Source organism: Coturnix japonica, chromosome 3 (assembly GCF_054131305.1).
Source record: "Coturnix japonica strain WE chromosome 3, WE-NBRP24, whole genome shotgun sequence".
Classification (NCBI taxonomy): domain Eukaryota; kingdom Metazoa; phylum Chordata; class Aves; order Galliformes; family Phasianidae; genus Coturnix; species Coturnix japonica.
The window spans coordinates 75,204,327-75,266,244 of NC_140665.1; the positions used below are offsets into that span (position 1 = coordinate 75,204,327).

General features: G+C 41.2%; 1 protein-coding gene across 1 annotated transcript; it reads right to left on the reverse strand.

The window, feature by feature from the left end:
• Positions 1-5,868: 5,868 nt before the first annotated feature.
• Positions 5,869-44,885, reverse strand: SH3BGRL2 (SH3 domain binding glutamate rich protein like 2). The gene is made up of 4 exons (XM_032443489.2): positions 44,713-44,885; positions 25,245-25,430; positions 11,439-11,519; positions 5,869-10,569 (listed from the first exon to the last, which is right to left on the reverse strand). Exons 1-4 carry the CDS (start codon positions 44,755-44,757, stop codon positions 10,561-10,563), a joined length of 321 nt encoding a protein of 106 aa, XP_032299380.2. The 5' UTR covers positions 44,758-44,885; the 3' UTR covers positions 5,869-10,560.
• Positions 44,886-61,918: the final 17,033 nt, after the last annotated feature.

The following is a 61,918-nucleotide window of genomic DNA, read 5'->3' on the forward strand; positions in this document are numbered from 1 at the left end:
AGCACTTGCTCCGTGCACTTGATCTTCCTTCCCACCAGGTGAAATTCCAGCTCTGCCCATGTCAGATTCTTTTAGCGTTGGTGTTATTTCTGCTTGCCTCTCCTGTTCCTTCCTGTTGCTACTACCGCACTGTGGAGAGGCAGCTCCATCCCCAGCAGTCTCATCCAAAAGGAGGTCATTCTGTATGGCTTCTAGTTCAGTAATTCACTGTGGTAACAAGACACAGACAATGGCAGTATTTATAGAGGTAGTTAGAAAAGAGAGATTAATTAAAGGTCATTTTGAAAGTATGGTCCCACTGCTTTGAAAATAAACTAAAGATCATGCAGCTATAACTGCTCAGGCTTCCATTTTTAAGACAGATGTGTCTGATGTCATTTAATTATGAATAAACTGGAATGGCAGGATGCTATGGAAATCTGCTGTAAAGGCAGGTATCAGCTGGATTGTTTCAGTTCCTACGAAGCACTTGTAAACTCCAGAGGGTTGTGGCCTCTTTTAGTCGAGCCACTCAAGAGTCATGCATTGTTTATTTTGGTGTGAGAGCAGCATGAGGTGAAAGTCAGAGTCATTCACAGTGTTATATGGATATACTCTTGCATTTGGCATTGGTGGATTTTGCTGATCAATACTCTTCCACAGGCCATATTTAGTTTTTACAGATGATTATCTGAAGAAGGTAATGATGACAGGGCCTACTTATGAAACACTGCCGAGATAGAGCTCCATTAGATAAAAATATGCAATGTTTATGAATATTATAAATGCAAAGTAAATTAATATTTTCTGAACTTGACTAGAACTTGTTTTATCTTTACTGATTCTTTTTTTATTATTAATAAGATGTAAACATACAGGTTTGGGGAAAATCTTTTGAGCACAGGTAGGACTTTCAGAGTTCCCACAGGTCAAAATTTGGCTTTGGGTAGCCTTTTATTTTATGCTAACGTTAAGTTCCTTTTCTCCTTCTAAAATACAACCACTGGTAAATCTTCTCAAGCCAGTTTTCCTTATTTCCTTTCACCCCCAAGACCTCCCTTCACAGCAACTTCACACAACAGCAAACTTTAGGGTTTCTGTAGCAGAACAAACAGAAAGTAAGTGTGTCCTTGAAGGTCTGGAAGCTGTGACAGCAGATGCTGCCAGATGGATATGGGAGGAATAAGCTCTTTCCTGTGGAAAGTGGGATTTGGGTTCAGGTTTAGATTCAGGCAGTTGAACTGAGCTTTCTCCAGTAGTCCACAGGCTGTGATGGGAACTTTGTTACCTTGCTCACACATAAAAACATGCTTTTAGATATCTCAGTATGGAGCTAACTGTTTACAGCGTATGAGGTAGGAAGAGCATAGAATCATACAAACATGAATGACTCAGTTGGAAGAGATATCAAGGATCATCATGTTCAGACCCCCATGCTGAAGACAGGGCCACTAACCTCTGGATCAGATTGCCCAGGGCCCCAGACAACCTGGTCTTAAACACTTTCAGGGACAGGGTGTCCACAGCCTCTCTGGGCAGCCTGTTCCAACACCTCATCGCACTGCCAGTAAGGAACTTCCCCTGACATGTAAAGTAAGTCCTTTAGTTTAAAACTATTATCTCTTATGCAATCACTATCTACCCATGTAAAAAGTTGACTTTCCTCCTGTTTATAATCTCCCTTTAAATACTGAAAGGTCATAATGAGGTCTTCTCAGAGTCTTCTTTTCTCCAAGCTGAACAAGTTCAGTTCCTTCAGCCCATCTTTATAGGAGAGGTACTCCAGCCCTCTGCTCATCTACATTTTCTCCTTTGGACCCCCTCCAAAAGCTCCACATCTTTTCTATATTGGGGATCCCAGACCTGGTGCAGATGGGGCCTCATGAGGGCAGAGTAGAAGAGGACAATCACCTCCCTCATCCTGCTGACTCTCAGGGTGTTCCCCATTTCTGTGTCCTGGTACAAGGAGAGGCCTCTCACACATGCTCTTTATTGGCAAAGAGCTCTGTCAGGAGTTCAATTATAATTACTCTAGAAATTTTATTAGCTCTCTGCAATATAGTTTCCTCATCCTTTTGCTATTCTACTCACACTCTCTTCTCAGGACACCTTGTTCCTGAGTGCTAGAAAGAAGAAAGGCATGGGGTAATGCATTGACTTCTGAGAGCTCCCCAGTTGTTGCAACCTGGCATAATCTAAGAGCTGCTGTGCTAATATAGAGAAGTGTCTCCTTGTCTTGGCAAGACTATCGATCATCTCCTTGTGCTAAACCAGCCCTCCCACCTCAAAGAGCTATGAAGAGTTAAAATGAGACACCAAAGCTTTATGGAAATTGTACGAAGTGCTGCTTAACCTCTTCTCTTGATTTAGCTGGGAAGTACTGGTAATGGTTGGACTGGATGATCTTCTAGGTCTTTTCCAACTTGATAATTCTGTGATTCTGTGATTCTATTGTTTCCCACATCTGCAAAATGCAGGATAAAGACATGAAGAGGTGGCCTGTCTATAAAAACTTTTGTCTTCATCTTAGGTGTGCTGTGAAGAGGAGCCTACTGTGAAAATATGTCTCTAAAATTAAAATTAATTTCCCAGGAGCCTCCCTACTTATTTTCTTTCATTTGAAAAGCTCACTTGGCTTCCATTAACAGAGGCTTCAGCAATATATTCTCTTAACTGTTACAGACATTTTATAGGCAAGCGTAAAATATGCCAAACAAAGGGGTGATGACAGGATCTCACAGCACTCCTGGCTGCTGCCTGAGGCAGTTTCTTCTTCAGCTTGCCCTGCAGCCACCCGCTGACACCATGCTCAACCCATGGTGCCAAGCAAGTGCACACAAGCTCTCCTGGAGTTCAGTGTCCACCAGCCAGTCAAGTGAAGTGAACATTCTGGAAGCCCACTTATGAGATTTGGGCATGACAAGAGATGTTAGAGCAAACACAAGAGCACGAAAAGAAATGTGGTGATTTTGGCCTGACAGGCAGGTGGACAGGAAGTGAAGGAGAGATGTCCAGGGAGTGGGAAGGGGCAGAGCTCCTCACAACTGCTGCCGATAGCACTTGGCTGCTGTGAGAGACACAGGTTTGGTACATGGCTGAGGAGAGTGGAAGGGCTTTTAAAAAGACTGCTGCATACTTCAGGTCTTCCCAAGGTCTTCGTTTTAGCCCTGCAGCTGGTGTAAGTTCAAGGAGCGCATCCCTGTCTATCGATTTTTCTGACATCTTGAATTAATCAAAGGTTAAAGCATGTCAAGAGAATGATTAATTCATGTATTTAGCAAATGCAGCTCTTTCATCTGCCCACACAACATGCCCTGGAAATATGCTAAACTGGAGCATTAGCTCAGGCAGAGCTAAAATGAGAAACTGTTAAGTGACAAGGCCTCTGCCAAACACTGAAAGCAAATACCTACACCGTCCCTGTCTTTGTTTCATCTCTAAATCATGAATTCTGCTCTCTGCAGGAATTAAAGCACCCACTTTCCTGATTTTTTTCCTATGGAACCACCAGTGATTTTTGGTAGTGCACACATATTTTCTTGCACCCAGGCAAGTGTATGTGACATCTGTAGTGGACTGAGCCACCAGAAGCATTGACAAATGCCTTCAGGTGGGCTTCTTAGCATAGGCTGTGAAATGTTGGTTCCCTGAAACATAGTCAGTTCTGCAGACGTCTGTAGGTATATGATGGTCCCCAAACTGCTCAGAGGTCCAAAGGACTGGAAATCACCTCTGAGGGCCAAAGTGTTTCAGACTTACTGGAGCAGCACTGGTGGTGCAGTAAAGTGTCTTTGTGACTTGGGAATGCACTTCACAGAAATGCTGTGCAACAAATCTGACTGAAAGACTCTTCACAGCTTGAACCAAAATGTGTGCCGCTCACAGAGAACACCTAAAAGGGAAGACACAGCCAAGAAAATAAGGAGGAAAATGGAAAAAATTTAAAGGATACGAAAACCCTGAAGAGAAAGCATGGTGAAGGAAATTTATATCGCTGGTGCTAGTGATTATAAAGGTGGGCTGGAACACCTCTATTATGAAGACAGACTGAGGGAGCTGGGCTTGTTCAACTTGGAGAAGGTTCCGGGGAGACCTCATTGCTACTTGGAACAGCAAGTATTGGAAGTACTTGTAGGGAGCTTATAAGTAGGAAGGGGAATCACTTTTTACACCATCTGGTTGTGACAGAACAAGGGGGAAAGGCTTTAAACTAGAAGAAGAGAGATTTAAGTTAGGTGGTAGGAAGAAATTTTTCATTCAGGCTGTGATGACACCCTGGCACAGCTGCCTAGAGAGCTGTGGGTGCCCCATATCTGGGGACACTCAAGGCCAGGTTGAATGGGCCCTGGGCAGCTGAGCTGGTGACCTGCTCTGGGCAGGGGGTTGGAACTGGGTGGATTTTAAGGTCCCTTTTAATCCAAGCCATTCAGTGATTCTATGATCATAATGTGCAGTCCATACCAATGGTCACATCACTGGAGACAGCAGACACCAAGGCGCATCTGAGAGCCTTCAGCATAGCAAGGAACCAGCAATAAGCCACAGGGAAAGTCCTAACACCAAGCAGCCTCCAAGCCTGCCCACACCGGCTCCCTGAGCAGCTTTGCTGTGCCATCTGGGTGCCAAAAATAATTCTGAAGGCTTCTCCTGCTGCCACAACCACTCTCTAAATCACTCTGTGAGAAGCGTACACCAGCAGGTTGGTTCTGTCAGACTTGTTTCACATCTCGGCTTGTGTGAGCCTGGGCTTTCCCCACACAGAGAAAGAAACATAGTGATCAGGAAAGAGCTGTGCATGCTCTGCAATGCCCATCCAAAAAGAGAGAATTGCAGTGGGTAAAGAAAGGGCACTGTGGGTGTATTGGGAAAGGAAGCTGAGGCAGGAAGTACTGATAGGACAAGGGGAAATGATTTCAGACTTAAAGGTGGGAAGATTTAGTTTGGATATAAGGAAGAAGATTTTTATGATGAAGGTGGTGAGGCACTGGGACAGGTTGCCCAGAGAGGTAGTGGATGGGGCATCCCTGGAGACATCCAAGCTCAGGCTGGAGGGGCTCTAAGCACCTGATCCAGCTGTAGGTGTCCCTGTTCACTGCAGAGGAAATGGACTAGATGACCTTTAAGGGTCCCTTCCAATTCAAACGATTTTATGATCCTATCATAAAGTTATATCCTCTCCAGATATAATTTTAATTAGAAAGTTTATAATTAAACGATAAAAAATGTATATATGAACATATTAGTATGCTGCTCATATCATGCTTAAAAGCAACTGAGCTATATTAGCTCCCACAGCCAAAAAGCCCATCAGTACATCATCCACCTCTGCCTCTTCACAACCGCATTCTTCCCTCCTCTTCTCATTAGCACACAAATTAAGAGCAGCAAAAAGAAAACAAGCCTTCAGCTATACCTCCTCCGGGCACTGTGGCACAGAGAGGTGCCACAGGCACTCCCAGTACAGCTACTGGCCCAAGCCACCCCACATTTCCATAGTACACCGTACAATTAATTATTATAATTAATTATTAGGGGGAATGGGATGAAACTTCAGCATAGGAAGTTCCACACAAATGTGCGCAAGAACTTCTTTACAGTGAAGGTGATGGAGCACTGGAACAGGCTGCCCAGGGAGGTGGTGGAGTCTCCTTCTCTGAAGATATTCAAGACCTGCCTGGACGCCTACCAGTGTGACATGGTGTAGGAAGCCTGCTTTGGCAGGGGGGTTGGATCTCTAGAGGTCCCTTCCAACCCCTACAATTCTGTGATTCTGTGATTCTATGAACCCAAGCCACAGCACCAGGCTGTCACCAGAGGGAGCTGCAGCAAGGACAAAGAGCGGCGTTTCTCCATCGTTTCCATCGGCGCACACAACACAGCCCAAACACCTTTTCCGAATTACATTTTTTTTTATTAGACGAGCACAGTTTTAATACATAATTTAAAACTCCACGTGTACACAGTCTAGGATGCAACATGCTCCCTCCCGCACCGAGATACACAACACCGAGGCGTGTCGAGGGGAGCACCAGCTCTGCTATTGCAGTGTTACAAGCGGTGGGGAGCAGGAGCTTTGCACGCAGGTCTGCGCGGGATGGGATGAAGCATAAGAGGATGAGGCAAAGAACAGGAAAAAGGGAGTGAGGTGGATCTGCCCTGGCTGAAGGAATGCCCTCAAGAAGCTGCTCTCCATTTCCCCTCCCAAATTCCTCAGGGTGAAGGGGCGAGCAGCCCTTGCTTACTTCTCCCTGCACCGCACACACAAAGCTCTGGTGAAACCAGTGGGGAAGTTGCTTAAAACTGATAGGATTTGGCACAACCTGGTGAAGATCGCAGTCTTGTGCTCCTGTGAAGGCAGTTCTCTTGCAACAAGTCACTGCCTAAAGTCTCAGGCTCCCACTTTGCTACCACGGGATTCCAACAGGAACTGGACTCCCTTAATGAAAGGCCTGAGTGGGGTGTGGGGACTGGGATGGACAACCAAGAAGCCCGCAAAGAGCTGGCAGCCTCTTTCCATTTCAGTGATAACACTCGGGCTGCTCAATGCTTCCATAAGAGAGTTATTTTAAAGCATAGAGATGGATTTAGGGGCTTTATTCCACACCTGCTTCCTTGGGAGGTTTGATTCTAAACAGCCAAAGCACGTGGCCTCTTGACTCAGGCCATAAAATCAACATACTGAATGATTAAAAAAATAGTGATAATAGAAACTACCCCTTTGTGAGTTCAAAGCTGAGCACATCTGAGAAGACCTGACAGTAACAGTCCCCTCTCTGGCAAGGCACTATCCAGCAGTGTGTGGCGCAAGCAAAAACATCTCTATAAAGCCACTGATACAGTGAATGTGTATGTGCACATAAGCCCACACAACAACTTCAGCTAGGTACAAAGACTTAAAGTGTAGCTCACACTACTCTCTCCTTTAAAAAGTGGGGATGATTACAAATATTAGCTAAAAATTGGGATCATTTCATACATTTGTATGCAAAATATTTTCAACAAAACTAGGAATTTCCTATTTCTTTCAATAAATGGTTCATTTCCACAGAACTGTTCCATTATCTGACAGCTACATCTCATTATTACAAAACTGGTTTAAAAAATTCCAGATCATCTTGTGTAACAAACTAGAACTCTACTTACTTTAATTACAAAAAATAAGGCTGTTGCACAACAGGCAAAAATCACATTCAAGCTACACATATACTTCCTGGCTTTTAGCTAGCCACTTGTAATCCAAAAGAAAACATTCTAAGGGACTTACACTGCCAATCCATGCAAACAAGCAGGATATCTTTGAAGCTAGCGTTGTCCTCCATACAACTGATGATACCCACAGGAATGCTCTGAAGTAAGCTACTTTCACCTTTTGACTGCAACAGAACTCGCTCTCCATTTAGCTGGAGATTTCTATTCTACAATTACCAAAATTCAAGAGAAATTCTGTAAAACTAATTTCATCCCTGGAGAATTCAGTGAGATTTTGCCTGTTGCAACAGACAGCCAGGGATTTCCCCTAAGATTACTCAAGTGGATTTACTCACTTGTGTGAACTTTTCAAGAGCGGGACTTCAGGCAGTTTTCTAAGTTTACAATATATCAAGTACATGATAAATCCAGGATGGCTTCTCTGTAATTAACTGAATTTGTGTAATTATCTGAATTTCTATCTGTATTCTTTTTCAAAGTTAAAGAATCTTCAACTTAAAAAAAAATATATATTACATAGAACTTGCTAACGTACAGCTCTACCTCGTGTCACACTCCCTTCTTATTGTAAAGCTCAAGTCTCATGAAAATATGGGATTGGTGACAAGAGTGAAATAACTTACTACATACAACATAAATCCTAAAAATGCATGTACACATACTTGTATACACAAATGCATACACATGCATTTGTTATCAATCCCCATTAAGGGGTCATCTAGAGAAGGTGCTCTAGCTCTAACCAAGACTTTGACTAGTAAATACAGCCATGGACACAAAATCTGTGTGTTCTTGTTCCATCTAGCCCCTCTAGCTGAGCTGAGGAGGCACCCAGGGGTCCAAGGAGGGACCAAAGAGGGTCCAAATGTTAATGGATGGATATCATTTTAAAGCTTAACGTCTCCTTTTATAAAGCTTTCTTGCCTTTGTGCTAAAGGGAAAAGTCACAAAGCCATAAGCAGCTTGTAGCTGAGACAACACCAAAAGGAAGTTAACCTGTTCTTTACTTCAGAAACTGGTAGTCATGAACATTGTTCAAGTCATACCTCTATAGTCTTCAGTAGGCTCTTGTCCAAAACCCGAGAGGCTAAAGTTCTATCAGTCAGCATCTTTGGCAGGGAGATATTGGAGAAATATCTAGTGTCTACCCTCAGTAAAACTGCAAACAACATAGAACTTCAGAGGCTGTTAACAGCTGGCAGCGCTTAAGTCCTGGGGGATCTCAGTAGCCATGAAGACTGGGCTAACAGAAACTTCCTGAATTCTGAAAAGGACAAAAGTGAAGTTCTGTCTCTGGTGTTGAGGCATCAGCACAGGCTGGGAACATCTGACTGAGTAATACATCCACTGAAAGAGACTGGAGGATTTGGTAAAAGTCAGGTTGGGCATAAGCCAGCAGTGCACTACTTGGTACTGATGAGTCCTACTTCTAAAACACTTTATCCACTTTTTCTCTAGCTCAGGAAACTGGAGAGAGTAGCCCTCCATCAAACCAAAGAAGCCAGGGACCTGAAGCACAGTCTATGAGGAGAGATTAACAAAGCTGTGTTTGTTTAGTCTAGCAAGGAGACTAAGAGGTTATCTAATAGTATCCTATAACTATCTTGGGGGTACAAAAAGGCAGTGCCAAACTCTTCCTGTGAGAACTGGAAAAGGAAGCAAAGGAATAGCTGCAAGTTACTACCTGGGAACACAGGCTGGATGCTAGGAGATTACTGCAGCATCAGCATTGGTTAAATACAGGGTTATGAGATCTCCATCTCTGGATCTTTTTAACACTGCTAAACAAACCCATATCTGACCTGAGCTAGTGTTGGTGTTAGTCCTGGTTTATAGAAAGCTGGATAAGATGATTGCTAGTTGTCCTTTCCAACTAACTCATATAGGATGGCACGGTTATCGACTTCAATACAGCGTGAGATTTGTTACACAGACAGGGTTCATTTCCGACACCCTTTAGAAGTTGGGCTTCAGAGATTCTGTGGTTGCAGAAAGGCTTTCCTACATGATTGGTTGTCCTTCATTTATACAAAGATATGAGGATGTGTATTTGAGTAGCACTATCCAGTCATTATGAAGTCACTTGAGAATCAGACAGTTTACAACATAGCTCTTATTTTATCAGCCAGACTTGATTCAAAACACAGAAAGCAATTTGACTTCTTTCCAGAACATGTTTTGTGATGGTTATTGGCAAGTCACAGGCCTTGCATCTGCTATGTTTGTCAGTACAGTTCTACTGAAACAATCTCCACCTGGCTCCTGTTCCTCCGTTGAGCTGACTGTCATGGCCTTGTCCAGCAAAGTACACGCTCAGCTTTCTCACTGTCTTTGAGGCACTTCCACATTTCCATTAGTGGGGACATAAGTAGGACGACAGCTGTGCAAGTTAGGTATGTGGTCAGACAATGGCAGAGTGTTTACCAATACAGGGGACTGAGTGCTCTCTGAAAGTATCTCTTTGACCCTTACGTGGCTAATGGTGGAGCTGTGTTTGATTACAGGGCAACTCAAAGTTTGGCAAAAATTCATTTTTAGACAGTCCAACTATATAGCTCCAATTTTAGGTGTTAAATCTTTCTCAGAGAAGAGTTAACATGTCATCTTTTGCTATGAGACCTCTTCTTTTGAACTAACCAGTACAGTTTCACCACATGATTGCACATGCATTTCACCTTCATTTCCCATGTCAAAATATTTTACTTTGGCACCCCATTCATGATAACAACTACTTTTAAAGAACCGGTATCATGAGGAAAATCAAGTTTCCATGACAAATGTTAGCAACTCATGTTTCTTACAATAAAAATGATCTAGCATAAACATAACAATAAATAAATGTAGAATAAAAATACAGCAGTTCTTGGCTTGAACTGAGATCTTAAGATGTTAAGACCAACAGTTTGTAGTTTCTGGATAGTAGTTAGCACAAACATTCTAATAACCACCAGCATTTTAGCTGTGCTGATGAGGTGATTTCAAAAACAGTAGTTGGTAGAATTAAAAACATAATGAACATGTCTGTATGAATTTATTCATGACAGAAGCCCTGCACTTCCACTTCTTACCTTTAAACCTATGTGTCTATTAGAATATCAGTGCTAGCTGCAAAAGCAGTCTGAAGATAAAAGTGATACTATCAATGAGTATTTTTAAGAAGGAAGATGCGTAGCCCAGCCTTAATCCTATTTCACAAACATCTTATTAACTCCACATTGGTGGGAGAGCACCGTCTTATAGCAAGCAGACTACTACTAAGGATACATGTTTGCTCTATCACAGTGATCCATAAGTGAAGCTGTCATGTGCTAAAGAACAGGGTCATTCATCCAGAAGATGCAGTTGTTGATACTTCAGAGAGGTTTTCTAGGGTTACGATTCCTATTTAAAAGTAAAGAGAGAGAGGGAAAAAGAGATAATTAATGCTATGAATACATAACATTTTCTCTGTCTGTGACTCTCACAGATAGGATGTTCCTACCCCTGGTACACAGAACAGCTAAGGGGACATCCCTCTGAAACAATACCAGACTGATAGAGTGATCCAGCCAAGCTTGTAATGACAGTCCTCCAGGTTTATAGCAGGCTCCTTCCCAGGAATATAACTGCATACAAGCTGCTATTTCTGATTGCAGTAGAACATCTTTTTCCTAAGACTAATTCTTCAAGCTCCAAAGCAAGGCTGGCTGCCAAAATAACCTGCTTTTGTAGTTCCCTGATGAAGTTCCCTCCTACTCCTCTCCTCCAGGCAGTCCAGAAATAAACTCCTGACAGAAGTGTAACTCTGTACATACCCAACAGCTACCATCCAGGCCTGAAGCAGCACTACTACCAACCACAGCTACATTACAGCAGCAAAGGGAAGAAAATCCTCTCCTACGTTTCTAATCTAATGCCCAAAGGTGCTCTATAAAGCCATTTGAAAGTATCATTCACGCTTTCAGGTGGCAACAAAATCTCATTTATTACACTAACTAAAAAAGCCAGTTGCTTTCAATTTACATTGATAATGTGACACAAAAATATATTTCTCAAACTTCATTTATGTGTGGACTTAAATTACCTCATATGTGTATGCTTATTTTTTATTTTAAATGCTTGACTTTTCATTGCGACTATTTCAATTACCTCACTAACATGAATAGCTACCATGGTAGCTGTGCATCTAGATGCAAAATTCATTCAGTTTAAGGAAAGTTTAGTCTCAATATTTCAAGAATTCCACGAAAAGTCTGCCATATTACACTGACCTTCGATGCCAAACTAGGTTTCAGTCCAAGAAAGGAGAAGACGGTGTTGCTCTCCTTTGATTCAAAAAAGCCATCATAATCCTAGAAGAAAAAAAGAAAAAGAGAGTCAGCATCTGTATTCATGTGTTCCTGTTTGATCTTCCCATGCTCTGTATCAGAGCAAAGGGTGATATGTAATAACGCTCAGGAAAATACTGATACTTTTTCACCATACATTTTCACCTATGCAGACTTATTCTTTAAGGTAATGATGTCACCAACTCCAAAGGAAATGAAACAAACGCATACGTTCTCTAACTAAAACACCTTTCACTACTTTATTTGGTAGAGAAATATAAGCATGGATTTGCATGAACAGGAAATCCATGGCAGATATATTTAAAAGTAATTAGGTGCCTAACAATGCAAACAAGCTTCTGTTGAGGTTTCCAACACGCATTTCGGCAAACAAAATACAAGCGTGGAAAACTCCAGCTGACCTCCTCACTTCTTCTATGGTGGAACAGACTTCACTATCACTCTTGTAAAACTACTACTCTTCTATCATCAGATAAGCTGATAAACTTCAGTTTTTAAGCGAAACAGTGAAGACAAAGAGCAACTTAGTGAACTGTTTTGGCAAATAGCAAGATGCCAGGAAGTTTCAGGTTCTCTTAGCAGTTTAGTAAAGACTTCCTCCATGGCCACTGGCAAACAATAAAAGCACCCAGTTCAGATTCCTTTCCTCCTCCACATTACTGTAAAGTGGAAATATTAATCCCTACTTAACTGCTTATGACATGTAAAATACTATGTAAGTGTCAGGAAATTCCAGCTCTGTACCCATCATTACATAGCAGCTATCTCTAAACATCTAAAATCAGTTACACTTAAAAGCATTCAGTAAGAGAAATCCCTTTAAATATTGACTGTACACACATACACTTTCAATACACAACAGTAACAGGTAGTGTCTGGACCTCCACATACTAGCCATCTGTGTGATGGCGGTTTGCAATGTTCCTGACCTCACCGTTAGTGCTCCTTATCCTCTGATCTTGTTAGTTTTTGAGACTGATTTCTCACTGTAACAGTTACAGGTGCTGCTTTCCCTGAAATTCAACCTCAATCTTTGTCCAGTAATATCTGCTTTACCCACTTGTTTCCCTCCACTTCTTCTGCCTTCTCCTGAAGCTGTATACTCACAAATCACCCACAGTGACAGGGAACCATGTAAGTTAAGCAAAAGAAGCTCTAGTTGAAAAGCAGAAATCATTCTTTGACCTGGCTGTTGGTGGAAGGCCATAACAGTGTGTAAGATTAGGAACCTTCTATCTTCCAACCAAAGTTTACTAAAGCCTACCCTACAGTAACTTGTGTCTGCATTTAGACTTCTCAGCTCCTAAGTGGGAAGCAAAAAAAAAAAAAAAAAAGTTTCTCCAAGTGTGATACATAATTTCCAATGAATACCACCTACTTATTTGGCCCCTTGAGAAATGCTAAGTTTATTTGCTTTCACTGCCAGGGAAATTAAATGCCTGAATGAATAAAGTCACACCAGAACATAGGAAGGTACAGTCTCCTGTATTGATCAGCATCATGGATTGGAAAATAGACTTTGCAGACAGATCCTGCTTATTATTTGAACACAGAACTATTAGTGTTACATTTTAAAATGCTAACATATAGAGATATTCGAGACAGTACTAAGTCCCTTCTTTGTTACTTTTATGGACAGTCTGTTCTACCTAACTTTGGCATTAAAAATACAATTAAAAAGAGGAAATAGACACATTTCCATCAACAAAAAATCCTTGAGGGTGATGAGCAGATGCTAATTTCTGATTTAACATATATCTAAAATTAATAGGCACAAAGTAAATCCAGATAAAGTTGACAGATCTCACAACTAGGCCATGGCATGAGCTGAAACGTTACTGGAAGCAAATCCAACAATGCCACGGATGAAAAGAGAGCGATGTAATCATTATATACCTAGATGAGTAATAAGCAATACTGAAGCTCTGCCAAAAGATGATCAATTAAGCCCTTGACCTCTAAGAATAAAAACAGAAAATTGCACAGATGCTGTTAAATCTGAAAAGGATACAGCCTGGTTCTGCTAAAGCAGATGAAAAGCCATGAGGAACATGAGCTGCATAAGCAAGAACATGGGAAGATAGCATCTGATCTGAGAACTAGCCTTTATTTTCACCCTGGGTTTATCCTCACAGGTGTCACACGGTTTCTGGAGCCAAAGGTAGAGAAGCAGTGGATGAGTACAACCCACAGTGAGAAAAATAAGGGCATCCTTTTGGCTTTTGGGCAGATATAAATTGGCTTAAGCTACTCTTAATAAACCTGTAGACCATAAGCAATCAACCTGCAGGCAGGCAGCTACTGCAAGCATTTCTGCAGCTGTGTGGCTGAAGGCAAACATCATTTTCACCACCCACCAGGAGTTTTCCTTCCTTTCAAGAGTACAGGCAGTTTTCATGAGCCCCTAGTGACCTGTTCGCATCACCAGTGTCCAAGAGAAGACTGCTCAGTTGAGTCATCATCTTGCATCACCATTTTCAAGCCGTTTATTTTCCCTAATCCTGACGTTTCAATTAGCTTTAAATCCATCACCACTCTAAGACCATGTTCTTTTCATATTTTCATAAGAAATGTGAAAGAAAATCTGGGTGTGCAAATAGTCACAGACTAGGATTAATAACCATAAGGATTAGAGCTGCATTCCTCTATCTGACAGTGACTTTGTGACTGGCTCTTGCACCAGTATCTATGAACATTAACCCTCAGAAACCAATCATCAAAAGCTTTCTGCAAGTGCTAATTATCAATCTTTTGTTCTAGAAGAACACCTACATTTATCCCACATTTTTGCTGATTATGAAATCTGGATTCACTCTCTGAAAGGACCCTAAAGATTAACTAATGAGCTGAACTAAGCGTATGATTGCAAGAGCACAAAACCCGATGCATTCATTTGTTTTAAAATGAGCAGAACATTGAACAACCAAAAGGTGATCAGCTAGAAGAAATGTCTCCCATGTTTTGAAATATCCGCATTACAAAGCTCAGTATAATGCTATCAACATTTCTGTGCTTAATTGGGGGTTAGGAAGAAAAAGCACCACACTTGCAAATAAAGCAGCATTAAGATTTCAAACAGGAGTTTCCTTATTAATGTCTGTAATGAAAATATATTACCTCAAAATACTTGGAAAAAAAATGTTATAAAAATGCATAATAGCTCTATAAAATTTAACAGAAATCACTTTGGTAAGGCAGTTTCTTAAGTGATTTTTGAGAAACGTGATCTCAAATACTACAGTCACAAGGACTCATCAGTTTTGCTTTACTTTTGTATGTGGCAGGAGTTTAAAGTGAATATCTCTGGCTTTCCTGGTAATATATGAAAGATAACATATTCTTAACACACCCCACCTTTCACCTGACCTTTATAAGGAGAAGGTCTGTGGATATTTCTGCAAAATAGAAAGACCATGACTGAGGCTGAGAAAGGAAAATGGTGCCAATGTCAGGCAGGAGCCCAACACATTTGCTATCTAAGGGATTCCCACATTGCCTCCTACAGCTGAAACAATGCAATGGCTCCCTGCTCAGCACTGTGCTTCACTACCAGTAGCAGGTTACTTCCATATCCTCACCATCAAGCCCACAGGCATACTGGCTTTGCTGGGGGCAGCAGAGTAGTGCTGTCTTGATTGTGGTACACCCATGCCTAAAGGCACTCAGAAATCAGCTGATATACTGAAATATTCACAGATGTGGCAAAGTTGCACCTATGGCCCCACTGCAAAAGGCAGCTATATGCACAGACAGAAATGTGACTGTATTACTTATTACGACCCTTGTGCTTCCCAGAGCTGCTAATTACACTTTATTAACATATAAAACCATGGCAAATTTAGTAGCTAATAAAACAAAGGGGACAGATGACATGAATAATCAATGACAGAGATGCACAATCCCTCTGGAAAAGTTGAAAAGACACATAAATATCAGTGATAAATCATGAAGATGAGGGTATGAAAGGTTACAGAGAATGAGGAGTGCTAGACAGAATAAAAAATGGCTGAAAATGGCTGTGGCTGAAAAGGTCTTCAAAAGCAAAGTTGCCCCAGCTGTTAACTCACATTCACTGCCCAAATGCTACCACAAAGAAAGAGCTGCTTAGTTTTTTACCTGGTGGACAGGAATTCTGGCAATTGGGATTTGATGCCTTATTATGATACAAATGCCTTACAGCTTCCTGGCATTTATGTGGGTTTTATGCCAACTTATCCTGGTAGGAAAGCTTCTGGCCCTCAGGAATTCTCTGCTCTATAGAAGTTCCATTTGCAGGGCATCTCTTGCTTTCTCAGCAACAACTACCAAGTTGTTCCTGGCTGCAGGAGCAGCTGCATCTTGACTATGATACAGGCTCCTTATGTATGCTGTATTCCTATTGCTATGAGACTAGATGTGATTACAGACACTGCCACAAACAATGTGGCTGATGGTTTGTTAAGCAGGTAGATTGAGACTTGTTTAAATAACACTGTCATTGCTACTAGAAAATATTTGCTGCACAACAAAGTAAAAATTGATGATATTGTAGATCAGCATAAATAATTTTCCTTCAAGGACAATAACAAAAGAGTGATGGCATTGGGCCAAAGTAAAACATTAGCACAAAGCAAATTTCATCTACCAGTCAGCAATTATACAGATACTGTCTATATGTTAATGCAACTGAGAATAGAAAACATTTTACCGACTGCAGTTTCAATGACAGTAAATAAAATCATTTCCAGTAAGTTCTTTTAAAGGAGCAACTTAGTTTTGTTCACCTTTGCTTTAAATTTGCAAGAAGTGAAGGAGGGAACTTGTTAAGTATTTCAGACAGATTCTTATTGTTTATCAAGTGTTCACCACACAAAGAAGTAGAAAAACAAGCAGCCTACCCAAATGTAGCCTGCAATGCTTTTTGAAGCAGATTTTTTTGAATGTAATCGTTCATTGGACAGCATATAAACAGATCTCTATTGCCAAGCTTTTTTAACTTGTTTCTCTTTAGCAATCAGTTCTTTTACATATGACCATGACCTTTCTATTCTTATAAAAGAGGCAAGGTACTCTTACAAGAAATAATGGACAACTCATAATTTAAATGCATTGAATGAGCACTCTGCTACTGACCAAGTGAATACTGTGGGCCATTGAGAATAAGCCGTTAGCATCCTTCCTAAAAAGGGCAGCTCAGTTCTCTGGGACAGATGACATTCATTCACTGATCTGATTAGGATTACAATAGAAAGCCTTACTCAGCACAGCTCTCCCAGGAGAATGAACATATGTGCATGTGTATTCCCAGTATTATATAAATAAACAAAAATAAGAAAACAAGAAAAATTACGCACAGAACAGTCTAAACATTAGTTTTCCATTAGCTAACTTTTTCCTAAGATATCTGGACAGAATTTTTGAAGAGCTTATATAACTGATTCTGCAAAGTAATTTGTTAGTCCTCTCCCATGGGCTAAATACTTATTTCAGTAATCTCTCTAGTTGTAGGCTTCCAAAAACAAAGGCTTTTATAAAAAGGAGGCCCATGTCAGCTACAGCTCTATTATTTGGATAGTTACATGCTAAAGTCAGGCTGTTGTTATGTTTGCCATTCATTCAACAACCACAAAAGGATACATAGTCATCAAATACCCAGGAACAAACATCCCTCACCTCTGCACGACAAGTCCAAGTCCAAAAGGGCTTCTCAAAATTAAGTTATCAAAGTGTCAAAAAAAAACCCAAAAAAACCCCATGTTTTGGGCCCCTTACTACAAGAAAGACATTCAGGCCCTGCAGTGGGTCCAGAGAAAAGTAATGAAGATGGTAAGGTGTCTGGAGCACAAGTTTTATGAGGAGTGGCTGAGAGAACTGGGATTGTTTAGCCTGGAGAAGAGGAGGCTCAGGGGAGACCTTATTGCCCTCTATAACTTCCTGAAGGGAGGTTGTGGCTAGGTGGTGGTTGACTTCAAGTTGCACCAGGGGAAGTTCAAGTTGGATATTAAGAAATACTTCTCTGAAAGAGTGGTCAGGTAATGGAATGAGATGGACAGGGAAGTGGTTGAACAACCTGGAGGTGTTCAAGAAATGTGTAGAAGGGATACTAAGGAAAGGGATATGGGATAGTAGACAATATTGGCAAGTGGACAATCAGACTTAGACAATCGTTACATTAGAGGTCTTTTCCAACCTTAATGATTCAGTGATTCATCATGTTGTTAAGCTGCTTGGACAATCTGAATATTATCCAATCTGACAATGACAGGAGTTTGAAAGGAGAGAGAGGCTGAAACACCAGGGAGTGAACTGTAGTAGTCATCCTATCACAAGAAACCACAGCTAAATGATATAAATTAACCATCCTACACAGGAACTCCGCATGCACATATTTCAAGTTGGCCATGTAACCTATAACTTTACAATGGACATGCCAACTATATTTGTTGATTTTCCTCTTAGAACATTTTACTTGTACTGAGATTAGGTGACATCTCAGAGCACTGAAAGAAAAATAATGGATTCCCCTCTTCCATTTGTTTCTTTTGGGAATGAGACTGTCAGAAACATCTTTCAGCCTTTTCTTTGTTTTCTTTGGTCTTTGGAAGAACAGAAATGGCAAGGTATTAAAGAAACAAGAAAGCCACAAAAATTATAATGGAACTGCAATGAATTTATGTAATGTTTACTTATAGATGAACTACAACTGCTTTCAAAGTGTTTCTTAGAATTTTATTTATTATATTATCATGATTACAAGTGGTACAGTGGTGTAGTGAATTACTTGTCCTATCCATCTCCAAAATGTATCCAGTCTTTGACAGATATTAACTTTATATGGTGGGATAATTCACAGGTACATACCTGCTACTTTACCATGAAACAGCTATACATAATATTTAGAAAGCATAATATTTAGAAAGCTATACATAATATTTAGAAATTCATAATATTTAGAAAACTGCAGTGCTCAGCAGAAATTTACTCTCTCCACTACAGTAAAGAAAGTTTCAGACATTTTATGATCTCTGAGCAGTTCACTTGAATTTTTATCTAGAGTATCACTCTTCTGAAGGCTAAACTGGACCACAGTTACTGAGTTGGATAAGCTCCATGCAAGGGTGCAAGGAACCGTATGTAGCCTTGCCAGATACCACATTAGGCTTACAACCGCCCTGGCTCCTGAACTGAGAACCCTACAGCAGTCGTGCTGGAAGGGCATTATGTCACTTTGCTTGAGGATCCAAAGAAACAGCGTTCAAGCTCTGCATAACAAATTCCACAGTGACAGACCAAGGCAGAAACTCTGGAATGATTTCTAGCCAGTTTTTTCAAATCCTCTATTTTTCTCTTATTACAGAGTAGTTACCAGTTTGTCATTTTACACACATAAAAAAGAACATCTTAAAAAGTAAAAGACATAAATTTAACAGTACAAAGAAATCACTGCAACAGTATTTGCCTGCACACTGAATAGTTTCTTGAGAACACTGTCCCCCTTTCAGTAGCCTATTTTATTTCTTTCTTGTTTATAGGCCCTCACTGTTTTGATGGAGCTGATAGTCACATATTGCGTTTCAGGGAAGGACAATAAATATCAAATCTCTCTGTCTCTATTGCTGTGCCCACTAGACAGTCTATCAGTGCTTACCCGAACACTCTAAACCATCTGGACAGCTTCCAAGAGGGGGAAAAAAAAGAGAAAGAAGAGTCAGTCTGCTGTGTAAATATTTTCCCTTCAACTACCACCTGGAAACAGATTTACTTTTAAGTTTGATTAGCCTAAATTTCAGACTGTTTCACATCAGTGGCAGATTTTCTGTGTTGAAAACTATCACTGTTTCTAAGTGCTAACTTGAAGCTTTATAAGGTTAAAATCAGAGAGCATCATCACTGGCAAAGGGGTGATTTCTAATCTCCTATACAGATCCAGGATTCTCTTCTAACCTGCCTAAGCAGGTTGCAAATTCAATTGTGGAGATATCAGAGAACAGAAGAGGGAGGTGTGACACACAGGACTAAATTCAGACACCACTTTTTCAGTATTTCTTGCTTGCAACTTTAAGAACCCTCCACACCCAATGTTCTGGCTACTGCCGATCCTGGTTGGATTTGCGTAGCTGTGGCTCCTCACCAACCAGACAAATAAGCTGAAGTCCTGCTCGGGATCTACAAATTTCAATCCAGAAGCCACATACCCAAAATTAAGACATTTCAGTTCCTGACATCATATTATAGTCCCCCCTGTGACTTTGCCCCAGATGTACCAGTTTTGCAATGACCTCTCCACTCATCTGGACTTTCCTGTGTCTGTATAAGATAGCACTAAGCAGGGTAATTATTTATCCATTCATTTTTTAAATAGTGTTTTTAACCTACAAGACACCAACTTGTTAGTGCCAGTCTATGCTATCAGCAGTTCTTTAGATAAGAATCTGAATAACTCAGGTGCAAATTCACTAATCTGGCTGTTAGAGAAATACACAATGAGAGGCAGAGCATTAGAATTTTTCTTATACTTTGAAAGCAAATAACTTAGTTAGGAAAACTTAGAAAATGAACTACAGTCTTTAATTTCTTGTTTTCTTTGGGTCTGGCCTTGATTATGCACCAGTGTTCTGGCTATTGTCCAGCAGTGCTTGCATAGCATTAAGGTCTTCCTGTTCTCTCCCCTGACCTGCTTGGAGTGTGAGATGAGCAAGCAGGTGTGCTATTGCTTGGCACTCACATGTCAACCCATAGCAGTCTGCTTTGGCTCCTGAACAGGTACTCGAGACAGTTCAAGACAGCAAGAGACTTGATAACAGTGTGCTAGAATAAACTTAAAGCTCTTTATGTAGCTGTTACTTGTCAGGCTATTACTGCTGCTGTTCACAGTGCTGACTTGTCTGTTCTCAGCATTGTTTTTTTCCCTTGCTTGCTCCATTGCTTTTTCCTTTTTCTTTCTGTACATCAAATGCAAAGGGTTGTTAATGGCTGCTTTCAGCTTTTGCTGTGTTATCACTTAATTTTGCTATGGCTGGGAAAGTTACGATAAAAGCATTGGCCTCCAGCCTAATCTAGTATGTGGCTCCTGCACTGCTGCCATCCCAGTACTCTGGGAACCATTTTGTAGAGACAATTGGCAAATAGTTCTTTCTCCTCTACTCCAGAAGCCACTTTGTGAAAGAAGGGAGAATGAAATCTTCTGCTTCTCCAGGGCAGATGCTCCCACCCACGTCACAATGGCCTCCCAGTTTCTTGAATACCCCTATGTAACCAGATTGCTGATTATTATTGTATGCACTGAAGCCATGACTTGACATAAAATTTAGAAGTCAGTTGGAAATGCTGTCCAGGAACATGACCTGAGAAAATCAATTATTGAGCGTCAAGGTGTGTGAGCCTTGTAAAGGAATGGGTAAGTGTGCCAGTGACCAAACTGATCTAGTTTTGGTGCCTCACAATCCAACCCTACACCTCTCCTGAATGCCCACCATAACAGATGGATTCCAAGTCATAGAAAAATGAACTGAATGGACATCTGATGGGGATGGCCCATAGAGTAACTGAATGATACTTATGATATATACATAAAAAGACTAGGGGGGAGGAGGGTGTTGAGGATGTATTGGATATAGGCAACAAATAGTACGGAATAAGGAATAATCTGGCTGGCATAGGGTTGTCTTCATACTATGATGCTTTGTTTTGGGTCTGTGACTGAAATAGCATTGATAACACACCAATGTTTTGCTATTGCTCCACAGTGTTTGCACAGCAGCCAAGCCTTTTCCATTTCTCATTGTGCTCCCTTCTTACCTCCCACAATGAGTGGGCAACAGGTTGGGAGCATACACAGCTAGGACAGATGCCCAGATAGATACTGAATGCCATACAGCATTGTGCTAAGCAGTAAAACTGGGGAGGGAGTGCTTTTCTTTCGAGATAGATTGCTTTCAGACTAGGTTGACATTTATTCCCTTTTCAAAGTTGTGATTGCCTTTGCACCACTAGTTTTTTGCTCCATCCTCTCCCTTTTCCTTCACCTATTAAACTTTCTCTATCTCAACCCATGAGTTCTTTTACTCTTGTTCCTCCCATTCCACACTCACTTGCCCTGGGCAGAAAGCTAGGAGAGGGTGGTGGGAGAAGGGGAGGTGAGTGAGAAAGAATATAAATAGGTTCTTAGATGCTAGTGGAGAAGGAGGAAGTCATTGTTCTGTCCTCCATTATCGTACACAAGGACTCCAGTAAAAACTCATTTGACAAATAGTAGAGAGGGATGTTTAATATAAAATTATAATGGCAATCTACACTCTAGCAATGGAGAGAACTAGAATCATGCCTCCAAAAGGCCACATGGTGCCCTTCCAAGGAAAAAAAAGTACAGTTTTTATAGCTTTTCCAAAGCACCTTAATTTTACTTTTCCATATGCAAAGTATATAAGGAGCGTGCACTCAAGCACTGACATTTCCTAACCCTTCCATTATACTAGCTATAGCAAGGTAACTGTAGTCATCTCAGATTTATACCACTGTAAATTAAATGAGGTTTGTGTGTACAGTGTCTGAGATACAGACTTCTCCCACAGACATACAATGTTACAGCAATGTCACTAAGATGAAACAACCGATTGTGAAGTCACAAAAACATGCAAATTATCATAGTGTCACTGCTATGACATAGTACTGGATTATCAGTAAAATGATTTGTGTTATTGTGTGCTCTCAGCTCTTATCGAGCTCGCTCACAGGAAATAAAAAACGATTCACACTGAAAAAAGTTCCTATTTCAATATCCTATTAGCAAAGCTTTTTACCAAAAAATTGGAGAGTTAGAATTGTTAGAAGATTAAGAAAAAGACAAGAGAGATTAATGATCATATCTGCAATTACTTCACTGTCTCACTTATTCTTCAAAACATGGAATTCATCTGTTACGTCAGAAAGATCCCTCTCCCTGTATTCTGTGTGTTTGTTTGGGGGAGAGTCATCATGTGCTCGAGGCTCCTATGTCAAACTCTCAGGAGTCTCTCTTGAAACTGTGAATAATGGTATATTTTGTTTTTCTGTGCCTAGCCTTCATATTTTTATGGAAACAGCAAAAGATCTGGCCAGTCTGCATTCTAAGTCTGTATTGTCAGTGATAAGTCAGTGATAAGTGTAAGTCAGAATGAGTACACGGGTAGCTCCAGGTAGCATGCTGAGACTGTAGAAGTTAATAGAGCATATTGGATTAGAAACTGGCTGAATACAAATCAGGAATTAAGATTAAATTTAACAAAATTTTTGTGGTTATTTTTTAATTTAGTTTTTAAGTTATATAACAGCATTTTGTTGCTGTTGTTTCTCATTATGTAAAGATTAACCAATGAAAATCCACACTGTGGAAATTGAAAAGGAGACATGATGTGCAGTGCATGTTGGTTTCACCTAACTTCTACGATATTACAAGCTTCTTTCTAACACTGACCTCCTTTGTCTCCTACCTAATGTTCGGCTTCCCCTGTTACCTGAGAACTTCATTAAATAAAGCCGGCAGGATAACTGATGAACTTTGGAGATCCAGCACATGCTTTTTCCTTCATCCCAGAAAACATATATGTTTGTTTGTTTGTTTTTCAAAGTATGTTTGCTCCTTGAAGGGGTTCATGTAGCCAGTGAGGTCTAGTAATAGGATTAACTCTGCTCAACCAAAGGAGCTATCAGCTGAGCAGATAAACAAGATCATCTCACACGTTGCATGACATCTTCAGCCTTGCTAATTCCAAACTGCAATTTCTAAGACTTGTTTAAAACACACTATAAAGAAATCTGCAAAGATGAGGAATTTATATGAAACAACTGCTTAGAACACTATATTACCCAGGTAATATATCACACTGAAAAATCACACTGAACAATATGAATGCTGATATCCACAAGTGAGGAGCTGCTACAAGAATATAAAAATCTCATCCATGTCCCAGATAACTTTCTTCAATGGATATTTTGTATCCGGAAGCAGGAAGGTATGAGTCAAATAGCTGAGGTAGGAGGTCTTGCATTGGCTTTGTTCACCTATCAGACAGATGTTAAATATCTTGCTTCAAAAAAAAAACAATTAGCTGTTAATTGTATACAATTTGGTGAGAGGGGATCTGGTTAATGTTTATAAATATCTAAAGGGAGGTGGGGGGAAAATGGATGAGGCCAGGCTCTTCTCAGAGGTGTGTTATCAAAAGGAATGGCCTAAAATTTGAGCATAGGAAGTTCCATACAAACATGCAATATATAAGACACATCTAGGTGCCTACCTGTGTGACCTACTGTAGGGGACCAGCTTTAGCAGGAGTGTTGTTGGACTCAGTGATCTCCTGAGGTCCCTTCCAACCCCTGCAATTCTGTGTAATTTGTTTATTGCAGAGGATCCTGAATCAGTTTTTGTGCTCTTCCTGCATTAAGCTAGCCATCACAGTGCAGCTGACAGGTTCTCAGCAGATCTGAATGATCCATCAGTCAGCAGCAGCTTACTTGCACTACAGTAGAGTCAGACAGGAGTGAGTTAGAACCATCTTGGATGTTTCTTCATCTCATTGTATCCACATTTACCCTGGCTCATCTACTACAACCCGGACACAAACTTTCTGGTTTCATCCTCCTGTTGAATTCACATACAAACCTTACAAAATCACTTCTTGACATATATAGTTTGACACACCAAACCTCCCTGTGTCCCACCAGACAGTTCAGTAAGTACCTTAAAACCTGCCTTCTGAAGGACATACAAAGCATATAGTTTAAGTACAAATGAATGAAGAAAGGCAGAGAGGACACAACTATGATCTTTTTACCCTTTGTTCTAAGTTCTGGGAAGATTTTCACAGACTACAAGAGCACCTAAGACTCAGGGCTGCAGGCTAAGTGGGGAAGTAAAACATCCATATGGAGCCATTCTTTATGTATCAGTCCAAGGTTACCACTTCAGTTTGTACTAGCTGATGGAGATGTTATTGCAGCTCACACCATCAGAGAAATAAGTCCACCCATCAGTCTGTTGTCAGATTCACAAGTGCTCAAGCTTATTAGTTTTTCAGCAGAAAAAGCATCAAGCTGCTTTTCTTAAGGGAAGAAATAAAACTATTTCACAAATTGAGTAGCAAATGGTATTCATTTTTCCTAGAGACTCAGACTACAAAGGCTCTCTCGGCATAAATGAAAATTTACACTACAACATCAACACTAATTATAATGACAATATGACTCAATATAGTCAGTGTTCTCATTTGCTGTACCAAAGATTTCCTTCTGAATTTTTTGCTAGCCTCAAGTAGCAAAACAAGAACTCACCAGATTCTGGTGGTCTTACAAAGAAGAGTACCACCAACAGGTTGTGCATTAGTCCAGGTGCTACTGAAGAAGCTCAACAGCAAATTTTGCCTATTTAAAAGGCCAAGGGTAAACAGTGCCTTTGATGTGGTCCCACACTATGTTCTTATTTCTAAATCAGATAAGTATGGATTTGAAGGTTTACTATTAAGTGGATAAAGAATTGCTTGGATGGTTGAAGCCAGAGGGTTATAGTCAGCTGCCCTATGTCCATGTGAAGGGGCCTTGGGCAAGATGTTCTAGTGCCTGATTTAGTGGTCAGCAATCTTGCCCATAGCAGCAAGGTTGGAACTAGATCATCTTTAAGGTCCCTTCCAACTCAAGCCAATCAACAATCCTGCAGTTCCAACATACTAAGGTATGCAACCACGCTACCCGCTGACAACAGTAAGCACTACTTACTCCACAGTACCGATCATCACTGAATATCTGTGGTGGCAATGGATTGCCTTGCGCAGGCTGCCTGTCCTCAGGAATATTTTTATACATCCACTGTCTTTTCTCCTCTGACATTGTGATATCCACTTCTTCAAACTCTATGCGATTGGCTTCCAGAAACCTCACCACATCTTGTTGCCTCTTCTTTATCTAGACGAAAGAAAAAAAAAACACATCAGAGTAAGTCAACCATAACCCAGATATGCTTACAAACCTGAGTACTTCCACATGACAGAAAGTCAAGAACTCAGGAACAAAGAGGGGAATTTTTATTTTTCAGCTTTAAGTTTTTAAGCATTAAACACTGCTGTTTCTCTACAAGTTGACAGAGGTTATACCTCCTCATTCCATTTTTATCAGGCTGTCTCTCCAGTTCCACTGTGGAATTTTCAGCCCTTACTCTCAAGATGAATTTTTAAAAATATAAATAAATGAACTGTGTGAGACTAACAAGTAGAAGTTAAAAGGTATAGTTAAGTTTTCAAAACCACTGGGGGCTATGTTTTTGAAACATAAAGGCAGACAGAATGTAAGGTAAGCAACTTTGGCAAGTCTGAGAAGAGTCCACTCCTATAGGGGACCATTGAGATAGATATGTTGGCACACATGAAGAAAAAAAACATTGGTTGTGCATATTTGTTTTCCTAGACACCAAGATATCTTTTAAAAATGCAGCTCCATGGTTCCCTGAACCATGTCTTGTTGAATCTTTAATTAACAGCGTCTGTCAGCATAATGCACGTGTCTAAAAATAAGCATGATTTCACCTCTTGAAAATTAATTTTATCACACAAAAAAATGCATTAGGTACAGATTGGGGTTTATTCCTTCCAAAGAAGTATGGGGTTTATTTCTTCCAAAGAGATTATCATCTTTATACAAAAGCCTAAAAGAAGCAAAACACCAACAGTTTTTAGCTCATTGCATCTAACTAAGGTCAGCTCTTAGCAGCTTGTAGGGCTTCAAGAAGATCCATCAGGTGAAGACTACCTCTGCCTCCAACAGGATTTGATAGCAAGACAGCAAGCTTTGAAAAGGAAGTCTGCAGGCTGAGGAAAACTAGCTATGCTCATTTGTCTCAACCTGCCCTGCATTCTCTTCAGTTCATTTTGTATTTTCTGCATCTGCTTAATGAAACTATTTCCTTCAGAAGGAAGCTATATGCTCTGCTTTTACAGCTATAAACAACAGCATTATTTGAAGAAAAAAAACCATCACTTTAATAATTTTACGGTATTCCTGGAGTGTTGTATCCACACAGTTGCTGATTGGCATAAAGCCCAGGTGGATGAATCATGCCTGCGGGCATCATATGACCCAAATACTATTTGGAAATCAGGATTTTTAAAGTGCACATGCTAGCTGCTCTTGTCACACTGCCCACTGCATCCATCTAAATGCAGCACAAAAACACACAGCTTTTGGAGGTAACAGTGATGGTATCGTGGCTCACTTGATCAAAGAGAGTAGCCATCTCAATAAACCAAGTCTTAAATGATTACTGCCTTTCTAAGTGGGTTTATACTTGTTTTTTTTGGTTGATGTTTTTTTCTCCATTTCTTACATAAGCTGTTTTTGTTTTTTGGCATACGGTAAAAAGAATTGCTTTTTCATACAGGAGGCAGCTCCAAAACTAGTATGAAAGTAATACTGCATCAACAACAGGTAAATTACTGCATCATCATCACTGCTGGCACCAAAACACAGCATCTATTGCCTCCCTAAAAACTGTGATAAGGAAATCTATGGTCAACGTAGAAGCAAAGCTTCAAGAGGGGACCAAAGTAGAATTTATTTTATTTTAATTGTGATTATGAAGCATTTATTTAAAAAGAATTTAGACACCTAAAGCAACATGTGGAGATGTCATTTGTTTGCAATGATGCACTGCTTAAACCAACCTGAATTCTGCCCCTATGGAATCCATCAGCTCCACAGGCTGGGCCAGCTGACATAGCAGAATCCCAGTGCACAACAGCATGCCCTAACCAAGGCTTTTGGACCTGCACTTCTCATGGAGGTTGTAGGGACAATCCCTGGCACACTGTGACATGGAAATCACTCCCATAAGCTGTTTGTGAGGCTAAATCAGCCTTGGCAAAGCTCTCCATACCCAGGCCACATTCTGCTGTATATGTTACCATTTCATCTGCTGTCTTCCAGTACACTATAAAGTGAACTGCAGCTTAGTTTTAAGCAGTTACCTCACATTTTACCCTTCACACCATAAGATTTCCCCCACAATCACACACTTCCTAATCTCTCCCTTTTATTTTTATAAAACTAATTAAGATGTTGAAGGGAAATAAATCGTTGGGGGTTTTTTGAGCCAGAGGCTTTGCAATTCTGCACACGACATCTGCAGGAGTTATCAGCTGTGGATGTGCCAGCTGTATAAATTGAAACAAAATGCCTTGAAAAATTTTAGGCAGAGAAGCAACATCATCTCTTACCCCAAGTGATTTGATTGAAGTTTGTAAACTGGAGCAAGAGAAAGCATCAGAAATCCTATTAAATTATGCCTTGTTGTTTAAGATTGATGCTCAGAGTATCTGCCACAACAGAAGCCAGCTGATTGTTCCCCAAGAAAACCACAGGATCTTTGTCTTCCCATACAACTGGATCTGTGCCCCAGGCATGCGTCAGCCTCACAATCCTGCCTGTAGTTCTTGTTTGTGATTACTCCAAGCTAAAAAAGCCTCCAGCATTCAACAGTACAAAGCCCTCAGCAGGCCAACACGCCCCAGAGGCCAATGGTAATTCCTCCTTCCTCACTAGCCTACACAGAGGACCTGAGCTCCTGCCCAGAGCTCAGGGAAGATCAATGCAGCCTCATATAACAAACTGTCTAGGTGTGTGCTTTAGTCCTCTTCATACAACTAAGCTTTGCACATTGCTTCTTCCTGGCTTTCCAGAGCTCAATGCAACTTAAATGATCCTGAAAAAAAGTGTTCATACAATCAGAAATACCACGATCACAAAACCTCAGTTTATGGCTATTTATACAACAATTTGTGAAAGCATTTGTATTCTTATACAACAGTCCGCCTTAACACCAAAACATTTTGCTTTTAATACATCTTAAAGTAGCAGAAGATGCTGAAAGATAAGCCACCAAAATAAACACCCCCTGTGAAATCTCAAACTCCTCCACACTTCATTCTGTATTCCATGAGACTCCAGCTTCCATATGCATCCTATGCACCACATCTCAGAGTGCAAAATTCAACATAGATTTGTTTTTTAAATTCCCTTGTAGTCATAAAATTAATATTATCCATAAGTACAAACAGGAACAGGCTCTATCATCTCTTTTTATTAAGCAGCAACATTGATTGTGAAACAAAATCAGTGTCTCTTTGCATGATGCTCTCTCTCTATCACGATGGAGAAAATTCTAAGTTATAAGTCTGCAATGATAATCCAGCAGCTGTCTTCAGTGTTCTAAGCAGGATGATTGTTTTCTGAACTGTTTTCATGGATTTAGTCTCGCTTTCAATTTACATTTCTATTCAGGAACACAAGGCAGGAAAGAAACGCTCAAAGACATCTCCATTTATCCCTGCATTGGAGAACAGTTTGCTTAGGTGGATTAAAAAACAGCAATAATCATCTGTGTGTTCTGATATACATAACTGATGGAATCAGTTAATCACTAATTCAGTAGCTCAGTCTACAAAGGAAGCCTACCTCAGCTAATGTACACGGGCCTTCTCCCCTAGCTTTTATTTCTTTGTGCTGATGTAAAGCAGGTACAGGAGACTGCACCACAATCTGCTGTGCAGAAATGCCTCAAAGGCATTCTCAGGCCAGACCATTGGGATTATCCAGTCTGACCTTTAGCATCCAAGAATTAATTTCTCTTAGAAGCAGGAAGTTTCTTGTAAATTGTTTTCCCCTAAGCTCCGTTCCTGAACTGCAAATGACAGAGAACCTACCACTTTCTTTAAGTTGTTCCTAAAGTTCACTGATTGCATTTGCTTAAAATCCCTGCCTGCTTCAATTCAGAATTCACCTCACCTGCAGATTTCAGCCACTTCCATGTTTTTTTTCTGTTAGAATGAAAAAACTCTTCTACCATAAGATTACTGTTTTCCGTACAACTTAAATGAGCTCAAGTCACTGCTTAACTATCTCACAGATAACCTGAATAGTGACATCCAGTAAAAACAAAATACCTATTTTTCCCTTAACAGCAGAATAACAAAATGAGGATGTTATCATCACAAATCATGCCCAGAATGGTCTAGAAATTCAGCAAAATTAGACGGGAGACCACAAACACACTTTGGAAGTCTGAAAGATAAAGCAAGTCCATTGAGACCTGGGTATCTCAAGACAGAGGTGGTCCTGCTGCTCCTTTCCTTCTCCTTGAAGCCCATCAGTCTCTCCTGATCCACTCCCCTACCCCAGTGCTGCAGCAGCCATGCTGTGCCCTCACTGACTCAGCTGAGACTGGAATGCAATGCATTGGGCAGGGGCACCTTCAGTATGCAGCACGATGACACAGCTAAGCAGATCTCACTGTTGGCTGTCACGGAGGTGGTGCAATATTGCTCCCTCCTATCCTGCAGCTCCTATAGCTTCCCCTGCAGCAGCGTAATGCAGGAACCAGTTGGACAAGGGAGAGAGAAGCAGTCAGGTCCATACCACCATCTGCTCAGTCTTTATCAGTAGCAAAACCACACCCCAAGAATATGGCTCAGCAGAAGCACAACAAGCAACATGTCTCTGAAATATAAACTGAAAAAGCAGCATTTTTTAACACAACCCAGCTCCCTGCCATAGCTGAAAACACCAGATCTGGAGCCCTTGCCTTTTTAAGTCACAGAAGTATACCCAAAGGGATTGTTGCACTGAGAATTTCCAGCGTCATCTTGCACACTCTGACAGACTAACACGCAGATACTCTCAGTTCCACTATGTTTGCAACATGTAGCAGCTGACCTTCTGCTGAACATCTCTCTCTGCCTGGCTGGAGAGCACAAGCGGCCCTGGCAATTTTTTATTGCAGAGAGACGGCAGGGCTGCGACACAAAAATTCATATGATTAATTCATTGTTCTTGGCACAGGAAAACAGAGCACAACCATATACCTGGGGAAAAAGGTGCGGAGCAACTGTGGCTTGATGGAGGAGGACAGGGGGAAAAAAAAAAGTAAGTCAGCATTCTTTGCTGGTGGGAATACTTACATAAATGGCTAACAGCCATAGCAGCTACTGCATTACATGTGATAGAGGAGTCTCCTCAGATCAGACCCACACACAGCACATTTCACCCTGAAGAAAAGCTATATATATTCATATTTCAAAATCCTAAATATTGACCCCAGAATATTTCTGCCTGAAAATAAATAGAGCAGCCCCTGAGCAGCAGCCACATGCAGCCTGCAGTGCCCAGGGCTACACTAGCAGCAATCAGCCGCTTGCATACAGAGACATAATTAAGGACATACCATATGAAATACTTATGAAGCTGGGAGGGCAATCTGCTCAGCTTAATGCAAAATTAGTCTGCAGATCCCTGGGAGCTGCTGAGAGGCTGCTTTGCCAGGCAATCTGCACACCTTCACCTGTGCACAATACACAGTAGGCTGCCTCTGCAAGAGTCCAGCATTTCCAAAATGCAGTTACAGTTTGAGCCATGTTTGAGTTTTAAGACTACTAGCCTCATCTTCATATTGTTAGATGTGGAACTGTGATAAAATGCATTTAAATTGTAGAATAGCCTGGGTTGAAAAGGACCACAGTGATCATCTAGTTTCAACCCCCTTTTATGTGCAGGGTTGCCAAGTACTAGACCAGGTTGCCCAGAGCCACATCCAGCCTGGCTTTGTATAGACATGTTTCTACTGAAAGTTGAAGGCAAAAGTTTGTTATTTAAAACACACACAGTAGAGAAGCAGAGATAGACAGAGACCAAACAGAAAGGGGAAAGACCAAGAAGAAAAAAAAGAGAATCATAAAATCATAGAATCACAAGGTTGGAAAGGACCTGCAAGATCATCCAGTCCAACCATCCTTCCATTACCATTGCTACCACAAGCTACTAAGCCATATCTTGTAGCTCCTCATCCAGACACCACAAGGTTCTACAAAATTACCAACTATCAACCCTGCCATGCAGAGTAACTTTCAGCTTCATGTAACTGAGAAAGCCTTTCAAGTCAGTCTCAGGTTTACTTCTTTTGATTTCTTCTGAGGAAACAAGACTTATCAGTGGTGTACATGAATGAAATAATTGATTCTATCATTTCTTCTCACAGTAGGAGCAATGTATTCCTGTAATGTTGAAAATCTACATACATGTAAATCTGTGACAGAGACGATGAAACTAGATGCTATGAGACCCAAATCTTGGCTCATTACTGCTCATCATCTGGATCTATCTTCCAGTCAATGACATGAACTTGTATTCTGCTCCATCAATGTAAAACCAGAAAATACCACTGATTGTGGAAATCAAAACTGACTAATACAAAGCAAGACCTGGAGACTTCACAACAGGAGCTGAGCCAGACCTTGGAAGTGCCAGTGACTCTGGGGTCCTGGTGGCCAGCACAGAACAGAAGACAGCATCAGTTGTTAGTGAGCACAGTAGGCATGGGCTGACTGTTAGACGGTGATGGTCTTAGCAGCCTTTCCAATCTCAATGATTCTATGGATCTATGAGCAGCCTGCAAGATGTTAGGGATTCATAAAGCATGTTTTCAGCTCTGTCTTCCAAAAGAAACCATCCTGCAGGACTAGAATAACTCATTTCGAAATACTAACACTCCAAACCATGGCTGGCAGCTGACTTTGTTCAAGAGATAAATGTTTTTGTTCGTGATTTACCATATGTTTCAGTGATTCAAGAGACTGGTTAAAATGAAGGTTCTATTTTCATGCATTCTTCCAACAGACATCTCGCAAACATGCCAGAGAATAATTCAGAACTCCTGTTTAGTATTCTACATTAAACTTGTTCTCTTTTGTCAAATTGGCATGTTTATAGCAAGTTTTTTAGCACTGTGAAAGAAACTCTTCCAACAAGAAACATCCATCTTCTTTTTCAAAATCACAGAATCATAGAATTACCCAGGTTGGAAAAGACCTTGAAGATCATCAAGTCCAACCGCAGCCTAACCAGTACCCTAACTCTAAAAACCCTCTGCTAAATCATATCCCTGAGTACCACATTCAAACGGCTCTTAAACACAACCAGGGACGGTGATTCAACCACCTCCCTGGGGAGCCTATTCCAGTACCTAACTACCCTTTCTGTAAAGAAGTGCTTCCTAATACCCAACCTAAACTTGCCCTGGCACAACTTGAGGCCACGTAAGCATAAACACAAGTATGACAACTGAAATCCTTAGTCATTCACCTCTCTCAAACTATAGGAGAGTTTGCCTCCTAAGAAAATGCAAGCTGTTCTTTGACCTTCACATTACATCATGTTCATTCACATGCTTATTTCTTTTGATTTCCGTAGGTAGATTCTGGAGGTTATCCTTTCTTCCCAGTAAAGTCCCAGTTTAGTAAAGTAGTTGAGAACTGCCAAGTTTAGAACTATTGTAAACTCAATTCTCAGCCTTATAGCGCAGAGCAGAAAAACTATCTTTGAATCTCACAGGGTCTCCCCCAGTTGGTACAGCAGGGAGAGGCTTGGCATACATAAGTTCAGTACTGCTGTGGCTGAAAAATCTGTAGAGTCTTAGAGGTGTCACTTAATGTGAATCATGTTTGCTTGGTAGAATTATGATCTTTTTTTGGTGGAAAATAAAGCATGATAGCTATGTCTAGTTTATTTTCTTAGAATGTACTAAATATCTGGTAGTTGCTTAGAGTGATAAAAAAAACAGAAGAGAGCCATTTCATAAGCGTGTTTTGGAAGGTTTGCAAGTGTTGTAATGCTCAAATTCTACAAAGAAAAATTAAAGTTTTTACTTTAAAAAACACAAAAGAGTCCCTTAACAAATTCATAGACTCTCCCTGTTATGTAATATGTTTATCACCCAGACTTTTAAGATGAAAACAAACAATTGCCTTTCCCTCCCACCCCCCTTTTTTTTGTGTGTGTATGTGTGTGTGACATGGTGAGTCAGCAGAGCACAGAACCAGTTCACAACAAGTTCAATGTATTTATCAGCCACATTGTTTTGTAACAATGAAGAAAGCACTCCCAGCTGTATTTTCTGTATGTACTGCAGATGAGATCTAAAAGCAAACTCTTTGGAAAAGAACAAAAAGTAGGTCACATTTCTTCCTTCTCATCAAAACCCAGTGGTGCAGGAATATTTATCTATTAGAACACAAAAAGGCACCTAGCAGCACCCAAGGTGGAGCAAGTAATTAAATTAGCTTTGTTTGTCAGGGTGGGGTCTCTGAATGTCACTGCTCAGGACCTGCAGTGCAGCACCCAGCTGGAGCTCTCACTGTTGCTCATCAGCTCACTGTTGTCTCAGAATGTGGAGCCACATGATGCCATAGACAGAAGCATCCTCACAGTCTCCTAGAGTTTCAAAGAGACATTAAGGCAGGCTGCAAGACCAGCAGGCCTGTTTAAAGTACTGTCTAGCCCAAAAGGACATGCTGGGTTTTATGGAGAACCCTGCTCCCACATCAATACCAACTTGTATCTGCACTTTTCCCACACAGACACCGATCCTCTGTCCATTTGAGGGCCTAATTCACCTCAAACACTTAGAAAAGACATCTTGCCTTTCCCTCCGAAAGACAATGCTTGCGTTTATTTGCTTTCTGATCCTGAGAGATCAGAGACATCAGGATCCCAAAATGCTCCCAAGAATGTCAAAAACAAGATTGTGCAATGAAGTTGTCTACGTCTGCCCTTCTCTTCTGAAAGACACTATCCACACAGCACAGGCACGCCATTGCCAGCTAGATAAACACGCCCCTGATAATGCACTTTGAAGTGACAGCAGCAACAGCAGCACCAGTCATTTGTAATTGGTTGAGCGAAGTTTTTAAGGATATTTAAAGGTTTTCCCTGCAGTATATGGAATAGCAACAAAAAAATACATTAGTGGCTCCAGATGAATGTCAGGTTTTAGATAAAATAAGGTGGCATTACAGAAAAGTTCTAGCAATATGCTTTCGTGAGGCTACGATGATGGATTTTGTTGATATCAGTCTCTAAACAAGACCTGATTGCCACTGCTATTATTCAGATCAATAACAAAATTACCTCTGCTTCAACTGAGAGCAGAATGAGGCTTATAACTTTATTAACAAACATCAGTGCTTTTTCTCTATCAACAAACACAACTATGCCCACATAGCTTACATCTTCTTACAGCTCCTGGATGTACACACCGCTTTCTCTTTTATATGCCTGCAGATCCCTTTCTTGATCCCCCCAGCAAAGCAGCCACCTGACTGCTATCCCACAAACTGCAGGTACACTGCAGGCCTGTGAAGCCAGCTGGAGTCTACTCCACACAAGGTATCAATCAGTACAACCCAAATAGTTTCAGATTCCACAGGGCCCGATGCACAGCATCTTTGCTAGAAACCAGTCCTTGCCACAGGCAAATCAGCCTCACTGAGCAAGAAGGACTTCCTGCAGAGCAGGGCCATGAGGCAGCTGCCTTCTCTGATCAGAGACTAGTTCTGCTTCTCCTTTCTAACAAGCGCTGGCTTCCTACAAGGCTCCTCCTGAACAATTTGATGCTATCTAACTCCTTCAAATGCTGCTCCTGCCCCTGCTTCCATATGGACATATCAGGTCACTCAGACAGAGATGGTTCAGAAGATTGTCTGACCTTAGGAGATGCAGATCCAGATCAAATGTTTCATGCATAATTGTGTGTTTAGGTCAGACGGGTGAAAATTTCACTAGCCCCACAGTTACAGAAAAACAGGTTTTGGTTGATAATCCTTTACTGTTTATCAGATCAAAGAAAGCTTTCTTTCAAATTGGCATATGAAAACTCATTTGCCTTTATCTGAAAAGCAAAGACCCAATTCAACGATTAAGAAGCCAGTCTTTAATTAATTTGTAAGCATTGAGTTTGAAAGCGTTCCAGATATTCACTCAGAAATTTTGAGAGCACAGATGATACCAAATATCATACTCGGCAGCGTATGGAAACATCAAGAAATAAACTAATTCATGAGTGTTGTGATGGAACTTCCATCAATGAAACATTGCAGATATTTTTGCTGTCATGTTCTCTTGCTCCCAGAGGGATCCACCTGGTTAATTCAAGGGATTTGTGTTAAAAGGTTGGTAAAAAGGATCCCAGTGGGCTATACATCCTGGCATGCAAAGGCAAACAAAGCTTTGTCTCTCTGTAAAAGCTTGAAAAGACAAAAGCAAACAGGAAGAATTTATCATCATGTGTGAGGGACACATACACAATCACGTGCTTTGATTTGGATTTGACACATAGTACATGTTTGCGGTTTCAGAGCTCTGCTTACAAACAAAAACTCCAACAGAAACTCTGCCAGTAGAGTTTGTGACAGAACAGTCCACAAAATAGGATGTTCAGAAAGCCAGATGCTGTGGTTGTTGATGGCTTTGTTGCAAGCAGAAGCTTGCTGCTCCCCTCTTGCCAACAGCTATCACCCTGCAGCAGTGGCAAAGCTGGACATGTCTTTGTACTCGGATGCTCAGTTTCACAGCTCCAACTGTTACCAGCCCATTTTCAACAGCCACAAAGGCAGACACACAGGGCTGCAAGCAAAGAGACATTTTTGTCTCTCCAGAGGCTTTACAACAGGAAAAAAAGCAACCTTGAAGTTACAGCAGTGAGGTCTGAAAGTGCCCCTGCCAGCCCTGTCAGAGCTCTTCAGAACCCTGAGATATCTTTTCATTTCATTTCCTCATCCAGAGGAAAGGAAACAGTTATGCCACCATTTGTCCCTATCAGCTACGACAATTATATTGGTGAATACTTAAACTTGTGTAACTTATGTGACGTTTTGAAGATGTCTCATTTTCTGAATGAGTTACATAAGAAAAGCTCTTAAGCACAGGCCAGACACTCAGAATAATAGAGCCGAGTTAGCATCACAGCTTTAGCACTGTATTTAACACAACAGACATACTCCATTTACAATGTTACAAGGTTTACCCATTCAAATAAATTTTTGGCAGTACGCAGGCAGATACTGGTGCATTTTGGGGCAGCCAGCGTGAGACACAGCAACATTGTTGTTTTCACTCTTCTGTGGACGTAAAAAACAGTGTTTAGATTTCACTAAGTTAGCATCTATCATACATATACACCAAGATAAGTTAGTCTCCATGCAGAAATCCACACTTACATAAATACTCCAAAGGTAGATCAATAGATTTGCAGAGGTTTTTCTTAGGCATTAGCTTCTACAAGTCTACTCCTCATACTGAAAGGAGAAACATCCTACAGTTCTCCAAACTCTCTTAGCAGGAGTGATGGAGATTTGTTCTTTTACCGCAGGATAACTAAAGTACCGAGGATTCCTGGAACTATTAACTGCCAGGACAAGCTCTGTGCTACCCAGGGGAGATGGGCAGAAACAAAAGGGCATGCTGTTACTGATTATTAACATGAGTCACTGAACAACCTGTGCCTCCAAAGAGTTTCTCTTCATAAATTAGCCAGCAACACAGCTACTCTTTTCTCTGCCAAACTCAATTACTTCGCAGTGTCATACAGTATTAAATGCAAGTGAAACATGCTTGTTCACTGATCTAAAATCCAGTTGTTTCCCTCTTCCACCACTAACAGGAAGATAGAGATAACTCATTTTTGGAAAGTTCCTCATCACTACAGCACCAATCACCTGAGAAGTATGACATCTTCTCACTAGTGACAAGTGACAGGACGAGGGAAAATGGCCTCAAGTTGTGCCAGGGCAAGTTTAGGTTGGATATTAGGAAGAACTTCTTTACAGAAAGGGTGGTTAGGTTCTGGAATAGGCTCCCCAGGGAGGTGGTTGAATCGCCATCCCTGGTTGTGTTTAAGAGACATTTGGATGTGGTGCTCAGGGATATGATTTAGCAGAGGGTCTTTAGAGTTAGGGTACTGGTTAGACTGCGGTTGGACTTGATGATCTTCAAGGTCTTTTCTAACCTGAGTAATTCTATGATTCTATGATCTACAAGTTTTATACTCAACCCAGTCTGACTGGTGATGAATAGGTCTTGGAGCAGCACCTCCAAATGGAAGGACTGCCATAGCCTTGCAAGAATAGAACCCAAAAGATTTCACCCCCAATATGTTGGTCCAAAAGACAAAGAGCTTTGCACACATGGTACCTCTCTCTGGGAGGAATACCATGTTCAGTGAGTTCGCATGCTGCTCTTATACCTCAGTTATCCCCTCCTCCACTCAAAGCACTTGAAGTTGGCCAGCATTTTGAGAAAAATCAGGTCATACTGCTCATCTTCATAAGTCCCACTGAAATTAATCTGATTTTCATTTCCAAACGTTAGAATCAAAAGCAAGTGCAAACTGCTTTCATTGACAGGGAGAAAACAGCACCACCATCTCTACGTTTCCCTTCATCTTACCAAGTATGAAATGTGCCAGCTTCGGGGACTTGCTAAATGTTAACTATCTAAATGTTAAGCTGGTAGAAAACACTGACCTGCTGAAACTTGACGGTGGTTTTGGACACACACAGTAGATTTTAACTAGGGATAGTTTCCGAGCGCTACAACATTTCTGCGCTCATTACTTTTCTTATCAAACTTACACACCTCATGCAAAACAAAGATCATAGTATTTCATTTGAGACAGATCCCCTTAGGAGCCAGCACTGGAGGCTGCAGCTGAGGAAACCATTGCCCTGCAGTGAATTTGCTGGTAAAATGATACAGCCTGGGTTACCAGCTTAGTAACAGCTCTATACCTCCAACTTGAGTCAGGCTGCTAGCTAAAGACAAAAGAGGTCCTGACTGTCTGCAGCAAAGAATGTCTTGAAATGCTGATCATTTCTCCACAAATCCTAATTGCTCTTCAGGTTCATATGAGTACAAACCATCTGAAATAAATAAACTGGAAAAGTAGAAGAGAGAATCTAAGAGAGGGCAAGTGACAGGATGCATCTTAGAATTGATTTCCGCTTTGATATTCATTTAAATCAATAGCATTCATTTAACAAGTGAAATGGATTTATATAACAGTGAGCATATATAGCATACACATATTTACCTCTGACAAGAACCAGAATATTCAATGCATACATTAATACATACATATATATATATATATATATAAACGCTAAGTAGTACTTTCTTAGTAACTACAAGTAGTTACAAGTACTAAGAAAGGTTTGAATACTTTGATACTTTGAATAAATTTATCCTCTTGCCATGTGTAGATTTGTTTTCTGATCTTTGGTACTACTATTAACTTCAGCTGTACACTTTTATCTTTACTAGTAAGCCCTCCTCGTCTCTTGAAGTTTACCTATAAATCTTTAAATAATAAAAGCGGGGAAGTGTTCAGGAATGCAGAAAATATGTGTTTTCACAAGAATTGCAGTTATTTGTTTCTAGTCCACCAGAACATGCACTTTACAGGAAATTAAGGTCTCCTCCAGAAGGAGCCCTGTAAATCACGCAGCCAGCCCTCCCTCCCTCACAATGCTTTGCACATAGATAGAGCCTCAGTAGCCCAACACAGCCTTACCACCAACACTCCAATTCTTTCATTTTAAACAAAAGATTACATCCCAAAGTTCATGTCTCCATTCTGCTAGTGAGAACACTACATTGTTTGCAAATGGTATTAGAGCAAATCAAAGCTGGAGCCAACAGCAGTGTATAAAAGTAGCAGAATTGAGTTGAGAGTCCCCTGGCTGAGTGGTCTTTGTAGCAACAAGAAGAAAAACACTGAGCCTGTAGCAAACTGCACATGGAAAGCGCACTGCCTTCAATCTGAATTCACCAGATGAGGTTATCCAGTACCAAGAGCTCCAGTTCAGCTTCACCGAAGCAAGCAGTTACAGTGATCCAATGCGTTCACAGCATGAGAGCTGCCTGTCCCTCTCTTGGAGCTTGACTCTGCAGGAGCAGTGCTGGCAGAGAATTATGTGATGATGACAGTTGTAAGTGTGGCAGTTTATATGCTGGTGCCTTAGCACCAGATAACAAAACAAGGATACCTGAAGAGTGGCATGTACTTCATTCTCTGCCTCTCCCCTTGGGCTGTGCTCTATGGAGAACAGGCAGGTGAGTCGGGGGCACCAATTGATTTTCAGTTCCCAAAACAACGTGGAATATAATATATTCCAAAAGTCATTCATACCATTAAACTGCACGCAAGCTAGTTATTACTTTAGTAAATTCAATTACTTCAACTTAATTAACATAACCATATTCTGCTGTATGCAATCTCCTGTGATCACGGGTACTATGACCACAGTTATAAGAAAGCTTTTCCAGGCTTTGATGGTATAGCTAGAAGATTAAGGAGAACAGGTCACCATCACTTTCACACTGCTATACTCTATTAAAAATTAAAATAAATGAATGAAGGGGAGCAGGGGAGAGGAACTTCTTAAAATAAGCAAGTTACTATGTAATACTTTTTCTTTTTTTCCTGACAATTTGAATATATTTAAAACAGTGGGCTAAGTCTTTGACGAGAATGGCATTATACAGCAGTTAAAGGCATTTAACCATATGTCTATACAAAGCAGATCAGTATATGGAGAGCCAAAGCACACACTCCAGTCCTCGGAAACCTCACCAGAACAATACCTCCTTTGAAGTTACATTACAGCTACAACTGCAAACAAAGGTCACTAACAGTCCCACTGCCCATGTTAATATGTAGTTAGTCTCAAGAATTCCTACGAGGTAACATTGTTTCTGACATAATCTACCTGCCAAGAAGAAAGGTAAATATTTGAAAAGCACTGGAGCACCACAGAATGGCGCAACAGCTGGGCAATGAATACCACATTCAAAGGGTCTGAATTCCGTGTGTATTCTTGTGTCCAGGGCTCTTGCTGGGCTCCCTGCTATACACATTCCTCCAGGTCTCTGAACCACTGTATGGAAGTTCTTGGTGCTCTATTATAGGGAAGGAGGATGCACCTGGAAATTGGGCTTCTCTGGAATACAGACTTGAGAGAGATCCACAGAAGGTCCTTAAGGTGAAGACCAGACAGACCCTTCAGTCCTGGTGAACAAGAAGCTGGACACGAGCCAGCAGTGTGTGCTTGCAGCCTGGAAGGCCAACTGTGTTCCAGACTGCGTTAAAAGAGGAGTGGCCAGCAGGGAGAGGGAGGTGATTGCCACCCTCTGCTTGGTTCTTGTGAGGCCCCACTTGCAGTACTGCATCGCAGCCTGGGGCCCCGACTACAGGAGGGATGTGGAGCTCTTGGTGAGGGTCTTGAAGAGACACTAAGAGGGCTGGAGCACCTCTCCTATGAGGAAAGCTCGAGGGAACTGTGCTTGTTTAACTTGGAGAAGAGAAGGCTCCGGAAGGACCTCATTGTGGCCTTCCAGTACTTGAAGGGAGCATATAAATAGAAATGGCTGTTTAAGAAGGTGGACAGTGATATGACAAGGGGGGATGGTTTTAAACTGAGACAGGGGAGGTTTGGGTTAGATATTAGCAGGAAGTTTTTCACATAGAGGGTGATGACACACTGAAACAGGTTGCCCAAGGAGGTTGTGGATGCCACATCCCTGGAGGCATTCAAGGCCAGAGCCAGGATGTGGCTCTGGGAAGCCTGGTCTGGTGGCTGACAACCCTGCACATAGCAGGGGGGTTGAAACTAGATGGTCATTGTGGTTCTTCTCAACTCAGGCCATTCTATGATTCAGCACTGACCTCCCCACCTGGCAGAAGTCAGTCATGAGCTCTCAGGCTCCCTCTGCCACAGCAACGTGTGGTCAGGAGTGACAGAAAGCAGTAAAGCCATTTGCACTTTTTGGGGATGCAGAGGGGCAAAAACAAAGCCAATAAGATGGTAAATAGTCTAGAAGTGTCACATTCTACATTAACAGTGCATGCCACTAAACAAGAAGCACAATCTTCCTGCGAAGCATAATGAGAGATGTGGAGTTACAAGGACTGTACAAATAAGGGTGGAGATGAAAGTCCTCATTATCGGTAGGAGATAAGCTTCACTTTAAGAATGTTAGCTTTTGATTTGTCTCCAATTACATTATCCAACCAACCAAATATGACTGTGACTGCTTTGGCACTCTGATGCTTTATACTGTAGTTTAAAATCATTCCAGAAAGCAAAAACTCCAATTTGTTTGCATTTATGCATTGATCTACATAATATGCCTAAACAAAAGGAGAGTTGTAGTCTCATAAAACTAATATTTACTATAGAAACAAAGTAACTACAGCTACACTTATCAAGCTTCCTAGTTTATATATATATATATCTCCATAATTCTCTTCAATAACTAGAATTAAAGTTCAGTCTTCTATCATTCTTTAAAGCCCATTTTTTTTCATTGTATCATGCTGTTCCCTTAAACATATTCTCATGAAGAACATATCTGAGCAGTCCTTGCTCTTGTATACTAAATAGAATTGATTTCAATTGTTTTTCACATCTCAAGAGCATGAAGATATTTTGATGGGAAAGTGTTTTGCAGCTAGTCAGAGTAGATTCTACTCTCTTCTGCTATACTGGTAACTCCCCTACAATATATGTTCAGCTTAAAGGAAGCTCTAAGGTAATACATTATTACTAGAGAGAAGAAAGTACAAGAGAGACAGTTTTTTGAGGTTTCTCCATTGAAAGCTCTTCGACAACACTCTTTTTTACCTGAACTTGCAGTCCTCTGACTGCAAGAAGTCCCCTCCAGTTTAGTATTTCCAGACAGCTGCAGGGATTCCAGGCAGAGTTTGGTAATTTGCTTCCTGTCAAAGGTGGACTTAGCTTTAAAATACTGAAAACCATTTAGCAGAGTCAATACATACTGCACTGTGGATTTCTATTGGTAAATGGAAAATGTGAAGTAGATTAAATTACAGTCACCTCGGAGTTATCTGGTGAAAAACAAGGACAAACTATTTCCTCAAAATATTGAAGCACTTTTAGGACAGAAAAGTAAAGACTAATTTTAAAGTGGCTTTTCTCCTAAACACAAAATAACACTCATTGCTTTCAGCAAAGAGAAGCAGCAAAGCCTGCCACCAGAGCCTGCAGTGTGCCTGGAATTTGAGACCCAGATGTCTAGAAACAAATAGAAATTCAGGTCAGAAAAAGCAGAAGATGGTAAAGCTTGTAAAAACATGCCTGTCTGCCTAAGCACGGGCTTCCCACTGTGATTCAGCTGGATCCTTCTAATGCATGCTTAAAACAACATGGTGCTATTTACAAGAGTACACGTACACACAATGCCTCATGCCTCTCTCCACAGTGAGAACCCAGGGACCTTCCTTTAGCATCCACACAGCGTAAACCCACAGTCTGCCCTCAGAAAGCAGGAATGTTTCCATTCAAACAATAACTAGATAACTAGGTTTTGTGAACCATGGGTTCTTTCAAGCTCATAACAAATTTACACTCACAAGTTTTCTTGTAAAGCAATACTAGTAGTAATAACCTCTCAGTGATCTAACAACTTTCAGATGCAAGGAAGATGCTGCAGGGAGAAGGCCATGACCAAAGGGAGGAAAAGTTCACACTGTTCTCAGTCTCTCCCCATCCACTCTGATAACTTCTCTTCCTCATTCTCCATAATCACTCACAAACCACTTCATGCACTGTACTCTCAGAACTAGGTATATCTATCACTTATGTTTACCTTTAGCTTGAAACAAACTGCAGCAAGCAACTGTATCAATAAACACATCAAAGTTGCCAGGAAAGGTCATACTTATGTTAACAGGAGTGTTTGCTGACTCCAGGACCAGTATATTTCTCACAAACACCACAATTTGACACGTAACATCCAACCTGAGTATTCAAAAGACTAGAAGAGTTAATATATTTACTGCTTCACATCAACCCTTTCTCCAGTGGCATGAGCAAATGGCTGTATATTACTTTTATTAAAATAAACAACATCTTCACCCCTCCCTTTTTGCAAATACATTCAAAGCAGACCTATGCCCGGCATCAAGAGGAAAAAGGATAGAAAAACATCCCTGGTTCAACAGCACACTGCAGGTAGCAAGGAAATCCAAAAGCTTGCTCTAGAGGATAAAAGTATATTTAAAATTTCCCTGATTAAAGATGCACAAATACAGCAACTGCCCCTTTCTCCAGGTGTGGTTTCCTGCTCAACCCACTGATAACAGCTTTTCCTTTGTCACTTTTCTCAGTCAGCAAGCCACAGTCTATAGACACAGCCACAAAACCCACAGAAATAAAGGCCTTGAGATGCAACACTGAGCACAGCAGGACCTTAACCCATGGTGAGGGTTCCTGATGTTGTGGAAACAATGATGAAAAGGAAAACAGAAGAGACAGAAAGTAGATGTCACAGCTCTGCTCCTGGCTAACAGTGCCTTCCAGACCTCCGTTACCTATTCTCTGGGTTGCACTCAGACATACTGTGACTATACAAAAATAAGCTGATTATCACCAACATGCAAACTGTCATTATATGTTGTTCTGTTGTAAAACACAGGGGAAAAAAAATCAGCACTGATGTGCATTTCTTTTCAAAGATGGGCTACAGTGCTGCTACCAACAGCATATGCATCCTGTTAGCAGGTCGTGGAAAGGGAGGGCAAAGCCAAAAACTCCCATGAATAACCTATTTGCAGAGAGGTCAGATCAGGAGATATGGGCGAGTTAATTATGTGTCCCAGACCCCACCCCCAGCAAAACCAAATGATAACACCATGCAGTGTTGTTTGAGACAGGAGCATAAAAGTAATGCTTGCAGTGCTGGACCACCTGCATGTACACAGGAGATGTTCCTGCTACTGGTGCATCACAAGCATGACTTGGAGTTCTGAAAACGCTCCGTATTGACTCGTTTGGTCACTGAAATGGATAATGAGTTGTCATTAGCTGTAATGCAGTTACTCAGCATTCAGAACCTTTCCTGCCAACACATATCAGGACACAGACCTGTCACGGTGCCACTGAAACGAAAGCAAACAGCACACAGCGAAAGGCACAAGGAAGGGAGCGCACACTGAACCTTCGGATGGGCAAACATGTAAAAACACTCCTGCCTTCACTGCTGAGGCACAGAGAATAGCACCTACATCCGAGTCCTTCCCATGGCTCTCACTGGAAAACGAATTTAATTGAAAGCTTCAATTCATACTGCCTTCACAGAAGCCAGAGCTGTCAGTTTACACGAAAATACGGTCACGGACATCATTAAAGCTCTCGGATCTTCGGTCAAGCAGAGGGCTGCTCACTCGGAGATGCGCTCCCTGCCCGCAGCTCCCCATCTGACCGCCCGCACCTGCCGGGTGCCGCGGCTGGGACAGCTCCGCCCGACCCCCGCACCGCCCCGGCCCCGCGGGCTGAGCCGCGCTCCCACTCACCGCCACCGAGCCAGAGGAGGAGGCGACGAAGACGCGGATCACCATCTTCACCTCATGAGCCGCACCGCGGCCACGGGACAAGGCGACGGGCAGCGGGGACACCGCTCCGCCGCTTCTGGGACCGGGCGCGCCGCTCCACCGCCGCCCACCCGCGTGCAGCCCCGGCCGGCAGCGCCTCCCCGGCCCGCAGCCCTCAGCCCTCAGCTCGGCGCTCAGAGGCGATAACGGAGGGAGGAGGGAAAGGTAGGGGCGGAGCGCAGCGCCCGACGGGCAATGTAGTTCTCCGGGGCTGCGGGAACGCCCCGCGTTTGCTGGGCTGTGAGGGGGAAACGGAGCTGCCCCGGTCCTTAACGCCCGGCAGTGGTCAGTGCTACGGTCTGTGTGTGAAGGCTGCCGTGCCTCAGCGCCCTGCCCGCTTGGTGTGGCTCCACGTGGATGCAGGGGTCAGATCCAGTGTATAGAGTGTTTACACTCACTGCTACACCGCAAAGCTTTGCTGTGTGGGCCACCTCATGTCAGGCCATCCCAGCTGGCTGCTCCTGATCCTCCTGCCCTCACTGCAGTGCCCTGGCAGGCCCAGGTCTGGCTCTGCAGTCTGCCATTTGTAACAGCGAAGTGGTGAAGAAAAATGTGCTATGTGCCAGGCAGGGGGGTTGGAACTACATGATCCTTGAGGTCCCTTCCAACCCGGGTCATTCTGTGATTCTATGATTCTGTGAGCAGACCTCAGCACTGCACTCCTGTCAGGGTGAGTGGTGGGACATGGGGCAGCCTGCGGCACACGTGGGGCAGTCCTGCACATCCCAGAGGAGTTAAACACCATCCTCTCTTTTCATGCACTGCTGTAGGCGTATGGCTGTTGAGTACTGGCAGGGACAGAACAGATGTTGTTAATCAACAGGATAACCCAAATCACTCTTCATCAGTCAGTTCACCAGTAAGTGACAGAGAAAACCCTGCGGCACTCCTAAGCTTTGGGTTCTGTGAGGGTTTTATTTAAGGACTCGGACCTACATAATTACTTGACTTAAATGCATTAGTATGGTTGAAATCTTCATCCTCTTAATTCTCTACATGTAGCCAGATGGTTACTCATTTCCTGTGATTAAACTCTCTCTTTCCACCATTTTACCCCTATGGTGGAGCTCTTCCAGACCTTTGCCCTGTCACCAGCCTCAGTAAATTTCCACTGTCCGAGCTCAGCACAGACTATGACTTGGCTTTTTTCTTCATAGTCAAACAACTCCAAGTGCCAGCTATGCTCCTAAACCTTTCTTTACATTTTATTTTTATATATATAAATTACATACATACATATATTATTAATATTTCTATACATTTTTCAAAATATGACATATTTTGTGGAATGTGCCTATCAAGAGCAATAAAGAATAATCAGGACACTCAGTTGCTCATTTTGAGCTTAATTTATGCCCTGTAGAAATCATAAGGAAAGCTTTCTACTGGCCTCACTGTTCTCTGGAGCAGTTGTGTAACAAGAATTCAGGTGCCACCATTGAAAATGATCGTTTATAATTGTGCATTACTTTCATGAGAATGCTTGTTGGGAACTGGATAAACTGTAGTCTCCTTTCCCACCTAGAAAGCAAGCAACTTTCATTTCAGTGCACTCGAGTCTATGGCTGAGCTGCATAAATTCTCAAAAGCTATGGAAAAAGGAAAACAAACACCTGTTAGAAAAATCCAAACCCACTACTCTATTTCAAATGCCCCAAGCTGATCCTCAGCCAACCAAGCCAGAATAAATGCTTCTCATTGTTCCGCAGTCTCCCTTCTTTCCCTGTGGCTCTCAGGTCAGTAGGTCCCTAGAGATGGAATCTAAGCTGTCAAACTCAAGGCCACGTATTATATTCCAAGTTGAGCTAAAGTGTCAGAGCTAATGAAGATCATCCATCCATCATACTTGACACACTTAGCCTACACTTAAATCTTCCTTATTCCACACTTATAGGCTCTACCTAAGACAGAGAAGGGGGCATCCTGCCTGCTTCCACACTACCTCACCATGAATGGATCGGCTTTATCAAAGTGTCATTTGGAACAGATTTTCATAGAGTTGTAGAATGGCTTGAGTTAGAAAGGATATTAAAGTGTATATCATTCCAGATGCTCTGCTATGGGTTGCCACACACTGGACCACACTCCCAAGGTACATCCAACCTGGCCTTGACCACCTGCAGGGTTGGGGCATCCTCAGCTTCCCTGGACAACCTCTGCCAGCATCACATCACCTGAGAGAAAAAAAATCTTCCTAATATCTCATCTAAATCTTCCCTCTTCTCCTTGAAAACAATTCCCCCTTGTTCTGTTACTATCTGCCTGTGTAAAAAGTTGGTTTGTCTCCTCTTTATAAGCTCCTTTTAAGTACTGAAAGGCAGCGCTGAGGTTTCTCTGGAGCCATCTCTTCTCCAGGCTGAATAAGCCCAGCTCCCTCAACCTTACTTCATAAGAGAGATGCTCTAGCCCTCTGATCATCTCCATGGCCCTCCTCTAGACCTGCCCCAACAGCTCCACATCTTTCTTGTATTTCAGTGAATTTTCACATAATTCTCATATTTTTTCTAAGTCATTTTCTAGTATCCAGACAATTTTTCATTTTCATTTTTGTTAGTGTTTCATTATAGATCGTATATGCTAAGAAGATAGTTCTGCCATGGAAATAACACAGAAAGTTAGGGAAAACTTCAAAGTTCACTTCTAAGGTAAAGATTCCTAAGCTTGTAGAGCAGCCTCTTCCTTTACATAGGTCTTAAGCAGAGAACTACTATTTTGTGGAGAGTAAAAGCCATTAGATTTTGCTGCATGACATTCTGCACTTTCAAGAGATGTATAGGTTAAAGCTGACCATGAGGATTCTACAGCTGACAATGGTAAATGCCCTAAGGCCATATTTTTAACTTCATTTCTATTAGGCAATTCTAAAGGCTTGAAGACAAAGTTGTACAAACCTTTAGGTAAGTATAAAAACTTTACTAAATGAAAACAACATTAAAATGATTTATAAGCAATTTTCCACGTTCATAAGAGGCGCACACACACTGCATTTGAAGGCTAGTTGAAAACCTGAGTTTATGGTGGAGAGATGCTGTTTCTAAACTTTAATTGTAAGAATGATTCATTGTCATGCCAGATGTTCATGGAAGATTATACAGAACTTTACTGCTACTAAGGTAACAAGGAAAACACAAACCGAAGATTGCAGATGTATGAAAAATATGACAAAAGATGGTTTATTTAGCAAGATGCAACAGGCACAGAAAAAAAAATTCTGGAGAAATTGAACATTATATTTAGGCCAGAATAAAGGGATAAGAAGGCAGATTCTTTGCCTAGGACATTTTAGAAGAAAATCCAGGTTATCAGATAATATTGAGAGAAAGAAAAAAAGAACATCTGCTTTAGAGTGTCATTAAATCTTTGATAATCCTGAATAATTTTCCTTGGTAGAAACGTGCCCATCATGGCAGTAAGCAGCAAGAAAAGGGAAATATTAGAGAAAACAGAGCACTCCAGCTGTGACAGGGATCCAGAGTATCTTCAGCTGATCTCCCACTGCCAACCCAAAGAGAAGGTAGGTAGCTTAAAGGCTATAAGAGACACAAAACGGCCAAGGTAATAAGAGTATAGGACTGTTCTATTAGGGGAGAAACAGCACTTTGGTGGTTAGACACAGCTCCAAATATGCAAGATAAGACAGTGTGGAGCCAGATTCTACATGTATTTCCTAGAAATCACTGGATTTTTAAAGGGTTGATTTAATCACAGAAAAAAATCTCCGGAGTACAGTTTCTAAGTGGTGCATTAATGTCTGCAGAGGTGGATTGCATGTACTATTCTGACTCCACAACAGGTCAGGCAGTCCACGTTCACTCTGTCCCCTGCAGAAATATCTTTACAGGCTTTGTAAATCACACCAAATTCTCCCAAAAGCAAATTCAGTTTCACACAGGATGCCGTGCTTTCCAAAACCTTGACTGTGGCTGGAGTTCTACTTTCAGAGCACTTCACAGCTTTTTCCACAGGCAAATTTTAGAGATAACATCAACAGAACTAAACACAGTCACAAGATAACTCTGCTACCATTTGTCACATGGCAACAAAACTGTGAGAAGGTTCAGTGTCTACTACCAGAAAGGGTGGTTAGGTACTGGAATAGGCTCCCCAGGGGGATGGTTGAATCGCCATCCCTGGTTGTGTTTAAGAGCCATTTGGATGTGGTGCTCAGGGATATGATTTAGTGGAGGGTTTTTAGAGTTATTACTGGTTAGGCTGCAGTTGGACTTGATGATCTCCAAAGTCTTTTCCAACCTGGGTAATTCTATGATTCTATGATTCTATTAACATACAACCACCATCCACCTCTGACATTCTAGGCCAGCATAATGAAATAGGACGTATTACTTTCAGAGCAGCCCTTGTAAATTTAAGGATCAAGATTATTTGTGCACTGCATTCAAGCAAGAAACATACAGCTCTTAAAAGCTACATACAAAAATCATTGCCCTTCCGTGCATCTTGTTCATCTCAACTCAGGCTCTACTGATCTGACTGTGCACCCACCTGTCAAAGCAGATATACTTTGGGATCCTTTGGTAAAGTAACCCTGCAGAATTTTCTAATATTTATTTATTCCTTCCAGATCTGTGTGTCTTTAAAGCATATGTTTGTGATATTCTACATTTCCTTACTGCTCTATCCATGCCCTGATCTTGAACCACATTTTACGAGATCAGAACACCAGTGCAGCTGTTGTTTGGTCTCTGAGCTATCTGAGATGTATTTTCTGCTGCTACAAATATGCTGGGGATTCAGTGGATGGGTAGTAATACTTTCCATAGAGGAATAATTAACCTGTAATCGTTGTTCAGTTCTAAAATCTAAAGTGGTGAAAATGAGAAGTGGCATTTCTAGCATTTCCCACAAGACATCTACCAAACCAGTGCTGTTACCTCCAGTCACATTTGACCTTACCTGCTCTTCTTCACAGGAAAATTGACATCTTTGTGTCCATGCTTGTTCCAGTGGGAGAGCTGCCACTCGACACAATGAGCATGTATTACTTTTGTCAGTGAAGGCACAGCTTAGGACAGCTTCCAGGCTATTCAGAGCATGAGTTGGATAGCAAGAACAAAAACTAATTCAACTCTTTTTTTCTCTTTTTTAATTAATTGGAAAAGGATGGTGAAAGGAACACAACTTGTCTTCATTGGAAAACTGTAAAGTAAACACAGCAAGCCAAATGAGAAGTTATGAGAGGTTAGCTGAATAAATCTCAGTGTGAGCAACATTATTTGCTTGATTCATTAAAGCACACAGGCTTTGTCAGGATACATGCTCTTTCTGTCTCACTAAACTACATACTCCTCGTGCAGCCAGCAGGGTCAGGCCTATTGCTGCAGTAATGACATGGGAAAAGTGAGAACATCAAAGCCATAACTCATTTTTTCTAAATGCAGCTGGGCTGAACTAAAATCACTTTCAGATTATCAGATAGAAATAAATTGTAAAACTATGGCCAAGCAGTGATGTTACTAAACTCAATAGCAACATTTTGCTCTCAGGTGCTTTCAGTGATGAGTCTGAGAGCAAAATCTGACCCCGGACAAGTAAAAATGCTAAAGATTGGACTAAAATTTAAGAGAGAAAATGATTAAGGGAGTTGGACAACAGGCAGAAATACATCCCAGACCTTAAAGCTTAAAAGACAAATGCTTTCAAACAAGCTTGTTTTAGACAGCATAACTGTTGGAATCATGAGCTGTTTTAGCCATTAACCAGTCAGCATAGGCTGCCTCTAAGTAACTCCTGAAAGAGGACTGACACTTTAAAAGACTCATTATAAATGGTTTTCTTAGTTGTATAAAAAAAGTTCTTTTTTACCTACAAATGGGCACATAAATCACCAAAGGTATTTCAGACCCTAAGTGGGTTAATAGTTATGATGCCCAGTATACTCTATGGTCTTAAATAAATAAATAAAGTAGAAGTTACATGTAAAATACCAGATATAACTTTGATTTGGTATTCATTTTCTAACCTTGATGTCTGCAATGTGGGAAGGTCTAAGGAATGTTCTTCTCACCACTGTGGATATGGTGGTATCCTAATCAGATGCAGCATTTCTCGCTGGAGTATAAATAAAATGTGTGAAGTAAACCTTTTCTTAGAGTTTTTGGACTTCCAAACAGGCTGTATTGGAGGCAAGGGTCAGGGATCCATTAGATCACTACTGAGTCAGAGATCAACAAGGTCCAACAAAGGCCTTATAGAACTCAAACAGCAGATTTCAGATTTCTTCAGTGCATGACTGATGAGTGCCTTACAAACCTATGAGACAAGAAGCCTGTGGTGGTTCAGAGTTCTGCAACCAACCTAGAGTATAGCAGCAGTACTTTATCAAAGGCATTTTTTAACTGATAGTATCTCAGTATTTTGGGGGGGAATCTTTCCATTTTGCCATTTACTGGGATGAAGCCATCAAGCATGACAAGCAGTAGATAATTGTTAATCACAGTTTTCACACCTACAGACACCTCCACCTTGCTCATACTTCATTTTACCAGTGTTGCTCTCACTTCCAAACCTGGGTTGTCTCATCTGCTTATCTGAAAGCTGATTTAGATGTTGTACCCTTGAGACTCATTTCTACGGGACTTGGATTCAATGAGTACCATGCCTGAAGATTTTGTTTCCCTTGTAAGCTGGAGTATTAGGAATGAATCCCTTAGGGATACAGAGCAGATTTATTGCGAGGCTGATCAAAAACAGTGCCATGAACTTCCCCAGGAAGTAAGGGCTATTTATACTTTTTGGTATAATAAATAAAACCAAGTGATTTGGGTTATAATGTTTCTTCTATGTTTAGACCTCACTGAATTCCAGCGGTGGTAGGAACCTTTGTTAAGTGAAGAAAATCTTTTTTGTGTTTCACATAGAAATTTATGTCTTTCACTAATATGTTCATAGTGCTGTGGAGCTCTGATAAGCTCTATTATAGACAAAATACAAGCATGGGCTTATTAAACTGAAATTATGTCTACCTACAAAATAAGTTTTATGATATTCACATTCTCCAGGAATTTAGGAGACTTGAGAAAACAAAAACAAACTCCATGCAGTCTTAATCTCAGCTCCCTGCTGGTTGGTTCCTTCTCTGACCCTGTAGATTTTTGGAGTATTGATTTACAGCATTTCCCAAAATATATGTTTTTTTCCTAAAGGTTTTGCTGTCCTGATTTTTTTGGAAAATATTTAATATTTATTTGTTTCAGTGGGAGGAGGGGAAGAGTTTTTTAGTTATAATGAATGATTCATAGCTCCTGGGGATCATCCAGGGACTCCATTTATAGATGCTGATTAAAATGCAGTAATAAAACATGAAAGGTTTGAAAGCCAGCAGTGATGCCTCTGAAGGTAAAACACTGATAGAAATTACTGACAGCCTCTGAAAATCTTCCTCTATAAATATATATTCAAACATTCTAATTTCTGCATTTCTTTCTTTGTTTTCTGCCTTCTCTCTCTTGCAGGTGCCTTTTGTTTGTGCAATTTCAGGTCAATATTCCAGCAAGATGAGTTTCTCTATAATTAAATCTAACATTATTCTTAATCTACATTTTTACTCATTTTTAGCCTGCAGTGTTTATTTGCATGGAAAGAAATTGTCTTCAAAGGATATATTTAGCCTATATATCGGATTAGAAATGTAAGCCAATCATGCAACGAGGTTAAATTTAAACCCTGTGGAAATGTTACAAGTCTATTCAGTTTTCTCAGCACTGGTACCTGTATTGTTAGAGGTCATACGAACTTCAGCTCCAGTGGCAAATGTAATTTGCCATCAGACAGAGCACAAGAAATCCCCTTCAGAGAGACTTCTGTGACATTTATTACAACACTGTTGTGACATTGTTAAGGAGAAGCTGTTTTGAAGCTGATGAGCTGAAGACTGCAATTGTGCTTAAAAAATATGAAAAAACAAGAATAGAATGGAAAGTCAAGCCAAAAGCGTAGAGCATTTTGCTTGTTCTTCTTTTCTTATCGCAAGCAACACATACCAATTCTTACAGCAGAATCACCCACCAGTACTGATAGACCTGCACTTGTATTCATTGCATTAGCAGATGGTGATATTGATGCTGATATATAAAGCTACGTTCGAGTTACATGTTTGCCTTAGCTGTTCCTTTTCAACACAGTTTGTCCCCATTTCACAGTGAAAAAGTAAAAGCCAAATATTTTGGATTTTTTAAAATAACTTCGCTGTTTTCTTGAATGTGACTGCCTAAGGATGACAACCACGTTTACTGTCCACATAAAGCCTATTTATATCTACTGATTAAAATTCAGCTTCTGATTTCTGAGCTGCAAGTGGAACTCCCCATACAGCAAAATGAGTTGACACATCCATTCCAGTAATGGAGCCTCAGTGGAGAGGTGACTTAGAAGATCCGTCTTTATGGAGTCTTGATCTCTTTGACCTCAGAGAGGTATCAGAAAGCGGCAGCGACTGCTTCCTCACCTGTGTATCAGTGTCGAGGCTTTCAACAGACTGAAGAGAAATCTGATTATTCACGGTGCTGTTAATTTTACCAGTCATTAAAGAGAGATTACAGGGAGTGGATGTGATTGTCAAATTCCAGTGAACTAGTAACAAAATACTAAAATGAAGGTGCTTTTAACGTATGGAAAATTACGGGGTGAGAAATCTTTCTGAAATGTGTTTTTCCAGCAGATCTCATTAAACAAGATATTTCGAGGCACTTCCACTATAACCTACAAACTTCTGGATGATTTGCTACGGGGATATTTGTGTTTTCTAGGGCATGAGCTCACTCAAATGATGCATTTTTTAAGTGCGTGAACAGGAGCTGAAGAAAGGGATTAAAACAAAGAAAAAACTGGACAATATATTCTCTACCAAAGCCATGAGGCTCATGGTGGTATGTCCACCCCTGTGCAGAGCTGCACTGATTTCAAAAGGGTTCCAGATGGACATCAGGGTGTCTCCTCACAGTGCAGAATTAGGCTGTACTGAACGTATTTAATATGATTGCGGACAGCTAAGCTGATTATCACTGTGTGTCAGATAATACATTATGCAGCTGAGTGGCTAATAGATTAAACAGAGAAAGCCTGATCTCAGGGCATTTTTAGTTGTTTTGGATTATATTCCCCCTCTAGGAATGTCACTGTGAACCTGGAAGGCACAGAAAATGCTCTTTTTTTCCCCCAAGGTTTGCAATTAACCTGCTTAAAAGTATGTATGAAGTAAATACTTTCTTCTGAATGCAGAAAATTGGGCAAACTTTATTGTCATTTTGTTCTAAAAGTCTTAATACAAGGAATATTAAACTATTCAAGAGTCTAGCATCTCATCCTCTTTCACTGTGAAAATGTGGCCATGGCTAGTGACATAGCTCTCCCCTTAGTCATCTAGCACTCTGCTGAATAACCTCCATGCATGTGATGGGAGACAGCAATAGATAAGAAGCTCTGGCAGTCTGGAAACAGCCACACGATTTTACAATCACAGACTCACAGAGTAAAACAATTTGGAAGGGAAATATACGTTTCAAGTATGGCCAGCTGGATTGAGATGCCCAGGGCTGCTTCTAGTAAAGACTGGAATATCTCCAAGGACAAAGATCCCACAGCTTCTCAGGGCAGTCCCATCACTGACTTCTGTTCAACCTGCTTTCCACCATGACCCCCTGGCTTGCATTTGCTCCACATGCATTGCCACACAGTTACTCTGTCCCTGAGGGTGACAGTGGGGCCAGCAGGGCTTTGATGGCTGAGTTCAGCCCCGCAGCCCCCGAAAGGCCAGTAGAACAGGGCTGGGGTGGTCATGGGGCCAGTTCAGACCCTGCAGCTACCAGGATATAAAGCCACAGGGCCAGCCATGGCTGAGCCAAGAAGTGCAATGTATGTGCCAAAATTCACTGTAAAAGCAGATCCTATCAGCAGGGACCAGCCCTGTCCGCAGTATATCCACAAAGGACTTGGAAACACCATCAGGAATAGTGAGGAAGTTCTCTGTCATGGTGCTGGCCTTGAGTCACAGCAGCCACCAGTGCCACTAAGAGTCTCCCAGTGCAGTTCAGTTGTTCAGGGCTGCAGGTGCAGAGCCCACGTCCCAAACGTCATGCAGGGCCAGCTCTCCTGCTGCCTGCAGAGACCTCTTGTGTTGTGCCAAGATGAAGTTCCCTGCTAGCACAGGTCAGGGCATACTTGTGAGATGGATGGTTGAGGTACTCAGAATAATTTAGAGGCTTTTATACCTATCTTCCGTAGACGTCCCTGCTCGTTGAAGGCAATTTGGACAAGATGACCTTTAAAGGTCCCTTCCAACTCGAATGATTCTATGATTCTATGATCTTTCTCTGAGAAGTACTGTTGTAGAAACCTGTTCCATGCCTACTGGCTGGCTGCCATTACATTAGCACATGAATTTTAAAGGAAGATAAATGATGCCGGACACAAGCTTTTCCTCATTAAGCAAAACGCAAAGGAAACAGCCCAGCAATAAAGCCAGATTTAAAGTGGAATTAGACGAAAACTACAAGAACGTGAGGAGGAGAAGGAAGAGGAAAAGGAGGGAGGGTTCTGCCAGTGCTGAAGCTCCACCTAGAGCATCTGTGCGCTACTGCTGCTCGCTGTGCCTGCCTCCTCTTTCCCGTCTCTCGGTCTCCCTAGGAGGAATAGCGTGGTGGGGAGACCTGAGAGACACCAGGAGCACCAGGTGCACAACCTGCATGAGTGGGGATGGGTGGCTTAAGCTCCCGCTGCTACGACATGTGCCGGCATTTGAATTGGAGGAGCTGCGCCTTCTTGGTGTGGGAAGCACGTCCATCGGCAATGTCTTCAGCAGAAATGTTTTCTTTGGCCTTAAGGAAATGGAAAACTGGTTGGGAAACTGCAAACAAGGCTTTCTGGGTGGGAATTCTGCGCTTCTGTTGGCAGGCCACTCAGCAAAGTTAACATGGAACCAGTATCTTAATATAGTAAACATAATTGCTTGGGCAGCTACAGGCAGCTTTACAAGCAGCTTTAGCTAGCAAACAGCACCAAGCAAACTATTAGAAGTGGGATGCTAATAAAAGAATTAACGGATTATGGATTTATTAGCATCAGTTGATATAGTTTCCCAGGAAATCAGATTGTCAAATGAATTTGGTACCGCTTTAATGAGACTAAGCGTTAGACTGCTTATGATGATAGAGGTTGAAACAGTGATTTTACCAATCATACGACAGAATCTCACAATTAAAATAAATAAACAAATAAATAAATAGCTGTAAACAAAATAAATGTAACATATACAGTTATTTTAATTTTTTAAAGCAGTTAACTACTCTGCCACAAAAATATGCTCTAAGTGAAGCGCTTTCATTCCTGGGGACTGCATATTTTATTAGTTCCTGGAGGGAACTGTTTTATCATGAGTCTTTCCAATACATTTATCGGCGACCTTGGTGGAAACACTGCATTACTGCACATAAAATTCGCGATACCACATACATTTCCATGATAATGTGGGAAACAACAAAGGCAACCATTTTATTATCTAAACTGATCAGTCATTCGTTGAGATAAAAAAATGTCCGGTTTTGCTAATGAAAATTTTAACACAAATGTAATGCACCTAAGAAGAAAAAACATAATCAGATTTCTAGTTACAGGGCTGAGTGCTGAAATGCAGTAAAGCATGGAACCCCATCAGAAGAAAGGCCAGCAAGTTAATCAACAGCATTTAGGTGAAAAGTCCTAGTCCAAACACTGCACGCATGAGAATTCCAATTATAGTGAACCTTCTTAGGAGCACTCTTTTCAAAGCTTGCTTCTCTTCTATACAAGCACTTCATCCTGTCCCCTATAAACAAGATTAACAACAACCCGTAGATCTCTTCTATCACACAGAATGGCAAGGAGTAAAATATTGTTAATTGCCAGCCAACCCACATCACAGGAAGGCAATTGTCAGCCCCAGCACTCCTCATACGTCAAATGCATTCTGCTCTATGGAGTCAAACAGCATGGCTAACATAAGAAGGCACCTCAGAAGATCATCTTGTCCTACCCCCTTGCTCAAGCAGGCTCAGGCAGAGTAGGCTGTGTGGTACTGGATCCAATTAGGTTTCAAGTGTCTCTAAGGATGGAGCCTCCACAGCCTCCCCAGGCAAATATCCTTTGTTAGGCCACCTGCACAGTAGAATGCATTTTCTGTTTAAGTGGAATTTCCTTTTTCTTTTTCAAAGTACACCCACTGTCACTGGGCACTGCTGAGCTCCTGGCTCCATTTCCTTTACTCCATCAGCTCTTTACAGATTGATAAGATCCCCTTCTCCAGGCTGAGCAGCTCCAGCACCCTCAGTCTCTCCTGAGCTCCAGTCTCTTCATCATGTTTGTGTCTAATGATCATCCTGGTGTAGGTATGCAGCTGTGCTTGTCAGAGGCTGAATTCGACCTTTGAGCTGCCATCCAGTTAAAACCACAAGGTTAGCTACTTTCAGTATCCTGTTTCTTTGAGAACTACTCCAGTTTGTTTCATCAGCATTCTTTCACCAAGTGACACTTAGTCAACCAGGACTTACAGGTTGTTCTTAAAGCACAATGAGGCAAACACTGCTGAGGTGATTTAGCACGATACCAGTCCCATTTCCCTGGGTCAACAGCTTCAACCACCAGTGCGGGCGGGTGAGTGTGGCTGACTCTGAGTGCACAGTGATTGATCACATGATTTACTAGGTCTTAGAAGAGGACTGATGGTTTCAGTTATAAAAATGAAAAGGGAAAATACATCTTCAAAACAGTTTTAATCAAAGAAATCATCCCTGAAAAACAATATAGAGGCACAGTGTGATTAACAGAATATTATAGGTCTTATTATCCAGCCCCAACAAAGTTACTACAAATTCTGCAAATATGAAAATGATGTTGTTGGCTTACTGGTATTTAATCCCACTAAAGAGAATTCCACTAAGCTGATGCAAACATCACAATATTTAATTTGTTTCAAGCTGTAAAGGCTCAGATTTGCCCTAAATAGGATTTTAACAAATTCAGGTAATTAAGTTAAGAATGATGCTTCCAAACTGCTGTCCTAATCCAGTGATGCCCAAAGTCCCCAAGGCGTGCGTTCACTAAGAAGTACCTCAAACTTCACAGCAGTGGGCAGCTTGAGAGGTATCTTGAGGACAAGTCATCTGCCTGTTCACACCCTGTAACAAACCAGATTTCAGAGGTACACCCAGGTTTCCCAAATTTCAGTTTTATCCTCTAACTGAAAGAGGGTAGAGATCCCCACCTTCCACTTACCCAAAGACTCTACGTGCTCATTGGACATGTTCCATTTTGCATTAAAATTTAATGCAAGGTTGCTGATACGGTCAGATGGTTCAAAGTGGTGTGAGTTAATCCCTTGTGACTACCAGACACTCATAAAAAAATCAAGATATCTTCACATTTTGCATGTTCTTAAAGCTTTTCTTTTTCTTCTCAGTCCCAGTACTGTGCTTGTGTAACTCTGACAATAAAATAGTCTTCAAAGCAGCCACATTCAACACTGAGGCCAAATTGTTTTGATAAAGCAGCCATTCTCTTTAGTGGCTTGGAAGATCCATTTGACCTTATTCTTCTACAAGATAATTTGTATCACTAAACTCTACAGTGTCAGAACAAAATTCATTTGCTATCCTAGCAATAGGAAGGAAATTTGAAGTCAAAAGAGACAAATGTTCAGAAGCAACATGCATTGCTTTTGATTAAAGAACACGTCAAAATTATTTGGTCTCTGCATTTTCATTTCTTTTTTCTCAAAGACTAATAAGCATCTTGTGAATACGAAACTATAGGTTGTACAAAGCAGCAGAAACACATTCACAAATACCACGTTTGTACTTCAAAATGAGATTGTCTAGAAAAGCTTTACTAAAGCCAACTAAGAACAAAAGCAGCATTTAATATAAAACTACCAGATTCTGAACAATCTGTGTGAAATCCTCTTGGATGTCTCCTTCACACCATTTTTTTCCAGTCCAACAGTCACCAGTTGTTTTTTCACCATCCATTCCACCTTCCCAGGATTGTTTTGTTATTTAAATGGCTTATAAAGTGTTTGCTGCTATCCCACAAGCAAAAAAAAGAAATGCTTTGCTTGGCTTTATTTTGGGACCAATACCTGCAACATGAGCAGTGAGAGCTTCTTATAGAAGAAATGGACTACCTTCTTTTATTACATAGACACGTTAGTTCCTCAGATTGTAAGTTATCTTCCCAAAACTTACAATGAACCAGTTTTGTCTTTCACCTAATATTTCTCAACAGGGAAGTTGTGAATTGAAAATAAAGGAAGTGTACTAAAAGAAAACAGTTGACGAATGAAATATCTAGCTAGTGCTGTGAAGCATACAGAAACGTTTCTCTAATTGCACTGTATTTCTTTCGTTAATATTTCAATATTTCACAGGCTTGGGAAATTGTATTGTTAAAAATAATTCACCATGAACATCGCCGAAAGTGCTTCTTTCATACATCTTCAAGTTCAGCTCAGTTCACAGGAGCCCATTCTCTGTTGGCTGTCAGGGACACAAAAGGGATGTCAGGAATGCTGCAGCAGCTCTAATGCCATTGCAGGCTGAGAACGCTCAAAAAAATGCTGTTGAAGGGGGTTGCAACCAGTCACAGGACATGAACTGACACCAATAGAAATCCTTTATAAGAATTGTAAAAGTAAAACATAGAAGGTGAGCAGTGACTTTTCAGTAGATGATTCAGGAGCACTTGAGGAAAGAAACAGAGGAAAGACTTTGTGTCACCTTGGAGTCTGGGGCATGGGAGACAAGTTCTGAAAGAGATCTCGGGCTTTGTGTGTCTCAGGATAGGTGAGCACACAGTAAGGAAAGCAGGCAGACTCCCATGAAGACACAGCTTATTTTGACAAATGTATGAAGAACTACAAGAAGACCATGAATAAAATAGACCATGCTATAAAATAGCATCAAAAGAGACTGACAATTATTTGTATTTGAAATATTTTGATGGTAGGATTGCAGATAATTAAGAGCAGGGGGAAGTACGCACTAACACACCATGTATCATTCATGCAGGAGAATATGTCAGTGAATGTTAAAGAACTTCAGCTGGACCCTATATACATCCTTTAAACTGACCCAGTTCTAACCCCCTGCCATGGGCAGGGCTGCCACAAATTAGATCATGCTGCCCAAGTTCCCATCCAACCTGGCCTTAAGCACTTGCATGGATGGGGCACCCACAGCTCTCTGGGCAGTCCAGGCCAGTGCCTCACAGCCCTCTTAGTAAAAGTTTTCCTCCTAATACCTATACTATCTACATATACCTCTTTGGCTGCCTTGTTTAAATCATCATGTATCATGTATATCATCAGGTCCCCAGTACACAGCCAAGTTATGGCTTTCAAAGCAATACCAAGAAGATTTTCCCCTTCCAAATTCACACATCATCTTTGTTCTGGTACTTGAGGGAATCTGTTTTATTTGCCACATTAGATACAGTCAGTATAACAGCTCCCACCCAGTATGCCACAGCCATCCCACAGTGTAGTTGAAATCAATAGCATTTTTCTGTGCATCAGGGATTTCCCATCAATATTTACATGCAGTGATTACAAAAGCAAGGGCTCCAATAATCACGGGGGCTCCACCACTGTTGATACCTCTGGGAATATCAAACATTGTGACACCGTGATCTGGTTTAGTTTCTGAAGGTTTCCATCCCCCTCTTTAAAGCAGCCTTCCTCTCCCTTAAGCCGTGAGGCAGTGGCATTTTTGCTTTCAAGCATAGGAAAACATATGCTTCTGCTTCCCTCTCTAGCTCCAGAATGAAACACTCTGTTCCAACAACATCTCCATCCAAGCAGGCAGTTATGGCATCAGTCTGGCTTTACAAAGACAGAAGAAAACTGCAAAACATTACTTTCTGCTCAGGTGATTCACATGTTTGCCTCATCCGAGGGCATCCGAAATGTCATACCATATATCTGTACCGTATCAAATGCAGTGCAGAGAACACAGTATTTATAGGTTTTATATTAACAGGTTCAAAACGTCTATTGATTAATCCCTATGCCAATATTGCACAATATCTGAGTTCACTCCAGTTGGGCAGCTGATTTAGGAATGTTAACATTATTTTGGCTGGAGCAGCTGATGGAGAAGCCTGATTAGATCGTTCTGAACAAAAATCCTATATTCAGTACAGGTACTGAAGATACATAATGCCCAAATTCAATTCCTTTATTATTTACATTCAATAACTAATGATTACTTAGTTGTTAACCAAGCCCAAAGGGTTAGTCGTGATAATTAGACTATGAATTATTAATACACACACACACACAAAAAAAATCTTCAGTATTTCCTTTTGTTTTTTTCCCCCTTTTTTCCCCTTTTCTCCTTCTTTTTATTTTTTTAAATTGCTTTCTCTGCTTATAATTTTCTTAGCTAAAGTAGGCATGGAGATGGATTATGAATCTCTTTCATCCCATTTACAGCAGCAACAGCATGTCAGACTCTGGCCTGGCCTGCTGCCAGATACAGGCAATACATTTCCTCCAGTTGCAAGCAATAAAATTATTCCGTCTTTGTTATTCCGCGTTTTCCTGGATCTTTTTGAAGGACAGGAATGAATCTCTGCCAGCGTCGCTGTGATGAATTATACGCTTTAGCTGTTTAGCACAAGGGTGAGCTATACAAAGCCACGGGGGGCTGAGCTGAAAAAATGATCCAGAGTAGGTTTTATTGTTTATTTCAAATCAATTTCATAATAGCGATGCAAATACAGCAAAAATAGTAAGTGCAATTAGGAAGATAATCAACATTAGGAAATTAAGACCAGTTGTTGGTGGTTTTCTTTTTGCTTGCCTGCCAGCTGTGATTCTGCTGTCAAGAAGTCAAAAGCTCTATTGAGTTTGGGAGGCTGTGTGTCAGGTCTACACCTCCCCAGTGCTTTGGTGCCTTTGCAAACACAGAATCACAGAATCACACAGAATCACCTGGGTTGGAAGGGACCTCAAGGATCATGTAGTTCCAACCCCCCTGCCTGGCAGGGCCACCAAACATACACCTTTACTAGATCAGGTTGCCCAGGGCCCCGTCCAACCTGGCCTTGAACACCTCAAGGACGGGGCATCCACTACCTCCCT

Excerpts from the sequence above, each read along its gene's own strand:
- SH3BGRL2 (XM_032443489.2), bottom strand. The coding sequence starts at position 44,757 with ATGGTGATCCGCGTCTTCGTCGCCTCCTCCTCTGGCTCGGTGGCG. Across the intron at positions 25,431-44,712 it reads CCTCCTCTGGCTCGGTGGCG|ATAAAGAAGAGGCAACAAGA; the intron begins GTGAGTGGGAGC and ends TCTTTCGTCTAG. Across the intron at positions 11,520-25,244 it reads GTGATGATCGGTACTGTGGA|GATTATGATGGCTTTTTTGA; the intron begins GTAAGTAGTGCT and ends TTTTTCTTCTAG.